The following is a 72,089-nucleotide window of genomic DNA, read 5'->3' on the forward strand; positions in this document are numbered from 1 at the left end:
ATTACCTTACTAACCAGTGGTCTTGTATCTTGTTTTTGAATCCAGCAGAACGACTAGAGTCACATTAACTGGTTACTTGTGATTGGACTTTACTTGACCATAAATGTGACTTCGGACTTGCAGGTTTTATGACCTTTACAGTATATTTTGGAATGATCAATGATTTGTCACAACCGATTAAGATTTAAGATTGACTTAAGTGACTTGACACCAGTGAACACTAACATACTCTCACTAAGTAAGAAGAGTGCATATATAAATAAAGCTATAGTACTTCACCTGCAGCTGACCATGGTTCAAATACGACACAAAAAACATTCAATAATTGTTATTTTCCTATTACAGCTGCATGGTACTGCTCAGAGGCATGCACCATGGCTTCCGATGCAGATGACCATATGCTCAACTACACGAAGGCTCTTGTGTGGGAGGGGCTTTATAACATGGCAAGAAGAGATGCTGTCAGAGAGGGTGATGGAGAAGCCATGACAGACTTCTGTAAAATGGACATGGTGCTGTTCTGGGCTAGGAAACACATCAAGGATTTCGCCATCTGCCATCGAATGCTAACCGGTAGGAATTAGAAAATGTAATGTGTTACTATGGGCATTCTGTCACTGTAATACCAATGGCATGATATCAAGTCCAACTTGTTTGAATAGGGATTGAAGGATTCTACCCAGAGCGCGCAAGACAAGACCTGAAGTGGAACCGTGTGGCAAATCTTCAAGGAACGCCTGGAGGCAACATTGGCTTGGATTTAGTCAATGAATTCATGAATAATGAATTCAAAGGTCTGTCCCATGAACATTTGCTAAATGATTTAACTGTTATGTAATGTTATTGAGTGACAACTTTGACATAGTTCTCATACTCTTCATGTCCCGAAGGATATGCCTTATGACACAGACCCTTATTTACTAAAGTCATTGGGAGGCTCTCCCATCTGAGAGGATTGTTAATAACATGTAGAACAGAATTCCATAACTGTCTAGAATGAAGATGAAGAGTAAACAATGGAATATAGTGGAAAGGGGGAACATGTGGTCACAATAGTCAGTGATATGCAAGCTTTTTGCTAGTCAGTGAAATAGAATGGAGTAGAATTCATTTCACTGGGGCCTTAATGTGAACACCAGATCAAGGGCCTCTGGAGGTTCAGACTAGCCTGGTAAACCCTCCCTCCGGAAATCTCATTTCCATTTGATTTCAGGAAGGAGTCTGGTCTGAAACGCCTTTCTGCAATAATCGCTGTGGGCTGGAGTTGGGCGGGAGTAATACCGTTGACTGACAACCCCTTCAACCAATGATCGTTTTTCCCCTTCAGCCAATGAGCAGTTCATTTTGACGAGCTCCAGACTATGTGACGCAACGGGACTTTTGGGACGGCCATGCCGAAAATAGGTTGCCTTATTGGGATACATGCGTGTCACTCCCCGCCCCTGCCGGTTCTCTAAATTTATATTTTTAAATAGGCTCTGTCATGATTAATTGACCACATATATGAAGTTAAACAACTAAATTCTATCCAAACGATATGTTAATAGTAAATTCCGTGCCTCAAAAAAGAAGTTTGAGACCGTTTTAAGAACGAAACTAAGAAGTGACGGCACTCGGACAACAACAATGGCTGCCGTTCGTCTTTTGTCGGCGGCTCTCAGGCTGCACTCGGGTTCATTCGGGCTCACTCGAACTCGCCACGTGATTGGCCAACTGTCGCTGTCAATCACAGAACAATGAGCGACGACGCTGATAGGCTCGGCGGCTCGGCGAGCAGAGCGATTATTGGAGAAAGGCGTTTCAGACCAGACTCCTTCCTGAAATCAAATGGAAATGAGATTTCCGGAGGGAGGGTTTACCAGGCTAGGTTCAGACACTTCCTTGACAACCTCTTTTATACGCTGTTCTGTTATTTGTAGACTCCTTGCCGAGAGGCAACTATACCAGTGAAGATGTGGAGTGCTGTTCTAAGATGGCAGGAGCACGTGGAAATGATGTGGATCGGCTTCTCACAAGCCCAGGAACTGGCCGAACCCTCACAACGTCTCTGTCATCATCCTCCTCCTTCAAGAGAGCAATAAGAGCTGACATTGCTGAGTTTGTAGTCCATTTTAAGGAGCACCATCTCTTCAGGTACATTCCTGGGAGAGCACACCAGGAATTTGAGAAGTTTACTTACCAGCAGAAAATTCAAGCCCCCAAGAAGATGGGGAAGATGATGAGGGATCTGGCAAAGGGCATGGACTTCTATGAACATATCAGAGATAGATAAGATAAGATAGTGAGTACCACTATTTACATACATTACATTTATGGCTGGGGGAATGTATTAATACTTAAAACGTGACTGATGTGAAGTCAAGTCAATTGTATAAGTATACTGTAGCCCATACAGTATAACCTAAACTGAATGTGTTTGAGCTGTTGAGTTTTTGGCTCATACAGCTTTTTAGCCCCGCTAGCAGCTCTAAGGATGGCCATGTCCATACCTCTGTAACCGGTTTGGTCCATTCAACTTTGAAACTTGTGGCTGGATTGCCATCAAATTGTTGTGTGTTTCTACATACAGTAGTGTAGTGTTTCTATATACAGTACTGTATATTGGCTATAAAGTGGGTCACTCTGATCCTAATACCCAATCTCAGTCCTGTCTTTGTCCGGTGAGGGATGTCCTGCTTGCCATTTTGTATTCTTTATTTTTGTAGGGCTAAAAGGCCTCTTTTGTACCCTTTATGTTTGACCCAGGACCACCATGCATCAATGAAGAGACCAAGGTAGAAAGACAAGTGTGACCTCTCCTGATGGAGAGGATGGATGGAGGATGGAAGGATGCCAGACAATATTTACACTATCGACAATTTTCTTATGGCAATTTGTTTGTTAGCCTATGTTATATTTGGGATTTAAGTTTTATACCTTTTTTTTCATAAAGAATAAGTGAGTGAATATTTTTCAGAAGGAAGTTAAGAAAAAAAACAGTCATTCAGCTTGCATTCTGATTGCATAACAAATAAAAAGTAATTAAAACATAATTGTACAAGGCTATATTATCTATAGTACAAAAAAATATCATGCACATACAGCATGGAATATTTTGTCTTTTACAGTCTTTTACAGAAATAATTGTAAAATATCTCCTAAAGGAGATGTGAAGGTAAATACCCACTATTCTTTTGGCTGGTCAGTGGGTCACACTCCATGTCCAAATGAGATTCCCAAGATTACGGTATATATACAGGCATGTGTGTATGTGGCCCAATTTCCTTTCCTTTATTGGACGGGCTTTTAACCTTTATTTTCAATAGGATAGTGGGGAGAGACAGGAAACAGAGAGTCGGGGAGTGACATTGGTTCAGAAATCGAACCAATGTTGTGCGTGTCCGTCTATCTGCCCATCCCTCCACAGATAATCTCAGAAGCCACTTGTGGGGCAAGGAAGTACATCCCTGAATATTTGTGTGAAGTATTATTAGTATTTTGTGTCAGCAGTTTTATTGTTATGGAAAAAAGGAAAGCGACATATATACTATATTGACAGTGGAAAATTCAAGTTTTAATTTAAATTGATACATTTTATTCATGTCGCTGCCTTGAGGCTTTGTGCAACTTTGTCGATGAGTTTGTGGATCTCTCTGTGGCGCTTCATGGCGTGGTTGATGCATTCCTCCAGCTTCTCTGTTGACAGCGATTTCCCACCTGGTTTGTGGACGGAGCAAAGACGATCGTCCTCGTCCATCACCACGGTGAGCTGAGCCGTTGACAACATCTCATCTACTGTGGGGTCCACAAACAGAATGGAGTCATCAAACATGCAGAAGGAGGTGCCGACAGGATGTCTGTGAATTCGCAGGGCGCTTCTTTTCTCAAAATCCACAGTAGGTGCACACGTCTCTGCGTTAATGGTGACCTCTGGCAGCTGTGTGTTCTTCAGGGCAGCCAGCAGGGAAATGACACAAGCATCCAGCAAGTTGCCGTCATAATCGAGGCACATGATGTCACAGTATACAACCCAGCAGAGCTTTCCTTTCTCAATGCACAGGTCCTCAGTCTGTATCACCTCAGAGTTTTCAATGACATCAGCCACGAACTGGCTGGCGGCCTGCGCCTGTTCTCCCGGCGGGCCTAGACGAAACCGAGAGGAACACAGTGGTGGCAGGTCCACATTGGGCACAATGTAACCTTTATGAGGTGCCTCCACAGTCGGGTTTGCCAGCTCCACTTTGATCCCACAGATCACTGTGGTGTTTCCAATCTTCACCAGCGCAGAGCCATCTGCTGTGGAGATGGAACCTATATTCAGTGTTGTCGTTCTAAATTCTACCAGTTCCCTTCCATCCGGCCGACAGTTTTCTTTAAGAAAACTTCTGTGGTATTCCATTGGCTCAGCGGTTTTGTAGCCAGCCGCCATGATGTTTTGATTAGCCATGTGGGTTTGGATGACCTTGTGCCTGAATTATCGTTCATATATATTGTGAATCTTTTATCTCAGATCCACCGTCCCACCTTCCCTCCATATTTAGGGAAGACGTGATGTCATCAATATGATGTCAAGGTGACATCAAAGGTCCACAGGGAAGTCACAATCCTTTCATGAAGGCTTTCAGTCGGGTAGGATCCCAGGCAGGCAGCATATTTTTTCTGTTTTACGAGAAGGTAATATTCTACTTGACTTAATCCCTAATACCGCTAATTCTCAGATCACCATTCAATCAAGGATATAGTACATTTTATGATTTATTTTGTTGCTGTGTTACGTTAAGGGTGCTACACAGCTATTTAAGGTCATTACACCTATTACTGTACATGCAGCTATCAACCAATCAAGGTTGTTTAAGAGATTAGTAACACTATGACATATATTTGGCCCCTTGTATGGCTGAACACTCAACGATTTTGGGTTTAGCCATATAACATTCAGATATTATATAAATGTATGTGACCTAGATTCAAAAGTAAATGAGAACCACAGAGAACTGTGGAATTTCAGACAACAGACCTTCAAACCTAATATCCCCTAATTTGTCTTCTTTTTGACCTCCAATAACCTAATAATAAACTAGAAAATGTGCTCCTCGGAGCACAAGTCTCCGCCAGCAGACCCACATTGGTGAGGATTTTTGGTAAGGAATTTATTCCAAGATTGGAACTTTTTCTGCTAATATCTCCTGACTAAATGTTAGCTTGGCTGATGGCACTGATGTCACTAGCCAATCAAAGCACACCCTTTCAACATATTGTCACGTGTCACGTGAAGCTTGACCAATGTTAGCTTGGTGGAACCAAAGGAAATCAAACGAAAACATACTCTCCACCATGCCTTCGGCCTGGCAGAGACAATTACAGTTGCTGTGATGAGTTTCCTGTGTGTATTATACACCCACACACACGGCAAAATCCTGAGTGTTAATTTAAGAGATCATACAGACCCGTAATGGTTTGTTTTTTCTCTACTTCTTAACCACACAAATTGTATACATTATTTTGAAAATATTTTAAGAATGTTAAGGAGACATTAAGGAAATATTTTATTATATTTCAGTTTTTACCTCAAATGCAAATTCAATTATTCTAAACCATTCTTTCCTGGGTTTTTTTGTTTTGTTTTTAATTCTATCAATGTGGATTGCATAAAATATTCAAGGAACTCTGAAGCTTTATAACCTTTGTGTACCTTGTAGTATAAACTCTCTGCAGTGCATCCCTGGTGAACATTGCCCATGTTGGAGGGTGGGAAGCCCTGCTGAGAGGTCGGCCTCTGTCACTAATAGCGACTCCTACAAGTTGTTTAGCAGGGAGAAGAACTAATGTTGGTCATATAGCGTATTCTGCATGTGTTATGCCCACACTGTGAATCTCACTGTCAGGAGAAAAGAAGCAGCTGGCGACTTCACGTGTATCAGAGTGGAAGGCAGTGACAGGGATTGCTTGCACGTGTGGAGAAAGTTGGGAATTGGTATCCGTCTTGTATGTAACGATATTTTGGCTCAGGGGTAGAGTGGCTGGGTATAGTGAACTGGAAACCGCAAGGTTCCCAGTTCGATCCTGGGCTGGGGGACTCCCCCAGAGTTAGTGTCGAAGTGTCCTTGAGCAAGACGCTGAACCCCTAATTGCTCCCGATGAGCAGGTTGGTGCCTTGCATGGTTTCCTCCGCCATCGGTGTATGAATGTGTGTGTGAATGGGTGAATGTAATGCACAATCTATGTAAAGCGCTTTGGATAAAAAGCGCTATATGAAATTCTGTGTGTGTTGTCTGTGTTCCTCTAAGCCCTATAGTGCTAATGGCATAATAGTACTATCATCATAGACTGGCATTCAAGTACTCTTGATAACACAGACTACACTTAAGTACTCTAAATTCCAGGTATATCTATATGTGTGTCTGTATTGCATGTCTGTCTTCACTTTCTGGGGGCAAAAGAGGCTTCTCCCCTTCGTACAGTACTTATTTTCCTTTTACCACATTTCCAGACTATTGGATAGGTATGTCATCATCAGACACTTATAGTACACTTGACATTCCGCTACACCGCGTGAATTGACAGAGGTAATATACTATGAGACTGGAATTCTAACATCAGTCTCCGATCCTCAACGTAAAATTCTGATCTACAAGATCTCAAGAAAAATAAACTATTGGAGGAATATTGTGTTATTTGATAGATCGGGTCCCAACTTTATATTGCATGCAAACTTCGGGTTCTGCTCAGCTGTGATTGCTGTTGTTCAAAAGAGGTTGGAGTAGAATCTCAGACCCTCAACTGAATCATCTCTACAGAGATGCCCCATCTTCTCAGCCAGCAACAACCGCTCTTTAGAAAGAAGAACGGAGAGGCCCAGAAGCTTTGCAAACTCCTCAGCCGTCAGTGAACCTTTTTCTGACACCTTGTCCCGTGCCGAGGCTATCATTTCCTCTTCGCTGTGAGATTGCAGCTGGACCACCATCACACCACTGTCAAACACGTGCAACCTCAGTGGGAGCTTCACTGACTCGAACATCCTGCACGCGTTCACCAAATCCTCTGGAGACAAGAGTTGCATTCCTCTGGCCCGGTTGACAAGACAGTACACCTCAGTCAGAGTCATCATCCCACCACACTCCTCCAGAGGGGCCTGTAGCACATCTCCCAGTTGTTTGGCCAGCTGCGTATGGTACTGTGTTCCAGATCCATGCGTTTCTCTGGTCACGGGGTCTGTAATGCCCATGCTCAGCAGGTAGGACTTAAACCGGATTGTCTCATCCTCAGTGATGTCGCCCTGCTTGTTCTTAATCTTATTGGCTATGGACCTGGACAGCTCCACCATCTCTTTGGCCTTCACCATTAGCTTACTGAGGTCCTGGAAGGCCTCCGAGATGTTTTTGTCAGTTTCCTTCCTCTTCTCCTCTAGCTTCCTCTCAATGCCGACAATCCCCACGGCACGTGTCCTCCCTGCCTGGGATGCGGTTGCCGTGGGGATCGGCTGTGTCGCTGCTGTACTCTCCCATCTCTTCTGAGTCATCTCCTCGGTCAGCCTCCTGTAGAACTCAATGTGCCCATGTTCTTTGAAGGACAGCTTGATGTATGAGAACTTGCTGTGTTGGTAAGGCCCTGGCTCCTTGTTTGCAGGTGCTGAATGGAGGTGGATGACTATTTTCGCACTCTTTCCTATTCTTGCTGCTTGCTCCTCAAAGGACTGGATTTGTGACAGTGGTATCTCTATGCAGCATTCGTGGTTCTTAATGTCCCTCCATATCAATCGGTGCGTGCTCATCAGAGCTACTCCGACATCCAGCTTGGCCTTATCATCCCCGTCATATAGTTTGACACCACGTTGCTGGATAACTAATGTTTCATTCATTTCAAGGAGACCATTCGTCCATGTAAACCTGTCCATTATAACTATTTCAGGAATATGTTTATCCCCTACAACACTTACTCCATTCTCTTCATACCGCTATGTTTTGCCCTTGGGGACAGGGAATCCCCAATCTGATAATTTCCCAAAGTTTAACTGGCAAAACCTACAGTGGAGTGACATCATGATTATTTGGAATGACATCATACTTATTCCCCTGCAATACACTGTATCGTAAATATAAGTTGAACCAAATATGGTCATTATCTCCGGCAGGCCGAGGGAAGAGGGTGATTATGTTTTCACCCTTTATTGTGTGGCTGTGTCCACGGCGAATCTCAACCACCGCATATCTTTCACTTTTTATGAATGTTTTTTTGTGGGGAAATTTTGTGAATTCATAATCTCAGATCTACTGAACCACTGATCAGTCTTGCCCAAATATGGAACTGTGTGGAACTGAGCGGCATATTTGGAGATCAATATGATGTCTTATTGTTTATATTACATCACTGTCGGGCAGAAACCTTGTATCTTCATATTTCAACTTTTTATGTCATTCCATAAATCAATGCCCTCATCATACAAGAGATCGCTCAAAAGTAAACGGTATTGGACATACAAGGTTTCTACCTGAAAGCAACGATGAGAGATTCTCTGGTGGAGATGTTTACTCCACTAAGTGCTGTAGAATAAAGGAGTATATAGCCGCACACTCGTAGCTGCCGATCAGTGGTGTAAAGTAACTAAGTACCTTTACTCAAGTACTGTACTTAAGTACAATTTTGAGGTATTTTTTACTTTACTGGAGTTTTTCCAGTGTTCAGTGCTTTTACTTCTACTCCACTACATCTCAGAGGCAAATATTGTGCTTTTACAAGCTCACAATGCATCGCATCACTTGTAGATCTGCTATTTTCAAAAGAACTTTATACAATTTATACATTTGAAAAGGGACATTCTGCATAATTAGTACTTTTACTTTTGATACTTTTAAATACATTTTGATGCCAATACTTTTACTGAAGTACATTTTGAATTCTGGACTTCAGTATTGATTCCTTTACTTAAGTAAAGAATGTGAATACTTTTTCCACCACTGCTGTCGATGCCAATATTTCATTCTGGACACACGAACGTTTCGGACAGACTAGTTAGGCTGCCTTCTTCAGAGATTTGGTGTGAGTGACATTAAATGTGTGTGGACCTTTCTAGTCCTCTGTACTGATAGCAATTATTTTGTCAATTAAGGGGAGACTAGCAATCTTTGACTATGAATGGCAGATTTCTCAAAATGAGTTTTTTCTAATACTCTGAAAAGTTTATTGTGGAGAGATATCTTCTTTCAATAATAATTGCCTGATTTATCATAAGTACACTTTGTAATGCAATTTCATATTATCTGGTTTGATAAAAACGAATGTAAACCGTTGTCTAATGGGTTATCAAAATATAATGATAATATAATAATTCTAATAATAACATTATGGCTTCATCCATATTATTTAATGAGATATGACACATTTTCTACACAGAGATGTTGTGTCCACTGACAACCAACTAACCAATCATAGCACTGTCCTTCAGGGCTATGGATTGAAACATAACCATGTGTTACCATGTATGTCTGCTTATAATAAGTTACTTTGGGCTTCTTAAGTAATAATAATAATACGTTTTATTTGTAACGCACTTTATATTTAAACCAAATCTCAAGGTGCTATTAAAACAAAAACATAATACATATAAAACATAATAATAATAATAATAGAACAGTGAAATGAATAAAATTCAGATCAAAGGTCAGCTATTATTCACAGTTAAGAAAAACACACACATGACATCACTGAGTCCATCTAGGGCTGGCAAATGCCTTGTTGGAAAAGAAAGGTTTTTAGTCCCCTTTTAAAGGCGTCAACGGAATGTGGACGGTCAGTGTGGTGCTCTCAGATGGTCAGGGAGGGCATTCCACAGAAGATGAGCAGCTGAGCAGAAGGCCTGCCTGCCTGGTCCCCCATGGTGAAGAGCTTTGTCTTGTGGGGTTTGAGTGTGTTTGAATTTGCAGAGCGGAGGGAGCGGGTGGGTGGAGGTTGGGGGTTCGAGGAGTTCCTTTAGTTTAGATAGGTGCGGGGCGGGCATGCTGTGGATGTACTGATACTGATAGGTAAGGAGGGAGACCTTGTATTAAGTTGAGCACTCACCGATGAAGTGTAGGCTGGTTGTTGTTTATTTTGGCTTGCTTACTGTTGCTTACTGTTTTATAAACCAGTGGTTCCCACATGTATTCATGTCAAGGACCCCCAGATTTAATGTGTGTTTGTCCGCGGATCCACATCTGAAAAATGTTTGTGCCCGGGCAGGGATCCCCATACAAGATTTGTGTTGTTAAAATGTTTCAGAAATATTCAAAATGTTTTACTTTTTTCCCCCAATTTGTTTTTGAAAATAGCAGATCCACAAGCTCACAACGCATCACAAAACAAACTTGTAGATGATCTGCTATGTTCAAATAGCCGATGTAAAAGTGGTAAAAAACGTGTTTGTTTCTCTTGCAAAATCTGGCAACACTGCAACGGTACTATGGTACCCATACATTATGGAAAGCCAAAAGGGTCATATACTTCTCCACGTGTACTTCGGTGTTGTGGTGGCTGTATGCATAGACTGTATGGATACCTTTTGGCAAAAAGAACAGATCTACAAGCCAACAAGGCTTACGATACGATTCGTGCGATAGCTTGTAGATCTGTTTTTTCCCCCCACGAGAGAGACACCGTGTCCGTGGTACTGTTGCTGCAAGCTCTCCAGAGCGTTTCGTCATCAGCGATTCAGCGCAGTGTTGCCATATTTTGTGAGAGAAATAAGCAACCAGGTCTAGGAAAACAAGCCCAAAAGAAGCGACACATGAGCAAAGCAAAGTTTGTTGTTTACCCAGGGTGTCGGACTAAGCACGAAGCTTGTTTCCAGCCGGACCCTGCATGGAAGCCTTGCTCAAGGGCTATTCAGCGGTGATTCATGATTGATGTGATGAATTGGGGAATCGAACTAGGGACCTTCCGGTATCAAGGCCGCCCCTCTAACAACTAGGCCACCGCTGCCACTTTAAACCTATTTGCATCGACTATTTGAGAAAAGCAAACCTGCAAGCTTACAACACGTCGTGAGCTTGTAGATTTGCTATTTTCAAAAACATCTAGGAAAAAATGTGAAACATGTTTTTAAAACATTCGAACAACACAAATCTTGTACGGGGGTCCCTATAAAATGTTCTGCCAGCTGGCACAAAATATTTTCAGATAGGGGGTCCGTGGATAAATACTAGCTCTGGCTCTGGTCTGGTCCATAGCGTTAGAAGGAGTTGGACCAGAGCTAGACAATTACATATTATTAATCTGGGGGTCCTTGACATGAAAATGTTTTAGAGCCACTGGTTTAAACAACATTAGGAAACAAGCAACTGCACTTTAGAATCAAGACAAAAAAAACGCAACCCTTAGTGGGACTACCAATACTTACAAGCAACTTTACAGAAAAAGAAGCCCAACGTCGCTTATAATAAGCGGACATGGCAACACTGGTTTCATCATCAGCGGCTTAGAGGGGAAGGAGGGGCTTACAGGGGAGGGAGGGGTTTGCAAAGCCTGTCAAAGATGATGATGGACCTCATGGACATGAAGGACTGATCTATTGAAGACATTACACAAACAAAGCACACAGACAGACTACAATCCCCAGGACAATCAGTACAGTAGGAATATATTTCATTGTTCTCAAATTGTTTCACCCTTGGAAAGAGCCGGGCTTGCTTTGAAAACAAGAAAAACTACTTTTCTTTTTGTTGATAAAGACATTGTTAGATATGACCAGAACACTGTTGATGTTGCATTGTATCCACAGTGTGTCTGTGTTTGTACAGCATGAAGACTTAAGTACATGTATTGAAGTACTGTACTCAAGTACACATTTGAGGATTTTTTACTTTACAGGATTATTTTACATTTTAATCTCAGAGGCAAATATTGTACTTTTTACTCCACTACAATTATTTGAAAACTTTAGTGACTAGTTACTTTGTAGATCTGTTTTATTATTACAAAACATGCATTAACCACTCTTGTCTCTTAAACCACTTCGGCTATTTGAAAATAGCAGATCTACAAGCTCACAACGTGACGCGTTGTGAGCTTGCAGATCTGCTATTTTCAAAAGATCTGTATACATTTTGAACACTTGTGAAATAGGACATTCTGCATAATGAGTACTTTTACTTTTGGTACTTTAAGTACATTTTGATGCCAATACTTTTGTACTTTTTTTTTTACTCAAGCACATTCTGAATACCAGACCTGTACTTGTAACTTGTAAGTATTTCTGCATTGCAGCGCATTGATACTTTTACTTAAAGTAAAACATGGGAATACTTCTTCCACCACTGTGCTAATCCAACCATCTCTCTCATATAGTTTGTAGAGTGTGGGACTAGATGACCATGCTGTTGCGCCGGCTGTCCCTGTGCTCTCAGTCTCATCACCCCCTGCTGCAGAACCAAGGACGCTACCAGTCTATCAAACCACTGAAACAAGGCAAGTGCTTAGCTTTGCTGCCTGTGTGCATGCATTGAGCTTTGGCAGTGGTGTAAAGTAACTAAGTAGAAGTTTGAGGTACTTTTACTTTACTGGAGTATTTCCAATTGTCTATACTTTTACTTCTATTCCACTACATCTCAGTCTACATCTACTTTTCAGATATAAATTATTACATTATAAAACATACAGAGTACTTCTACATTGCAGTATTGATACTTTTACTTTAGTAAAACATTCGAGCACTTTTCCCACCACTCTGCATAGACTAGTTGTTGACATATGGAGGTAGCATCCACTGTATGAAGTTTACACTGTACAATACATTAAAGGTAGGGTAATCGTGATATGTATTTGTTAGAATTAAGTGTTAAATATGGCTCTATATTCTGATACTCATTGATAGAGGGTTTGTTCAGCAACAGGAGACTCTTGTCTCTCCAACTCTTTAGTAAATGGAAAATGCATTTTCAGGACTCACAATGCCACTTTATTATAATCAGGAGAGAGATAAACAAGTGAAATTGGAAGTGATGACACAAAGAAATTGGAACTGGAACACTATAAAACTTTTTAAGCTGACAAATGGGTTAGACTAGATAGATATTATCTGGGTATTTTGGGTCTCGTAATATCGTGATATGGCATAAATGTTGTCTTTTCCTGGTATTAAAGACTGCATTATACAGTAAAGTATTCTATTATTTGCCGTTACCCTTTAAGTTATAGTCATTACTGATGATTATTATCAATATTGTAATTGTGTAAATGTTTTATGAAAGCCCCAATAGCTATACCTTTAACAGCCAGCCATCTACTGCAGAACAGTAAAAGCGCTATCATTGTTACTCAACCAAAGTGTTGTGACAGACACAGTGCACAGACAACAATGGATTCTGTCTGATGGTCAAAGCTAAATCATTTAGGCCACAGGGTCAAACAAGTTGAGAAGCACTGCGTATTGTCTCCTCTAAAAGAATACAAGTTGACACTTTTGTCTTGTACATAGCTCTGGTGTATTTCTGTGACTTGGGTCTAGCATTGAGTGAGTTAATTACTTTAACTTTGTATTTATTATTATATTTTACCTTATCGCGTCAATATTGTCTGGAGATGCTGGAACGATCCATTCCAGACCGATCCATTTCAGGCCGACAGCCCGATAACCAGCCCTTGTAATCAGACAACGCTAGCATTGACTGAGTCCTTTTAACCACATGAAGCCTAGCGTCCCTATTCTGAGCATGTCACAACAGGTGAACAATGACATTCTGCTGATCTACAAGCTCAAAATGGGTCACGTTGTTACGTCTTGTGAGCTTGTAGAATGGCAAAGAGATTTGACGTAGAGGGGAAAAAATTTGAGGACCAAGTATAGACCGCCGGGGGATCCCAGTCAATTAAGTATACTGTGGGTCGGGTGTAGTTAAGGGGTTCTCCAGTTGTGAGTCTGTATGCTATCGGTGCTAACTGCTAAAGCAAGATGAAACCACAGTTACCATACTCTCTTTCTCTGTCTCTGCCTCACATGCGCTTCGGTGCTCCATAGAGATGTGTGTTGTCAGCAGTGGCTATTTGCCGCTGGCTGTGCTGATGTGGCAGTTTACACCCAGTGATTTTCTGTTTCCCCGGTTACGCAGGGGCTTCTGGAGAGGAGAGCAGCTGTACTGATTGTACCAATCATGTAATCAATGAATCAGAAAGCCCGAAAAACATGCATGTTTTGTTTGCACAAGCTGGTTGAGATGTCCTGTGTGTGCATACATTGTTTGCTGAAGTTCCGCTGCAGAGAGAATGCAGTGCATGTATTTGTGGGGCATAACCTTTTCAAGTAAAGTAAAAAAAACAACTACGTAACTCAACAATGTTCAAGCAAAGTACAGCAACACCTCCCCACACACACATATACATAAAATACACAACATTTATAAACCTCCTCATCCATCAATATTCACAAGATACAACATTTTTACCCCTTCAGGGAAAATAGGAAAGGTCTTAAAATCTGTTTAAAATCTGTCTTAAAATCTGGATCAGTGCAAACTTTTGCAGATACTGTTTTGGAGCTTCGGTCATTCAGGCAGGCAGATTTGACTCTACTTCCACCTGTATTTCTCACAGAAGCCCACATTACCACACTTCTGAGCAGTTCCCACGTCTTTGCACCAGTAGCTGGTTCCCAACTCCCAAGTTACAAACGTTCTTCTTACCCCAAGGCCTCCATTCTTTCACAGTACCTTTAAAGTCAGAATCTGAGTATAGTGAAATATAGTGTCACTTACAAATTGTATATTGAGTCATTGTGTGGTAGCAGTGTAGTAGCAGTTTACACAAGTCCTTCCGTCAAAATCCATTGTTTATGTGATGCTGTCACTGTTTAACCCCAAATAAATTCATGCTTTCAGATAGAACTGCATTGTTTGAATGAATCATAATTTTTCCACCACACAAGAATCTACTACCCTTAGTTTGTTTTTCCATTATTGGTGGATAGTGTAGGAAAGCTTAGAGAGTAACTCAAAGTACTGGGAAGAATTATGTGGAAGCTTCTGGAAGATTGTGTCATAACTTCATAGCAATACCCGATGGATGACCTGATTCATTCAAACCTTCTATCACGCATATCCCCTTGACCTCATGAGCAGCTGGTATCATCCGACCACTGTATACTATTGAAGGGCACTGTTGGCATGGGTCACTAGTCATTTAAATGCTTTAGAAATACCATATAGTTCTTAAACAAAGCGTAACTTTTATATCTCCTCCCTTGGTACAGTGGCACTGGGCCGGGCTCACAGCAGCTCTTTTGCCCACCGTGGTGCGCTCCGCCAAGCCAAGAGGATTGTGGTGAAGCTGGGCAGTGCTGTGGTCACCCGAGGCGATGAGTGTGGCTTGGCACTGGGCAGGCTGGCCTCTATTGTGGAGCAGGTGAGGAGGAAAACGCCACACTCTGGCCTTAGAGGAATAGTTCACCCAAAAAATGACTTATTTTCTATCAATTATACACCCCACGAAGCCTTGAATTTTATGGAGCTTTCTTCGTTTTTGATGCATTCCTGAGCCAATAATTTGATCATACAAAAACATCTCCATGAATTCAATGCTTCATGGGGTGTGTAATTGATAGAAAGTTTTTGGGTGAACTATTCCTTTAACACTGACATTAACGTCAGTAAACTACGATACACACAATAACTGGAGGGGACGCTCACATTTCACATCAGTAGAGAAAGGGTCCCAAAGAAATTGTGTCACCTCTGTGAGACATTGAAGTGATCAAATCAAGTTTGCTTTTCATTTATCTAAAAAAATAAGTTATGTCACAGATAGGAGTGATCTGTGCAGATTATATTTGCGCAGTTCTGTGGAATGGAGAATTTAGTTTGGACTCAAATCTGCTGTGAAGATAAACTATTTATTTTGAGAAGAAGACAGTGTTTCTGTCATGTCAATAACTAAGCCTGTAGTCCCAAATTAAACCCGTGGAAGTGCATGAGGATGGCTCTCATACTGGCCGGTCAAATAACATACCTCTGCTAAATCAGGGAAGACGCTTAACCCTTAATTGCTCCCCAAGCGCCACACAATGGCTGCTCAGTGCTCAGTGCTCCTATAGTAATTATAGGATGGGTAAATGCAGAGGACAAATTTCACGTATGTGCAACTATACAGTGTAAAAAAAGACACCAACCAAAACCTTGATTTCCTTAAATATGTATTTCTCCTTCCTCTCCGTTTTCAGCATGCACTTCTCTTTTTTTTCATAGTTGACAATGACATTTAGCCAAATGTTAACCAACTAAGCCTTGCATAAGAACTGGTTTACGTATGTGTACAAATTTTGTTAATGTGAAAATCTCAATTTAGTGAAAGCTTTCGTCATAACTAGGATTAGTTTGAACTTGTAAACAGCTGGTGCGACCATAGCCAGATGTTACGCTGTTCTTGTTGTTCCAGGTGGCCATGCTGCAGAACCAGGGCAGGGAGATGATGATTGTCACCAGTGGAGCGGTTGCCTTCGGCAAGCAGAGACTGAGACACGAGATCCTGCTCTCCCAGAGTGTCCGACAGGCCCTGCACTCAGGACAAAACCAACTCAAAGATATGGTGCGTGATTGTTTTTTCTTCGTCGTTTATGTCAGATGAGTTGTCGGTTCTTCATCGTTCCATCGTATGTACTGTTTTGTTTTATATATCTCCAGCCTGCTCAAATAGTTCATATATATTATGTATTTCATGCTTATGCTGAAGATACACAGCTGTGTTTACTTTAACACCCCAGTGTCACAAGTAGGCTTGATTGTCTCGCAAACATCAAGGATTACTTTAGGCAGAAGTTTGTTAAACGTGACAAAATCAAACCCCATTTTAGCATAAAACCACATAGCTGGCACCCTATCCTTGTGTTTAATGGTTGGTGTGTGTGTTTACTGTGTGTTGTAGTCCGTGCCAGTCCTGGAGGCCCGGGCGTGTGCTGCGGCTGGACAGAGTGGACTGATGGCCTTGTATGAAGCCATGTTCACGCAGTATAGCACCTGTACTGCACAGGTATGGACATAACGCACGCACGCACGCACACACATATACACACAAAATGTCTCTGATTGTTGTAGTTCTTCCTCATCTTTTATTGACGCACGCACGCACGCACACACATATACACACAAAATGTCTCTGATTGTTGTAGTTCTTCCTCATCTTCTATTGGCTTTCACCATATCCTATTTGGGCTGCATCTAATTATTATTTTCATAATAGATTAATCTATTGATTAGTTGATTAAGCTGCGTGATTCATTTACACCGTAACATGACAGTAAAATAAGATAATAAAGTACAAAATAGTGGTAAAGGGTCATCGTGAGTTATCTGAACCCAAACAGACAATAAACTGTTATATGTAGAAAAAAGACAAGTTTTCACATTTTGCTGTGAGTTGTAAATGGCACATGCTAAAATTTAATAAAATGAATCCTCTGATAATAGCCACTCTTCATACGCTCTGACCACGCTTCTTACACAAATTTAAATGTTTTAATAGAATAATCGTTAAGGAACCCTAGTTGGAACGTCTCAATGTTTGTATATGAATAATCTCTGTTCCTCCTCGTATTCAGATCCTGGTGACCAACCTGGATTTCCATGACGACCAGAAGAGGCAGAACCTCAACAGCACGCTGCAGGAGCTGATGCGCATGAACATCGTTCCCATCATCAACACCAACGACGCCGTGGTGCCCCCGCCCGAGCCCAACAACGACCTAATGGGGGTAAATGTGGGTACAGGCAGCATGGGGTGGCGTGGTGCTGTTGGCGGCAGAGCTGACAGTGGTGGTGGTGGAGGATGACGGTCATGAAAACTGACATGTGGCTCAGTACAGTCACATAACAATTTACAATTTAGGCATTTAGCAGACGCTCTTAATCCAGAGCGATTTGCAGCAAGCAAAGTAAGCAAAGTGGAGTCTGAAGAGGTGAGTCTTCAGATTACGGCGGAAGATTGGGAGTGAGTCTGCAGTTCTAACTGCAATGGGGAGTTCATTCCACAGTTTGGGAGTCAGAAGGGAGAAGAGTCTGGGACGTGTGGAGCGTTGTCCCGGATGTTCACTGTTCATAATGATTACATTGTGATAAGTGAGTAATTTAATCTAAGACCTTCTAATGAGGCAGACAATGAACATGAAAAATACACATTTCGTTTTTTTGTGAGTGAGGTAGACTAGAGTACCGTATATTTGGGGGTTGTAGGGATAATATTACTGTAGCTAGCTGTTAGCAGCTGTCCTTGCACAGACACTCACACTGTCACTCCATGCTACTCAATCATATTGAGGGGGCCATGCAGATTAAATCAAATCAAGGGCCATACATCTATTATACAAATACATACAGTATGTCCAGGTGTGTTCTTATTTTCTATGCTCCATGTAACATTTTATCGGTAAATGCTGCACATAGTATACTATAGTATATTGTGCATGTCGAGCGATAAGCCCCACTGCCTATTGTGCAAATACATACAAAACAAGTGCAAATCATTTCTGGGATTCAAAGTTAGCAAATCCTGGATTGTGCATGGTGGTGATTGTACTTCTGCTGACTGACTGGCAAAGTGATGTGATCTGACTCTCCACCGTTCAGCGTGGAAACCATACGCACCGGGTGCGCCATCAAAACTATTTCTCGGCGTGAGCATCAATCCACTCATCCGTCATCAAGGCAGTGCATCAAAACAAACAGCTGTCAAAACAACAGAAGTGTATTCTCTCATAGGCCTGTCACAATTATTACATACACTAATCGTCTATCACAATCATTTGATTCACTCTGAAGCAATGATTACTATAAGAATATAGAGCTTTTAACACTTATTCTAACAGAAAAATATCACTTAACTCTCTTTAACTCTTTGTGATCAGCTTCTTTCGGACCTTAAGTTGTAGATTCAAGGCATCGAGTTGCTCTGTTATGTCACACATGTTTTCACACCAGTTTTCAGAAAGAGAAGCAGTTGCCGCTGACCGTGTAAAAATGGTTAGGTTGTCAGCCTCCCCTAAGGCATGTGCATTCAGGAATACGGGGGTACAGTAGTTGTGCATGCTGGGGCACTAACAAACAAAAACCTGGTCCTTACTTGTTTGCACACAATAACAGTAATGCTTCTCATCTGTATCAAACCTCCTGCCACTCACCCACTGTTCATCGCTAGATTGTTTTTGTAACCCGGGGCATGCATCTATAGTGTGAGCATTATTTAAGCAACAGCTCCTATTTAAAACTTTTGACATATTTGTCCAAGTCATTCTCACTTTTATTGCTGGCAGCATCCTCCTGGCCAATCTGAAGTTAAGACTAAACAAGACCAGAGGGGATGTGGGCTTCCAAGCCCCTAGATGGTACAGTGACGCTGCCATTCTCACAAGTAACCGACCTCACTCAGCAGCATCAGACCGTGCCCCCATGAGGGGCTTAGAATCCAAACCTCGGCAATAAAAGTGACATGGAATTAAGTGCACAGGAGTTTATTTTATTGTATGAATTCTCCTCAGTTTATTCAAGCTTTAGCTGGGTGGTTGTGTTTTGTGTCTGAAACTTCTGCCGCTGTAGGTGATAAGCATCAAGGACAACGACAGCCTGGCAGCACGGCTGGCCGTGGAGATGAAGGCTGACCTGCTCATCGCCCTGTCTGATGTGGAAGGTACATGGCCTATATGGTGTCATATACTGTAAGAAACAGACAGAGACCTGCTGTCATTTTGACTGGGCTTGATACAGATGTGGTTGACAGGAGAGGTGTGTGTGTGGGAGTATGTGCATTTGTCCATCTACTCAAGAGTTTGTTGAATTCAGAAAATGTACAGGACTTTTGGCACCAGAATGACCTGTATTTGAACATGCTTTATCGTTACATTCAAATAGACTTCTACGTATATAGTGTAGCATTACTATTCATACTTTCTATTGCCGTGGCAACACAGTTGATAGGAATTTGCCTTAGTGGCAAAACAGACAGACAGAAAAACACAAATCTGATCATCAAAAAAAATATGTTTATAATTCAAACATACAAAACATGATCAAATTCAAAAGTGCTTTGTGCTGCTACATTGGTCTTGAAATGTCTCTTGCTTTGTGCTGCTACCTACTTTTTAAAGTGCTTGTTGGCTAATGCTTGCTGTACTGCTAAAAGTTCTTGCACGTCAGTGTTGATGTATGGAACAGCCTCAGGATATGTGCTGTTCCTGAGGCGAGGTGTCCTACACCTCAAACTATGGGATCTCTTTCCGGAGGGGAGGGATTTTGAAGAGGGAGCCAGGGTGAGGACACCTACCTCTCCATACATAGTTGCTCTGTAGAAGTGCAGCACCGCCTCCCCAGTCACACCAAATGTTTTAACCCATTAAGCTGGAGCAGCGCAATTTGCAAATGAACAGTTACTCTATTTCATAATGATTTGTCTGTGACTTGTAGGATTGTACAACCGGCCTCCAGGGACGGATGACGCTAAGCTTATCGATATCTTCTACCCGGGAGACCAGCAGTCCATTACGTACGGGACAAAGTCCAGGGTCGGGATCGGAGGCATGGAGGCCAAGGTACAGCCGTGGTCCAATTCACAAAAGTAATACAGCCAGTGGAATGCTGTCGTCTAACTAGTGGCCTCCTTTATCCAGCTGTGTATGACCCTGAAGTCAATTCAATCATTGCCAGTTATTTGTCTGGGCGTTTGAAGGAAGAACTCGGCATATGAGACAGGCCATCGAGGGTTTTGCATGGATGGGGGCAGTTTACATTGGGAAATACACTAAGAATCCCCATTCCAGAATGATACCACAGTACCAGCCCTATTACCTGATATTCTGAACTTGGTGTATAACCTCCAGTTACTTGATGTAACTGGAAGCTATATTGCTTTATAAACCTTCTATTTGTCTACCAATGTGATGGTTTTATTCAAAGTATACGTTTTATTTAGCTGTAGTTAAAACAAATCTCTCCTCTTATACTGATGTGTGGATAGTAACGCCAGCCTCCCTGATCTCTTTAGCCCTCATGGTAAACATTATGCTCTGTGTGTGTGTGTGTGTGTGTGTGTGTGTGTGTGTGTGTGTGTGTGTGTGTGTGTGTGTGTGTGTGTGCGTGTGCGTGTGTGCGTGCGTCTGCATGTGTGTGTGCAGGTAAAGTCTGCCCTCTGGGCGTTGCAGGGCGGTACGTCGGTGGTCATTGCCAACGGCACCAACCCCAAGGTGACAGGACACGTCATCACAGACATCGTGGAGGGCAAGAAGGTGGGAACCTTCTTCTCTGAGGTCAAACCCGCTGGTGAGCTCATTGATTGATTGATTGAATACTTTATTAGACAGAAATGTAAACAGCACGAGGTACAGCCAGACATTAAGGCTAAAAGGATAACACAAAAAAAGTCCTGGGGACTTTCCTTTTCCTATATCGCGGTTATGCACGCACGCACACACATTTTGGGATGCAGATTTTATTCAGGTCATTTTTTACAATTGTAGATCTGCTATTTTCAATGCACGGCAATGACGCACAACTAAGTATAGATCAGGCATAACTCCAAACCCTAAACCCTAAACCTAACATCTAAATGTCTAATAGGCCTGTCTATATAGCCTATAACCCCAACCTGAATGTAATTATTATTAATTTCTCTTGCAAGTACCAGGAAAATTGTCCTCACATTGTCAATTTCATAAATTCTACTATACATTTGGCTCTCACAGTAATACAAGCACGCACGCACGCACACACACTTTTAGCTCTTTTGTGCACTGGAAACTACATATACAATATATAAAGTGCATAAATATCGTACAACATTCAGTTGTTGTGTATCCTCTCAGTCTGACCCCCACTCCTCCTCAACCCCCCATAGGCCCCACTGTAGAGCAGCAGGCAGACATGGCCCGGCACTCCGGCAGAACCCTGGCATCCCTGCAGCCCGAACAGGTAGGTAAACTCATTTGGAGTTTCTGTAACATACAACATACAATTAGATCCCTACTTCATCATACAAGAGTATTTCCACCCAACAGCGATGAAACAAGACACACATGCTTGGACACATACTGTAACTGTGAGTGTGTGTTGTGATCTCTCTCTCTCTCCATCTCTCTCTCTCTCTCTCTTGCTCTCTCACAAACAAAAGCACTGGATGCTATACTAGTGCTACTAGCCAAGTCAATGCCACATCTAAGTTTGATTTCTGTGGAAACGGTGACGCCTGGTGGTTGAACTGTGTAACTACCAGGCCGGCTGTAACTAGTATTACTGCGTGTGTGTGTTTGTTCGTGCGTTTGTGTTTGTGTGTGTTGTTGCCAGAGGAGTGAGATCATCTGTCAACTAGCAGAGCTGCTGATTGAGAAGAAGGAGGAGATTCTTGCCGCCAACAAGCTGGACATGGACCTGGCCGTCAGCACAGGTAACGTGTGTGTGTGTGTGTGTGTGCACACCACCAACTGGTGCTTCTGATAGGACGGCAAGACACCAGGTGGATAACACTTTATTTGGGAATATAGAGCTATTTAATACTTATTTAAAAGAAGAAACAGCCACAATTGCCTTTGCTTTATTACTTGCTAGGTGATGGAAGGATGCTGCCCCGCCCACGCTGGTGGCTTTGTGACATAATGTCCTGTCTTAAGCTAGAGATGTTGCGGTTTTCAATTATTGTTTTCAATCTTTAAGACTTGATCTTGATATCATAGTTTTTTTTTTTTTGCTCCAGACAACCTGGGGGATTGAGGGCGGGGGATCACATTTTTCTCTTTAATTTGTATTTCGATTATGTCTCTGACAGCCTTATTTCCTCTCCTTTTTTAACCCATTAAGACCTGAGGCGATTCTTAAAAATGTTTTCTGAATCCTAACAGTTTTTTGAAAAAATTTGAAACATTTTTTCCCCCAATATTAAAAAAAAAAAGCAGATCTACAAGCTCATAGCGCGGCACTTGGTGCCGCGCTATGAGCTTGTATATCTGCTATTTTTGAATAGCCAAAGAAATCTAAAGTGACACAGATGCGTTCCCCCCCTGCGTTCCCCTCTCCCTTAGGCCAGATGTCGTCAGCCATGATGAAGCGTTTGAGCCTGACAGTGGCCAAACTCAACAGCCTGTCCATCGGCCTGCGTCAGATAGCTGTGGCAGCCCAGGACAGCGTGGGCAGGGTGCTGCGCAGAACCAAGGTGGCCCACAACCTGGAGCTGGAGCAGATCACCGTGCCGATCGGCGTTCTGCTGGTCATCTTCGAGGCCAGGCCAGACTGCCTGCCACAGGTACAGTACCAGCAGACGGCTGGAATAAAGGTGTACGAAGGATAGGACAAGTGACATTAACAGTTGAAAATGTGTCATTGTTGTTGAGCTAAAGGGCTGCAAAACGTAGAATGAGAATTAACGTGACAACGATGTGGTTTTGCAGTTCAAAGCCCCTCTAGGCGAAAGGCTCAGTGACACCCTAATTAAAATGAAAACATTGGAATTTCAGTCTGTAACAAAGTGCAGAAGACTGTAAACTAGACTACATGTATTTAAGATTTTTTTTTAATTAACGTGAATGAGGTGTTAGACTGTTAGTACGTTAGGTGTAAATTTTTTCATGAAGCGTGTCAGGGAACCAAAACTCTGGCATTTCTGTGACTGTTATGCTAATTTGTACCATTTGCTCTTGGTGCATTATCTGCCACCACTATCAAGCACCGAATCCGTTTGCTTTAAAATTGGCACCAGATTGTGCAGCTGTATAGAAGCTAAGCCTAAAGGCTGTATTTGTTTCTATATTGTGCATCAGTGAGCATATTCCTTTATCCCTGATGGCCTGGACTTCTAAAGGTTGCAGATTTTGAAACGTTCATTATGAGAGAGAGTTTGTGGTAGAGTTTGTTTCGATCATTAATGCCTGAATGATTACATGGATAGCTGGAAGGCTGTTAGGCGACAGGGTATCAAGCTCTGTGGTGCGTGTGTATGTGTGTGTGCGTGCATGTGCTTGTGTATATGTGTGTGTGTGTGCTCGCCATAAAGCAATGTTTGTATACATGTACTAAACAAAACATGTTTTCTTTCATCAAAGTCTCACTCCAAGTACAAGCTATACAACCTGGTCTCAAGCAAATAGAAAACCATGTTCATCAGTATGGCAATATTTGATATAACATTTACCCTCACCCAAAATATTACCACAAAACAATGCTTAGCCTTAACTTTAATATCGACAGTGTTATTACATTTTTACTTCATATATTGACATTATTGTCTCAATGTGACGGTTTTGACGTAACATCATGTTGTGCTCTCCCTTTATGGTTGTCCAGGTGTCAGCGTTGGCCATAGCCAGCGGTAACGCTCTGCTGCTGAAGGGAGGCAAGGAGGCTGCAAACACCAACCGTGTCCTCCACCAGCTCACCCAGGAGGCGCTCTCCATGCATGGGGTCAAGGAGGCCATACAGCTGGTAAGACCACCATCCTAGGCATCTCTGGAGACATGGAACCAGGCTGGACCGTCATTCTGACTAATTCCATCAAAAGATAATAAATAATTTAGTTTAACCCGTCGTCCCTATTTTTGGCCTGTCATTATAGGCAAAAATACAAATAAAATGTCCAACAAACGCAGATCTACAAGCTCACAACGTGTCGGCTATTTGGCTATACCACTTAAGTAGTACCGGTAATTATTAAGAAGTAACTTAATAATGACTTACTTGAATTAATACTTATCCGTCAGATCAAATTGAGTTGTTAAAGTAGCAGCTGCTGAGTGGTACAAAGATTGGATGAAGAGAAGGCTGCCTTAGAAGGAAGTGAAACAGGCAAAATCGTTTGCACACAATCTAGTCTGTTACTAGTATCTACAGTAGTCTTATTCTTATTCTTCAGGTGTGTCAAGTACTGCTTCAGTTCAGCACATTTGAACCAACAACTAAAGTACCAACAAAAGTGTTGAAACGTCACTTAGACCTGATTATAAGTATATTTTTAATAAATATACTTTATTTAGCAATTTTGACTTTATTTAGCACTTTGTTTAGAAATGTTCTAAATAAACTTTATTTAGCAATTTTCTTATTATAAACATGTACATAGAAATAGATACACATCACGTCACATTGCTGTCAGGCAGAAACATTATTTGTCCAAAAACGTTACTTTTAAGGAAATTGAAAAAATAACCACATTGGATTCCAATGGCCAATGGCCTAAAACGGCCAGTCCGGTGCGTCGCAGGGACAACCGATGCAGAAGAGAGAAACGCTGGAGCAGCACGGACAGCATTTTATTATTTAGGTGCAAGTACAAAAAGTGACTGACGTTTTGGTCTTTCCACCTTTCTCAGATTCATCAAGTAGTTACTGTTTAGTCACAAGCTCTTGTCAACAATATATATATATATATATATATATATATATATATATATATATATATATATATATATATATATATATATATATATATATATATATATATACACTTTGTTGTATGACAAATAGTGAAATTAATTTAGCATGACACTTATACAATGAAGTATAAAATAGGCCCTATTTAATAGGGCATTCATTCGTATAAAAACTTGTAATATGGAAACGCAAGGTTCCTGCCCAACAGCGACAATATACCAAAAAAAAGTAAAAAAAATAGTAAACCACAAGAAATTCCCTTTTGCTGCCGTGCAATTTCCTCATCTTTGTCTTTTCTGTGCTGCGTGTGTTTTGGTGCGTGGGTAGGTGAGCACTCGGGAGGAGGTGGAGGACCTGTGTCGTCTTGACAAGATGATCGACCTGATCATCCCACGCGGCTCGTCCCAGCTGGTGAGGGACATCCAGCGGGCAGCCAAGGGCGTGCCGGTCCTCGGCCACAGCGAGGGGATCTGCCACGTCTACATCAACAGCGACGCCAGCGTGGACAAAGTCATCAAGATTGGTCAGTAATAGTATGTTGTGTAGCGTGGCGTGAGTTTGAATCCGACTTCCGTCATGTCTCGCTTTTGTCCCTCGGTTTCCTGTCTCTCTACAATCAATCTCTACAATTTTATCTATATAAAGTCAGTGAGATCAGCTGTTGTCCAGAACTATCTATTAATCCACAAATCTCTTCATCCGTCTGTGTGTTTGTCTTACTTCTTTGCCCATACAAGGAGATCATCTGCATTCTTCCGCCCTAGAATGTAAAATAAACATAGAAAAAATGAATTGCATCGTCCTTAATGCGATCCACATTTATACGTTTATTTGCTACATTCCTTGAATTCTGAACCAGTTAGCTACAGAAGCAAGTGTACACATTGTCTACTAAGCTATTTCTGTTCCTTTTTTACCAGCAGTTGAAGTTGGTTACCTTCCCAGATACCCACAGTTACTTGTTTTAGAGTGAAATGCATTTCATTGCAGTTGTTTCCAAATTGCAGGGACTTGCAATCAGTACAGAAAGCTTGCGTTAGGATTGGTGGTAATACACAGTTACCACCAATGGTGAATGACACAGTGATTGACTGACATGTTCTGCCTTCAGTCAGAGACTCCAAGTGTGACTACCCAGCTGCCTGTAATGCCATGGAAACCCTGCTGATTCACAGAGACATCCTCAGGACCCCTCTGTTTGACCAAATCATTGACATGCTGCGAACTGAAAGGGTAATACACACGCATGTGCATTCATACATTTAAACATACTTAAACAAATGTACTGAACAAATCAGTGAATCAGTGCTGTGCCTTATTAACCCCCAGGGCTTTATATTAGGTTATCTGGTATTTACCTCTTTTACCAAACCTCTTTGCTGCAGAATAGGGCCGCTAGGGTTCAAGTGGTTACATTGTTTATACAGTAAATGTGTGCCCAGAGACCGTCTAGTGATGATCAGGGTGCCAGGACTGCCCAATGGAAATGGGCTATCCTTTTGAAAATATGTAACGTTGCATCTACTTACTAGATGCAACAACTCAAATTCCAGGGAAATATTGTATATAATAGATCTTTCGAAAACATTGTAATACTCTGACTGAGGTGGAAAAAAATGACATGCAAGGTTAGTTCATGATCAAGAACTGAAGTGCCTGAACACTGGTTATACTTAATAATTATTTTTGCACAGATAGTAATCATATTTCCACACTCTGTGTTTCGGTGTGACTAGGTGAAGATCCACGCCGGGCCGCGGTTTGCCTCCTACCTGACGTTCAGCCCGTCGGAAGCCAAGTCCCTGCGGACGGAGTACGGAGACCTGGAGTGTTGCATGGAGGTGGTGGACAGCATGCAGGAGGCCATCGACCATATCCACAAGTACGGCAGCTCCCACACCGATGTCATCGTCACGGAAGATGGTAAGATCGGGTGGCTTGTGCGCTGCTAGTGCTGTGTGGTGTAGTGTTTCTTTTGACATTGCAATAATATGTCGATGGGGCAGTAAGACCATGATTACGCCTCATGCTAACCACTCTCTGTATATAGACATAGAATATCGTGCAGCTCTAGTTGTGATTTTCTGGCTCATTGTCAGTTGGCAGCAAAAAACATTAAATTGGGACCCCCGAGACTATGAGATTCTCACCCACCATTGCCTGACTTGAATATCCACACATACTGTACAGTATGCGCTCCATCACTGCACAGTACAAGGGAAGGTCACATAAAGTAAAATAGGGCTCGTAGTTAAATATTGCACCAATATTTAATTACAGTGAATTAAAAAAAATATGTTAAAAAAATGACCATGACACAAAACTGCATTTAAATAAAATATTTTTCAGGCATTTAAAAAATATTTTAATTGCATTAAATTATTAAAGTGCATGGAGTTCCCAGCAGCAACTGGACTAGAGGCGCGAAGGATGAATCTAAAAAAAAGGTGTGAAGTTTGTTAAGGTAGGGTAAGTGATTTTCTTTGGTTAAAATAAGTGTTAATATTCTGATAGTACTCATTGCTATAGTGTGTTTGTTCAGTACAAGGAGTCTCCTTGTCTCTCCAGCTTTTTATAAAACAGAAAATGCATTTTCGTTTGTTTCATTTCCAATTTTATCCAATTAGGATAGAGAACTCAATCAGGATATAGATTAAACAAGTGAAATTGGAAGTGATGACACTAAGAAATGAGCAGACAAAATTGGAACTGGAACACTATACAAATGAAGCTTCAAAATTGGTACTTTCTGCTGATTGGCTGATATTTTGACACCTACCGGAAAATGTATTTTCTGTTTATTAAAGAGCTGGAGAGACGGGGAGACTCCTGTTACTGAACAAACACTCTATAGCAATGATTACTATCATAATATAGTGCTTTAACCTTTTAACAAAATACTTTTTGTTTTAACCAAAAAATATCACTTACCCTACCTTTTTAAGTTTTGCCTAAAATTGGCACACCAGGTTGAAAGTGATTAACCTCTGTGTCTCTGATATTTCTCACCGTCACCTTCCACTTCCATTTCAAACTCTCTCTCTCTCTCGCTCCGTCATACATTCTGTCACAGTCTGTGTGTGTCTATTAGTGACAGAGCATCGTCAGGATAAGTGCACTGGCTCCCAGTGTGACTCCATCGGCGGGGACAGGGCTCGTTTAAAATGGAGAGCAGACATACTGTACTGAAGCCCAGTCGCCGTCACCGCTCAGGGTCAAAAGCGTATCTAATTTTCTAGTGTCCCCGGCGATCCGCGACTCGTTAACAGACAGAAATGATTTTGGACAGCGTCCAGGGTATTCCCCGGCACGTAGAGAGGCGTAGGAGATAACCGATACTCGTTGTGGGGTTTGCTGCAGAAACGTTCTGGACCTGGGAACAGAAGACTCTGCATGCATACTTGAAGAGTAAATGATGAAGCACTGTGAAAGCCATATACTGTAGACTGTGCCTCTGAACCTTCTTACCCCTACCTAGAGCATAAGCATTAGGTCACAGATCTCCAGAGTGTACAAATTAAACCAAATGGATCCGTAAGGGTCTATTTTATGCTATTATATACTTAATTATACTGCTATTCCAAAATAGTAGGTCTACAAGCTCACAACGCACTGGCAATGCGACACGTTGTGAGCTTGTAAATCCGCTATTTACGACACCAGAGCTAATGCGTTTAAAGATTCTCTGGGCACAAAAAAATAGCCCAAACATGTCAGAATGCACTGTTATGTTCTCTGGCAGAAATGCACTGGTGAGAGGATATGAGTTTTTACACCAAACCCAGGGTGGGGGTGGGCACTCTGTTGGGAGGGGGGCTGTAAAGAAACACTGATCTAAGAAAAGAATAAAGGTGTCTCTGCAGCTCACTCAGATACTTAATGCAAGCATCTGAGATGCAACAAAACCCTCATGGGATGGGAAAAGAACACTCATTTGAGCGAACAAAGTGTGAAATTGGCCGGGGAAAAAATAACTAGCTCTGCTCCATTGGCAGAGACTAGCAGTTGTTTTACTGCCATCTAGTGACCACAGAATGTAGTGTGTGTTTTTTGTATCCTTTATCCTGTATTTAACAAGAGAAATCAAAAAAGAGATTTACACTACATCATTATTAATTTTAAGTGAGCCCTGGCCAAGAAGTTCACTAAATACAACAACATAAAACGCAAATCAACATAAAACACACATCAATGGATTAAACAGTGCAGAAATAATTCCATAAAAGAACTTTAAAGAACAGACATCTTAGTTGTTAATAAAGGTGTTCTTATAAAAGACCATCCTGATACAGGGACCTCTGAGCAAAGTGCAACCTAAAAACAAGTGCGTTCTGAGGTCAATCTAGGTTTTAACCCATTAAGACCTGGAACGCATCTGTGTCACTTTAGAAAATCGTGAAAATTAAATGTTTATATTTTTTTCCGAAAAACTGTTAGGATTTCGATTTTTTTTAGAAGCGGCCTCAGGTCTTAATCATCAACTGATATAAAATGTTCAGGTTTTGACCAAATACACGTAACTGCTCTTCCATGCTGGTAACATGTTAACATCCTTGTAGATCTGAATGGTTAGGGCATTGCCTTCTTGTAGAGAAGAAAACTGATTTCTTGTGAGCATCTATTTTGTGAAGATGAAGGACTCCCTCTGAGTTAGAATACCTATAATCAGACAAATCACTAGCTTGGTGTTGTAAAACTTTAAATAGAATGTCTGCTGTGTGTGATGTTGATTTCTTATCCTCTGAGGATAGCCTACACTACAGCGTGTTGCCTGAAAAACAGTCAACCCGCATTTCATGTCAGACAAAGAAAGAAAGTGTTTGTTTGTGTTGCTACAGTACAGCAGGGGTCTTCAACAGGGGGGGGGTCCGGGACCCCTAGGGGTCACTTGAGCCGTCGCATCCACATTAGCCGAAAATAGCAGATCTACAAGCTCACAACAAGTTGTGAGCTTGTAGATCGGCTATTTTCGGCAAAGAGGTTTGGTTTGAAAAAAGAGCAGACCAAGTACAGAGCCTAAGGTCAAGTTCACAAAGCATTGAGGGTTTAAGTCCTTAAATGTCAGTAAACACACATTTAACATGAATCCAATATGTAGTGGGGGTCCCTGCTTCATCTCTCTCTCTCAGCTAAGGGGTCCTTGGCCGGAAGAAAACGTTGAAGACCCCTGCAGTACAGGTTGGGGAGATGTGAAGATTGCTGTAGGTTTATTTGCTGAGGTTGTGTCTGTCTCTCAGAGGACACAGCGGAGCAGTTCCTCCAGCAGTTGGACAGTGCCTGTGTCTTCTGGAACGCCAGTTCCCGCTTTGCAGACGGCTACCGCTTTGGACTGGGTACGTAATGTATGCAACGTGTTGTTGTGAGCTTGTAGATCGGCTATTTTCGGTTTCAAATGGTTAGCTCGTATACTGTTCTGGAGAACTTTCAATGAAATCCCTCATAAAGCTTTTTTATTTGAACTAAGATGGGAAACATGTTGAATTTAGTGATCAATTAGTGTGTAGGGTCTAAACAAGAAAAATTGAGTGAGTTTGTACAGTAAATGCCAACTTTGTGCCCCTCTCCTGTGTCTCTGTCGACCTACCCTCTCCCGGCTTACTCATCTGAAACCACATGAATGCACTCAGTACAGTGCAGACCACCGGCAAGGCGTAGATATCTCCCCAGTTTGCTCAATTGAAACTTTGGCCTGACGGTTCTTCCTCTCGGGAGCGTGAATGTGCACAGCAAATGTTATGGCAATCCGGCCATTACTTTTGAATACATGTTGCTCACAGACAGACTTTGGAGGTAATAGGAATGCATGATATTTTATTCCTTTCTTACCCTGAGCAGGCACACTGTAGCACACCACTTACAGTATACATTGTCCCATGACTGTCCCATTTATTACATAACCATCTGCTTACCTCCTAAAACCTCATGTTTGATTTTCTGTCCCTAAACCTCCTACTTCTCCTCCCCAGTCTCAAAATAATCACCTCCATTCCACTCATAACCCATTCAATCCAGGAACGTATCTGTGCAATTTTAGATGTCTTTGGCTATTCAAAAATATCAGATATACAAGCTCATATCGCAGCACCGAGTGCTGCACTATGAGCTTGTAGATCTCTTATTTTTGAAAAATCTTGAAAATGTGTGCAAATCTTTGAATATATATTTTTTAAAGCAAACATTTGTAAACAAATTTGTTCCAGGGACCTCCAGAAGCTAAGATTTTAGTTAAAAATGTTGTCTCCATTTTTCAAAAATAGCAGCTCTACATGAGCTTGTAGAGCTTGGGGTATTTCAGCTCAACCTCAGTCCACAACTGGAGGTTAACTCGACCTCACCATGGAGGAATCCCAAAGAGCCCACTCTTTGTCTGTGGTCTCACTGTCAGCCACTTCCAGTTTTGTGCTTTCATGTGACTGTCCACCGTGATTGAATGTGGCCCAAAGCGAGGTGGATGATTCACCCCTTCACTCCCACCTTTCAGCATGTCTGCATTGATTCCACTTATAGTGCCAATTTAGTAGCCAATTATTTTTACCCCTTTTTTTTCTGCCAATTTAGTCATTATACCAATTAATCCTCCACAGACATTTCTGTGAGGAGTCCCCCTGGGAGCAAGTAGCACCTCTGTCATTGATGCCACTGATACCACTTAAGAGCAAGGGATTGAGAAATGCGTTCAGATGGATAAGTCTTGCTATATTTAATGGTGGGGTAGGTTGTACCGGAGATTCATTCATTTCCTACTTCTTAGATGAACTCAAGGGAGACTCGTCGTGACTGAGAGACACTATTCATCAGGGACCAGGGGTTGATGTGTGTAAACAAGTCTGCACAATCACCCATACATGTCCTTGTCCTAGTTTCATGAAGAATAAATATGAAGAATCTCAAACAAAAAGACTTTGTAATCATGTACGTCTCTGTTTCGCTCTTTCTCTTCAGGAGCGGAGGTAGGCATCAGTACGGCTCGTATCCACGCCCGGGGTCCCGTGGGCCTGGAGGGCCTGCTGACCACCAAGTGGGTGCTGAGAGGGGACGGCCACACGGCGGCCGACTTCTCAGAACACGGCACCATGAAATACCTGCACGAGGACCTGCCAGTCACCCCTGGCCGGGCAAAGGGACAGCAACGAGACCAGCAGTGATTCTCAACCGTGTTCATTTCAAGGACCCCTGGTTTTATATGTATTACTGTAGGCCCCCATTTGACACGATTTGTATCTCTGGGACCCGAATCTACAGTGTAAAATCCTCAGTGTTAATTCAACTCTTGAGAGTGTACAATTGGAACCAAATGGACCGCTTTGGTTCCATTTGTACATTCTTGGAATGGTCTGTACATTCTTACAGACCTGTAAAAGTTAAGTTGGTTCCTAACTATCTATCATTCAGCTGGGGACCCCCTGGAACCCCCTCAAGGACCCGTGGTGGTCCCCGTACCCCAGTGAGCTAGACCATGGCATGAAGACAGAAACAGACAGAAAGACACAGCTACATCCCACACAAGACCTACTGCACAGACACATAAGACCTGCTGTACAGATACACAAGATGACATGCCCCTAAACAATATATTATCAATATATTATCAATATAGTTTTTGTGAATTCCTGAAAAGGGCTGATGATGAAACTATTCACTGTTGTTGTGCAAAGTGTGAATAGAGATGCTCAGCACACTCCTGTTTCTACCTTAGAAATGCAACCAAAGACGGACCCGGCCGGTCACCCCTTTGAAACTCCTCAGGACCTAAGAGAGTTTACCTTTTACTGAAATTCTACCTCAGCTTATGGTACTTGAAAAGATGAATGAAACACTAAATCATGTTTTCTTTTTGCTGTAAACATACAGTATTGTGCCTTTATGGTAAAACATGTCATTCCTAATCATGACGTCAACATTTCCAACAAGATATAAAACCACAAATACAGGCTTAAAGGGTAAATGCTGCTATCTACAGGTTGCGCCCCCTTGGCAGACCATTGAGCTCCCTTGAGCCTACCTATCACAGAGTCACAACAACTGATGCCACCCCACTCCTCATTTGATTTTGAGATGTGTGTAATAGGCAGGGACAGGCTGAAATTGCAGAGAAGACGACACTTGAGCAGCTCAGATATTTAAGTTATCTTTTATTAATGAAGGTGCTAGGACAGAAGTGACTGACATTTAAACTACATCTCGCTCAGACTCATCAGTCCTGAAATTGTGTTTAATTTTTCTTTAAAGTTGCAGCCTGTACTGTATGTTTTATATCCTCTCCCAGTGGAGAGGTAACTGCAACTCCTATGCGGGAACCCAAACGTCTACTACTACTCAGCCAAGAGGGAATCCCGCTTGGCCAGGGGAGACATTGGACTCATGATCTTCAGGCAGCGCTACTTGCCAATCAGTAGGTGTCACGTAGGACACCTACTCTGCTCTTAGACCCTGCTCAGGGTCTAAGAGCAGGGGAGACCACCTCATACTACTGCAGATGTGCTAGTTATGTTGTATTAGCACACTCTACCATACAGATTGGTTAAAATAACATTTTATTTATTATAATAAGTTGATTGCAGCTTTAAGTGAGTTACCGATCCATATGATCCATTATTTGGTGATCTGAACACTGAATTGATAGCATTCCCACTGAGGCCAGTCACACTGAGTGTGTTTACGTGCATGCCAATTCTACGATCTTAATTGTAAGGCAGTAGTCTGATTTATTTTTAATGTAATGCAAAAACTGGTTATGGCTTTAATCGGAGTAAGAACACCCAATAAGTCAGCTGGAGTTTTGCCCAATCTTGCAATTGATTTGAACTTGAAAGTGTTTCGAATTTTAAAGAACATAAGAATAAAATGTTCTCCCTTCCAACCATTATATTTAAATTCCATTAAGACCACCCTCTCCCACCAGTACTTACTTGGCACGTGCATCCAACATTCAACGTGCACTGGTGGTGGTGCAAGCTTTTCTGTGTTGCAATTGCAAAGTTGTGCATCAAAGCAAGGATGGCAAAGAGGGCTCTGACTAATTGACACACTCTGTCCTGAACAGAGAAAGCCCATGCAGAAGTTTAGACTTTGACGTCGGTTATAGAGAAACCAGACTTCTGGGTAAAACCTGCAAATGTAATTTAATTGTCTGATCATTCCCAGTAATCAGAGAATTAGACTGTCAGGATCTGAAAGAAAGGCAGTAATTGATTGTTGGTTATTTTCAAGGGCTGTGAAAACTGGTTAACGTTGTACAGGTTTTGTTTTTGTTTGACGTTTGTTATCCAAATGGAATAATGTGGATATTTAACAAAGTGATCTCAGTTTTCAGCAAAAACCAAACAATAATTTATGTTGTAATGAAATTACAAGATAGATACATAAATAAATACATCTCTAACAACACTTGTCCTACTTAAAGGGTGTCTTTAAAGGGTGCAGATTTCTAACCTGAATCCTATCCTAATCCATCCTATTTCCATTGCGAGGATGTTGTGTGAACATCTGACATAAAACTTGTGTTCTGCGTCTCGAGAGCTCACCCTCTTTTAAAAGCTTACATTTCCACTGAAAGCCTTATTGTATGAGAAATTAACTGCAGTGTTAACTGTGGCACATATCAGACATAATGATATGATAATACGTGTGTGTGTGTGTGTGTGTGTGTGTGTGTGTGTGTGTGTGTGTGTGTGTGTGTGTGTGTGTGTGTGTGTGTGTGTGTGTGTGTGTGTGTGTGTGTGTGTGTGTGTGTGTGTGTGTGTGTGTGTGTGTGTGTGTGTGTGTGTGTGTGTGTGTGTGTGTGTGTGTGGAAGCTTAGGCATCTGTATATTTAATTGTTACATAGTTACAGGCACATGTATATGCTATATAGCTATAATGCGTCGCGATGTGACATGTGAGCTTGTAGATTGGCTATTTTTGCTATTCATCATACAATGAAGGATATAGGGCTGAGATGCTTAAGATACAGTGCACGCCAGTTTGACACTGATTTACTATTTTCTTTATAAGTCATGTTCTGTAATTGCATTTTTCATGGTTTTGCTTTTGATTTGTTCCATGGCATTTGGAGTGCCCAAAGCTTCTGTCAGAGAAGGAAGGATAGCTGACAAGCTGCCTCCTTTAGCCCAGAGGGGAGAAGGGGCTGCCTGTCTTTAGATTGACTGTTCTATCTGATGTCTTGCAATGCACACTCAATGATTGGTCCGGGTAATTTAACAACTGCATTGTAGGATAAAAAGTTGTTGTTTTTAGCTGAAGACATTTTTATTTTATTCTTTTCTTGCCACTTGATAGTTTGGGGAGAGAATGAAAATCTTTTTACACGTATGTTTCTGTCTTTCCTGGCACTATAGTCTTTTCTATTTCTACAAAGAACACAAATTAATGGGAAAAGAACTCGCACTGATCTGAAAAAATACAGATGTCTAAAAAAAGGCCTTTTTTCAAACTTGCCCATAGGGGAATTTGCATTGCTGGAAGTGGGGCAAAGAAGATGGAAGACAATACTATAGAGGTTTAATTATCCAGCCATCACAATATGAAAAGGGGGAGACATAGAACTGAGACTAATAATGGAATCACAGGCCTATGTTCTGTGTTTCTCTCTCTCGCTCTCTTTTCTTTTTCTCTTCTCTACCATCTAAAGAATTCATTCTCCAAAACGCACTACTTACCCTTCAATCAGCCTCCCATCACCAAGTCCAAAGGGTTTGCAGATGAAGCGGGAGACAAAACTCGGATCTCTCGCTTGTGTCCTTTTTATGTGTGAAGCGATTGAAAGTATCATCTGAGCGTCTTAAGGTGGATAAGGAGCGAACCAGGGACGTTTACCGTTTGCCTGTTTGATGCTCGCTGTGCTTACAAACCGTCCTAAGGAAAGGGCCTTCTGATGAGATATGATATCCCATTGTCTTAGATATGGTGTGCCACTATTATGTTTGTTATGCACATATAAATATACATCTGTGAAAGATATTTTAAAACCTATTAGAAATATTCTACATATTCTAAATGTTGTACTTTGTTTTTACACCTCTTTTGAATCAGAGCCCAAATTACAATGTCAAAATAATGGATCTCAAATGCCATGACCATACATTGTGGCAGACGGTTAACTTACATTTTCCCACCTAAGTTGGCTACTAGGTGTAGTACCTGGCCTGGTGGCTTTGTCTCTGGACAAGTTAATATTGTCTTTGAATACCCCTATTCTCTCCCAATTCCATACCCACTAAATGAAAGTGGGTATGGAAATGGCATGGCTTCGCTGTGGATCACAGACTTCATGTGACCACGTCTATGATGTCAGTCACCTATGACGTCATTACGATGACGTCAGTCATCTCCATATTTGGAAAATGTTTGAGGTCATTCCGACCCCCTTTGAATTCCAGTATAAAAATGCAAGTCCTATAAATGCAGGAATATTCTCAGTGTGTGAAAAATATTCCATAACTTCCTTGACCTTATTGGCAGCATGTACAAGAAACTCTTACAAGACTGGCCCCTGATTCTCTGTCATAGCACACACAGGTACGCACGCGCACGCACGCACGCGCACACACACACACACACACTTCTATACAGCTCACCCCATAGGAGTCATGTCGTTTGATTAATAGAATAGACACAGAGATATATATATCCTATATTCTTAGGACATAAGCACATAAACCATAGCCATGAACATCCTCCCGTGTGTACCTTTCAAAAGTATAGTCGCTGTTTTTGACCGCTATTTGATTGAAATCACTGCCCCCTCCGACCCTATTAACCTTTACTTATGACAGAGGCCACGGCAGCCCGTGAATTCCCTCTCATGTCTTATCTGCCATTGCCCCCAGTAGATCAGATCCCATGCCCATGATGCACCCTGTTGCTGCTTGCCGTCTGCTGGGTATTGTTGTCCATAGATATCAGAGGACTGAGGGCACATCACTGGACTTCCACAGCAAAGCCGACAGTCCTTTAATTGGACATTACTCAAGGCCAAAACTCATATTTCTTGTTGTGCTTGATCTTAAGAGACTCTCAAACGTACTCCCCACTGGGCTTCACATTTTTTTGAATCAATAATTTATGGTCAGTGTTATTTATTCATGGATATCTTCGCCAATTACGCACCGTCTAATTAACAATTTCAATAATTGATATTTGTTTCTGAAAGAGCTAAGTATCCTGGGCTGATGAAATATGCATGAGCAGGGATGAGGACTGGGTTTTGTTTTTTGTTCTGAGAGAGCTTGATGCTCCGGGCTAGTACCAGGCCACTTTGACTTCAACTCTTTGAGTCAGCTTTCGCCCTGTGATGTGGGTCTAATATAGGCTTCTTTCATAGACCCAAAGCGCCTGCTTGCTACCATGTGATCTCATAAAGACTCCTACATGCCCATCCTCAGATAGCCTTCTATTTTTTTGTTCTTTAATATCTAGCTTCAAAGAACAAGCTTCTGTTTCCTTGATAATTTTGCTTTGTGGATGGGGGGATGACCATGTCATGGCAGACTGCAGCAACTATTGGTCTTGTTAGGGCCCTGGTGGTTCTGAATACGCTTCTGAGTCTGACTCAGTGTCCAGATGGAACAGATCCAACGCCCCGTCACCACACCAAAGTGAGCAAGGCCTTCACATTTGACAACTTCAGTGGAGAAAAAAAACGACAAAGGCCCTTTTTATAGTTCACTTTCATCAAGTTTTAATTTATTGGAATTCCAATAGGACATGAGGTTGGGGATTGTACACCGTTCTGCTCTGGGACAACCAAAGCAAGAGTTATCATCACTGTATCACTATCAGTATTTTGCTCAAGCACTGAGGGGGTGTCAACTTCACCCAGCAATGCAAAGCCACCCAAAAACCCCAACAGACATACATGCCAAATCCCCAGTCATTAGCCTACAGTAAAACATTTTTTTTTTACTGTGGTCTGAAATCAACACATTTAATGAGTTGGTTTCAGGTTTGGACACCACAGTATCATGACCACAATGAGACAACACCGGCATTAGAGGGGAACGGGACTGGGGGGGGAGGAGGGGATTAACAGTAGGGGTGTTATGAGGGTAAAGGTTAATACTTCGTTGCACGGGCCGCGACAAAGATGACAGTCGGACCTACGGCGAAGTATATAACTGAGCGATGTAAAGGACAGGGTCATCAGTTTTGCTCGGTGACGCGTCTCAGGGAGCCGAAGGTGGGGCTGGTGCTTCCCCACTCGCTGTATCTCCTGTACTCGCCCGGGCGCAGGAAGTACTGACGGCCCCGGTAGTTGGGGTGCTCGTGGAGGATCCAGTAGCCCTCCATGACGTTGACGGAGGAGATGTCGCGGGTGTGGAACATCTCATGCAGATCTGGACAGTCCTCGTTGACCTCCATGTTCTGGCCTCTGAACTCGGAGCGCTCAAAGATCTTCATCCTGTAGTTCCCATGGTACTGTGGGAATGAACATCGAGGATGTGAGATTAAATGTTAAAAGATTTAACATTTATTTGTGGCTCTACAAAGAAACACGTATGGGATTGTATTCTTTCTCTGTGTTTTGTGATTTATTATATTGTGTTGTTTTTATCAGTTTTTATCAGCTTTTTGCCAGGCCATGATTTTACTGTAAATACTGGTTAAATAAAGATTTAATTATAGTAATAAAAAAAAAGATAATCAACTGAAGAGAATAATAACAATTGGACAGTAGCATAATAGGCGGTGTAATACAGTTCTACAGTCGCCTAGTTTAAATACATCAAGCTGAAGCTTGTGTCTGAATGTATCAGAGGTCAAATACTCCCTATCATGGCATGAGCCACTGGACAAGAAACTGGCAACCAAAATCCTCAACGAGCCAATCACACACCAAACTGGCAACCTAGATCCTTAACAAGCGGATCTACTACACACCAAACTGGCAACCTATACAGTAGGTCCTTCTCAACAAGCGGAACAACACCAAACTGGCAACCCTCAGGTTAACGAGCTGGAGCTGTCAGCTGTCAATATACGAGTTGAGTTTTGTTGTTTGGCTGCCGTTCACAAGATGTTTGCTAATTAAATGTCGAAGAATAAAGCTGGTGCATAAAAAATTAAGGTAAAGGGACGAGGTCAAACTTAAAACAAGTCGAGGTTCGCTTATTTTGTGTAACTAAAACATATCCCACAGTGAGCCATGGATCACATTCACAAGACGGGACCGTCATGGATGAACTTCAACCTGGTGTTTGCACTTTCTCCCTTTTTGGTCCGTACATCTACATAAGCGTTCAGATTTCAAATATAAAGTGCTTGCCCCATGGCCACGGATGTTACAATTATGTACGGGCCCTCAGAAGTACCCGTATCTTCCGTATTGTTCAATAAAAAGGACTTTAATCCGATCGGTTGCCATTTTATCTGTATTTTCTCCACGCTTAAACGACATGACTCTATTGGTTGGGAGGTGTATTGCACTCTGATACGTTATAACTCTGTGAGAAAATGCCCACGATCGGATTAAAATGCTTTTCATTGAACAATACGGAGCATACAGGTACTTCTGAGGGAACGTACATAATTGTAACATCCGAGGTGAAGAGGTAAGCACTTTATATTTGACATCTGAGCGTTTATGTAGATGTACGGGCCAAAAAGGGAGAAAAAGAAAACACTATCCATCCATCCATCCATGTCTGTCATATAATGACAGTCATGTATCAGGACTAGTGTCAACTAAGTGCAAGGTGAAAGTCTCGAGTGTTATGACATTGCATTGGCTTTGGTAATTAATGACGTGTCGGTCAGTGAGTCTGTCCTTAATGACTCACTGTAAAACATTGTTTTTAAATAAATCTTTTGAAAATAGCAGATCTGCAAGCTCACATGAATGCATCGCATCTCGACACATTCCAAATCTACAAAGTAACTAGTAACTAAAGTTTTCAAATAATAATTGTAGTGGAAGTAAAATTACTGAAAATTGGAAATACTCCAGTAAAGTAAAAATACCTCAAGATTTTACTTAGGTACAGTACTTGAGTAAATGTACTTAGTTACTTTACACCACTGGAAAATAGACAACATGTGTTGTCTAATGTTTATGACTTTTCTTTCCATCGTCTCATAGTCCCTGCTGAAACCTTTGTGATGGACCACAGCCACAGCCCTATATCAATCAACACAACAACATAATGATGCTGGGGATGAACCTATTGTTGTTGGTAGGTAATGTATTATCAAATTTAACAGGCTACTGAATAACATAAAGCACTGTCCTACATACGTTGCTGTTGTTTCTTCAGACATGCAGTAGTTGCTATTTAATAGACTGTAAACAACATTACAGTCTGAAATTGACTTTACTATTTTCCATGCTCTGTTTCCATAGACACTGGAGCAGCTGAAGGTGAGGACACATTGATGAAAGAAGCTGATGCTGTGGTATGGTAGGTGTTTCATATAATATTACATCTGTTTTTTTGTTTACACTGCAGGCCCCCCTCAGTGCTTTTGGCTCCTACAAGCCTCGGCACGTCCCTGAGTTGAGACACAGCTCAAATAATACCCAGTTGACATGAAACCGGAAGTTGTTGTTGACATAGTGTAGGGTCCAAGAGCATCTCCGGCTATCCCCAGTATCCCCTGCTATCCCCGGTCCCCAATGCAATAGACAGCGATTATGGCATAGCCTACAGCTATTATGGTGGAGAGGAAGCACTCTGATTTCTTGCGTAAGTAAAAGTACAGCAGCAATACCACCACAATGTGGAAATACTTTTACTTGAGTAAAAGTACAAAAGTATTGTCATCAAAATATACGTAAAGTACTGATTGTGCAGAATGTCCCAGTTCACAAGTTTTTTCAAAAGTTTACAAAATGTGTCCATTTTGTAAAACTAAATAAATGAATAACTGATCTACAGGCTCATAACTAGTCGCATTGCAACACGTTGTGAGCTTGCAGATCGGCTGTTTTCGAATAGACAAAGTATAAAATAAGACTTGATTGGTTAATATGGGCTTTCTAATAATCTAAATCTTCTAGTAATTAAAGTTTTCAAATAATTGTAGTGGAGTGCAATGTACATTATTTGCCTCTGAGATGTTGTAGAGAATTGGAAATGGAAATACAGTAATACTCAAGTAAAATGTTCTTAGTTACTGAACTTTCCACCCCAGTCTATTACAGCCATTAGGCCATCAATTAATACTTACAGGGGGCACCATGCGGCAGGAGCGGATACAGTCGTTGAAGCCGGCCCAGCGCTGGAAGTCGGGGTACTCTCCCTTGTACAGCATGTACTGGTAGCCGTTATAATTGGCTTTCTCATAGGCCACCCAACTGCCACTGTCCACCTTGATGGAGTTACAGCGACTGAAGTGGCTGTGCAGCTCAGCACAGTCACTGCTGCACTCGTAGTGACGGCCCTGGAAGTTGCGGTCTTCGTAGAAGATAATCTACGCGTTTAGGAGAGATGGATGGCCAGACATCATTATGAGCACAGTTCAAGGGGGAAAAAAGACCTCACACTTTACCTAGGAGTAATTGTTCCCAGGGGAGCTCAACTTCAAACTTGTCTAAGCACAGTTGGTTGATAAAGGACAATGAATTCAGCAGTAATAATGTGCAGCAGTCTGGTTTAATGAACTTTGCCTCTGAGTGCCAATCATTAAGACATTCACAATGCTGCAAGAGCTAGTCTTGTGTAGAGCAATTTGTAATGGAACAGTTTTGTGGCAATTATTGGGTGTGACATTTTGTCTTACGGTGCACACTTCTATTACCATGAACCATAATGCTCGAAAAGTCACTGAAATACAATACACTTAAATTAAGAGGAAGAAAATGAAGGGATTTTTTTTTTTGAATGAATCTATGCTGGCCCAAGGCATATAGTCTTGTTTTTGTGTCTAGTAGGAAGTTCGGAACACACATTTCATTGCATCACACACCATGTGGATGTACTATCCACAGTACGTAAACAAGAGAAAACAAATGATTAAATGACTCCATACAAAGAAAGAATCTTGTAATATTATTGCTCAGTGCTTACACAATGGCAACGAATCATTTCTGAATTAAATTGATATCTAGAGTATTTAGAAATAATTTCCCTCTTTAACTATTTCATACGGCAGCTATTCAAAAATAGCTGATCTAAAAGTTTATAATACGTCAAGATGCAACTTGTAGATCCGCTATTTTTGAAAATGCTTCAAAAATGGGGACACCAGGGTTAATGTGGTTAAATTACTTACTACCTCAACTCTTTTGCAGAGGAAAGATTCTAAACGAATGTAATGATTACATTCCAGTTAGGTCTGTAAAATGTAATCTTAAAATAATAAATAATTTAAGGCCAACAACTAAATAAATGCCCTCGTTTACAACCAAAACATTTGTGCAAATAAATTTGCCGGTGTCGCTACTGCCACCCACTATTAATGTGCTTATAGATTTTAAATTGCATGCTTACCTTGCCCATTGTAACTGTTCAAGTTCAGAACACAGCAGGCGATGAGCAGTACCAGGCCTTTATAGACCTGCTACGGATCAGGGCTTTGTAAACCCGGCACAAAGCTTTGTCGCGTCAGCACAATACGCTCTATACTCTGCATAACACTATAGGACTGGTGCACGGCAGCAGCCCCTTTGTCTCTGTCAAAGCTCTGTCTGTCTATGGAAAATACTCTACAACTGCACTTTTCCCAAAGAGGCTACAATAAGAGTTGCAACCTCTGCCTTTATTGGCACGAGTGCCAGAAACGTATAGGCAGAGAGGCCCTGTGTGGACAGGTAGAACAGGGGGTCCCAAACTCTTTCAGTCTAAGGACCCCCAAATAGCCATGGCCTCCGGCTGTGGACCCCCTATCGCAAAATGGCTTTTAATAAAACAAAATAGTTTGCTCAGGGTGGGACATTGTTGTGTCTCTGCTCTATATGTAAAGTGTGATTTGGCACTATAATAACATTGAATTGAATGAGAATAGCAAAAATAGCCGATCTACAAGCATGCGACGTGTTGTGAGCTTGTAGCTTGGCTATTTTAGCTATAAAAGAATATAATAATAAATGTTTTATTTAATCGTTATGATAATCGTTTTCCGTTTCCTTTCCACTTGGCACCCTGTGGCGGCCCCCCACTTTTAAAACCACTGTGGTACTAGTAGAGGAAATAGAATAGCTGTCTTTTTGTGGTACAGTACATAAATGAGTGTTTTTCCCTGGACAGATTAACTGCCAGTGGGGTTTTATGAGTTGGTAAAACATATAACAGTGCGTCATATAACATTATATTATCAACTTCAAGTACTTCTCGCTTCTTACTTCTCGCTCTTGAACTTGAGGAAACCAGAGCTTGAACAGAATCGCCAAGGACACAGATCGTTTGTAAAAAGCAAAGCGTTTAATAGTCATCGTGAGCAGGTAGAGAAGACATGAGGTGCTGGGTGGCGGGGAGCGTGAGGGGGCTTCACAGACCCATCCTCATCCTCCTGAAGGAGCCCACCATGGGGTTGTGGCAGCCCCAGTCGCCGCAGGCCCTGTACTCGCCGGGCCTCAGGAAGTACTGGCGACCCCTGTAGTTGGGGTGCTCGTAGAAGATCCAGTAGCCCTCCATGATGTTGCAGGAGAAGATGTCGCGGTAGCGGAAGCGGTCGTACACGTTGGGGCAGTCCTCCCCGAACTCCATCATGTGTCCCATCATCTCGGGCCTGTTGAAGATCCTCATCTTGTAGCCTCCTCTATACTGTTGGGTAGGAAGAGAGAGAGAGAGATGAAGTGTTTGCCGAGACTTTCACTTCATTTACGTAGTATTGTACTGTAGGTACAGACAGAAAAGTGAGCGTACGCTGTAAAATTGTGAGTGTAATTTTAACTCTGTGTTCTTCAGCATAGAGGGGTAGGGGGGGCATACAACACAGGTGTGTCCAACCGGAATAGAACCAGGGATTTTGCGTTTATATGGTCAACACACCCTCTGTCAGCTACCCTGTGGACTTCATCCACAGAACGTGCTAAATAGTAAGTCGTTTGGTTTCTTTTCTTTTTCTGTGGGGACTTTTCTGAGCCTTTATTGGATAATACAGTGGAGTGAGAGAGACAGGAATCACGGAATAAGAGTAGGGGAGTGACATGCATGAAATGGACCAGCCGGACGGAAATCGAATGAGGGACTCACTGTCAGAGCCCATGTGGTACGCACCATTTCAGTTTGGTTTAGTTTAAACCGTAGCATTTTGGATCGTGACATAATGTGACCCCCCTTTCCCCCCTAAACTGTCGGGAATGCTCAACGTGTCTTACGGAACTAGAATGAAGACGGAACGTCTTTTGGGGTCGTATCGTATTCCTTTTAAAGAATGACTGGCTCTCCTTGTGGACTTTGCAACAGAGACTTTTACGCTTTGACCCACCATGGTATCTATAAATGACATCAAAAGGCCCCTGACTGACATAGATTTCTATGGCAGTGTTTGATGTGCAAGATGGGGGGGAGGGGAGGGGAGGGTGTCGTGGTGTGGTGGGTTACCAGTCCCATCCGTCAGTGGGATTGACTTACAGGGGGGAACATCTGGCAGGAACGGATGCAGTTGTTGTAGCCCATCCAGCTGTGGTAGTCGGGGTACTCGCCGGGGCCCATGACGTACTGGTAGCCCATGTAGTGAGGCTTCTCATAGCCCACCCAGTGACCGCCGGACACGCGGATGGAGTTGCAGCAGTTGAAGTGCCTGTAGGTATCCATGCAGTCACTGCTGCACTCCCAGTGACGGCCCTGGAAGTTGCGGCCCTCGTAAAAGATGATCTGGGTTGGGAGGAGAAGAGAGGAGGACATGGCAGTCGTGAGTCTAAAAGGCTGAATGTAGTCGCCTGGCTGCTGTGCTTATGAACGGGCTGTAGGGGACACTGCTCTCCCTTGAACAAGCATGAGATGCTATTGCATCAACCCTAGGTTTTCTATGCTGGTCTGCTCAGCACCTGTATATGGTTTTCATTCCATGCTTGATGAGAAATAAGGCAATTCAATGTACCTTTTTTCACTTTCTTTGTTTTTTGTTTGTTTTGCAAAACACATTTTAAGCGTGACCAGTTTAGATACTATTTTAGTGGATTTTCATCCGATACATCAGACTGAATTTGTTTCTGCTGGCAGGATGTCAACCTCTGAGATGAAAAGAGACAGATAGCTGCTGTTGAACACAGAAACAGTCAATTTGAAATTTGAAACATCTCAATTGATTACCGTGCTATTGGCAAATCCCAGAGACGGGTTAGCCCAACGGTGCAACATGCCTAAAAAATACTTTTCCCAATGGATAACAAGGCAATTGAAATGCAGGGAATTAACCACTTAACTATGTTGTGTGATTTTACATCTACAATGGAATCTGTTTTCCTCCTTTTCCTTTTTCTCTGTGTACACAGTCAAATCCTGAAACTGTTAGATTTAGATTAACCCAGGTCTTTGCTGTGTACTTTACCTGTTGCAGTATCCCAACCATATACTACTCAAACCATAAATGTTTACCTCCTAACTCCATTGATCAAGTAGCAACAACAATTTACGTGAGCCCATACCTTTCCCATGGTTGAAGGACTGATGTTTTGCGCTCCGTAGACCTAGGTGTGTTTTGCAGGGCCTTTTATACTCTGCCACTGGCAACGAGGCCTCTCGCACGTCAGGGACGACTTCTCTTTTACCTTTTTACACGTCACACGCCTTTGTCTGGCAGTGCCACGGGACACTTTACTCCTAACTGCTAGAGTTTACCTATAGAATTCACCCCCACCCTCAACTGGCCCCCATACAAGTGACCATTCTATGTTTGACCCTTGTTCCGCCATGACCTGGTCATGCAACCCTTTGAAATATCACACAAAGGCTCTTTAGGTATGTGGCCCCCAGCAACAAAGCTTGTTTAGTTTTACAGAGGGCCATGTTGGGGAAGTTACTTCCCCAACATGGCCATAAATACATATGTTACCATAAATACATATGACTAAATAAAACATATTAAGGCACACATTTCTGTGGCCAATAATGTGTTATATTACTTTTGTCGTCCCTTTTAATACCCTCAAATGAAGTCCAAATTTAGGCATGTTATTGGTATCAAAATTATATTTTAGCAGCACTGGTCATCATTTCAGACTCATGATGAAACAGTCGAGCTACAGTGCCATCTTTATATTTTTTATAATAAAAAAGTCTAAATGGTAGACAAACTGTGCGATTTTTGGCGTTTCTGAAAGTAATGAGTTACTTGACATGCTTGTAATTTTATTATAACAGTTTTATTAACTTCTTATATTCATTTGCAACTCATGACATTCCATATTCCAGTGGGTTAGGCCATTTTGCGGACCATGATCCACACAATATGTAAATGATTCTGTTCTGTTCCAGTTTATTTCAGTTTGGACCGATGCTTTTATTTAATGTATTATTATTATTATTATTATTATTATTATATGTTTTTTTACTTTATTTAACCAGGACGTCCCTTGGGATTTAATCTATTTTTGAGAGAGACCTGGTGAAGTTGGGACCCCATTACAAATTCATTTTGGACCGATGCTTTCCCTATCTGACCCAGGTCACAATATCCCGGTTGTGTTTGGTGTTAAGTGATACTGATGGTATTGATTGAATCAAGCCTGGGTGTTGATGTAATCTACTGTGATCTGTTGTCTCTCTTTGCTTCCATAGCCTGCAGTTGTACTATGAAGTCAGACAGGACTGCTCTGTTTGTGTACAAATGCACAGACGGCTGTGCTCTCTGTGTGTGTGTTTGTTTGTGTGTGTATTTCATATGAAAGGGGCGGGGGTGGGCATATGTGCGTTTGAGTCTGTGGATGAAGTGATAGTTGTTTTGGACTCGAGTCTTTGGCTAGTATAACCATAGCCCAGAGCGTAAGGGGGAAAGGCCAGGGAGTGTTGCCCCATGCGTTCTGTTCCCAAAGCCCAGCTGATGCCAGAAAGGTCGGTCTCATCCTTTACCCTTTCATCAGAATAAAGAGACAGCGGCCTCTCTCTCCACTTTGTGTGTGCTTTTTTGCAGCTCTCGACTCTGCAAAGAGACAAAATGTTTTCAGCGAACACAATAGCCATTATGATCCCACTACCCCCATCCCTCAATCCCCCCCCCAAAAAAGAAAAAAAAAGCTGCTACTGTGGCAGTATATTTAAAATCCAAATATGACTCAGTTTCAGTGCTAAGGAACCACGTTGATAAGCTTTTGCTCCTTTGATCAGACATCGCCTTGAAACTCTCTCATAGGCTTCAATAGGTTTCATGTTTTGAAGCCGCACTCTTTTTCTATGACATAAGTAGATCATTGATATCCTTTCATCACGCTGTGCAGTGTAATTGTGGCAGATTATCAGATGGGACGCCGCCTGTATTGTTTTGTTTTGTGAATTTTTCAGGAGCAGGATCTCCAAAAGTAGCATGTTTCCGTGTTTGTTTGTTTAATTTAAAGCAGAAGAAAATGGGAATCAAATATTTATTCTTTGTTTTATACATTTCTTTTACACGTTCATGGTTCATTCCTTCATTATGACTAAAAAGTGTGATCTGTTTACCCCGTTCCTGATGTAAGAGTTGGTGGCCACCACCATCATTGTCATTGCTCTCATTTTCAGCACTGAGGAACCTTGACTCATTAGTGGAGACCTCAGCTCTCCATGTGTCTCGTGGGGGGTGGGGTGGGGGGGTTGGGGGGGATTGCTGGGCCTTGTTTCAGGGGCTCTCAAATGATCATCTTTAGCAATGCTACAAGACATCTCCTCCCCACCCTGAAGGGAAAGCAACATCACAGAGGCCCTCGTCTTGCTTTCTTGGTTCCCCCCGGAGGAGAAGAAAGGAATCCCGCTGAGGAGCATTCCACTCTTCATCTCCAGGATGATGGAAGAACGAGGAAGGAGAGAATGGAGAGACGGGGTGTGGGGGCTCTCCATTCGTGGCTCCATTGTGTCCGAAGGAGGAGCGCGATGTGCGTGTATAGCCGCATGGGAGATGGCGACACGCTTTGCCCGCAGAACGACAGTCAGTGAGGGGACCTCAGAGGCTGATGTGTACCCCACATAGGGAGGGAGGAATCTCTGACAGACAGCGCGGCCCAACACTAGTTAACTGGCAAACCCTTTTTTCATCTATGGGGGCTTTCAAAACGGAGAAGCCAGTTTGTATAGCGGACGCCAAACTAGAATGCAAATGTGCTCTTTCTTTTCCAAAGAGACACATCTTTCCAATTCCAAACGTATCAAGCAAAATGTCTTCTGCATCCCCCAAAATATGGCCTCTCCGATCAAACCATAATATATGGTGAGTTTCATCCCTAAAATATTGTAGGGAGAGATAGGGAAACATCGTCCCTGATTGCAACGCCTCCAACGTTCGGAACAATCATCCATTCCACAAAACCCACAATGGTACCGAGGTGTACAGAAGGGGTTTCTTGCGGCGAGTTCTGCTACTGTGAATGGGCTAATCTGCTGTTGAAAATGCTGTATGATCGGGACGCCACTTGCCAAAAGCTCCCCCCCCCTCCCCCCCACGCCCCACGATGGGTGTTCAACGAGAGGACCTCTCTTTTGCGGCGGAGATCATCCTCTCCATTCTTTCTGTCAGAAAATCTCCAGGCGGCCTGCCTCTCTCTTTCGGCTGCCAGCGTTTCGGCGCTCTATCGGGACCGCCAGACGCCGGAGCCACTGTGAGCCGTTGCCAGGGCCAGGATTTACCGCGATGCGTCTGGTGTGCTCCATCTTTTTTTTTGCTGTGGGATAATTAAAAGAGGAAATGGTGCTGGAAGAACAGAATGAATGGAGGGAGGGAGGGGGGGGGGGGGGGGGGGTGATGTTTGGGGCCGAGCAAATGGATGCAGCTGTCAGTTATGTGGAGGTGTTGATATGCCATTTGTTTCCCCCCTTTCTCTGTGACTTTGCGTCGAACTATTCTCCAACAGAGTTTAGTTTTAAAAGTTGTGTGTACAACGACTGTTTTTAATTACCCAAAATGTAATTAAAAACTTTTTAGAAGTACTTTTGTTCATGACCATTATACAGTATGGCATAAACGTTTATGCCATGAACATCCACTCTTTCCAGTCTTTTAGGCTTAATGCTGGTCAGCTACAGATGGCCATCAAGGCCAATGGTGGAATTAATGCATGTTCCTCCAGAACTCCCCACTTCTGTACCAGGAAATATGGCCCATATCACTGGATATCAACCTGGGTACTGCCACAAACGTGGTCTCGTCGTCTATCGTCGCTGGGGCATCACCGAAGTCCGTCGCTTATTCATATAGTGTAGACTTAAAATATGGTTCTCTGTCTACACTAAGTAACGTAATGTGAAAAAATCCTGAAAACTGTCAGTCTGTCATCACAGGTAGTTTGAGGTATTTTCCAGGTGATGAGGCATTTACAAATCATGTTCTGACTTTACTTTCTACTTCACTGAATGATATTTAGATGCATCACCATGTGCCGTGGTCTAAACTCCATGAAAAGCAAGCCATCTCCTTCCTCTCTTCTAGACATACCTATGGGAGTAATGGTTTCTTTCTTTCTTTCTCTCTTTCTGTCTCTCTCTCTCTCTCTCTCTCGTTCTCTGTCTCTCGCTCTCTGTCTTTCTCTCTGTCTCTCTTTCTATATCTCAGTCTCCTCATCTCCACACTGTTTTGACGTGGCGTGTCTCCCATGCCCCAAAGCTTTCAAGGTTTAAAGAGCAACTTTTCACCCTGTGATCCAGGCACCTTTCAAACAAGTCACGTTGTTTACAGACACATGACAGAGCCTCCAGAGCCTCTGAACAAACGCAACCTCAGCGTGAAGGCCCCCCCTCCCTTGCCTTTCACCGCACGCTAAATTTGTAATCAGATGTGATGCCATTATTCACTTCCTCAAAATTGTCATCAAAGCAAATGTGTTCTGACAACACTTAGTGACAAGTGCACCAGAGGAGAGGCGGCAAATCAGCTTTTTCGCACCGTGTATCAATTATTGATTCCACCCCCCCCCATGTCCCAGCCAGCCACATAGGCACCTTGTGATAATGAAATACACCAATTTAAAAAATAAATAATAAACGGAGGTTCGGCTCAATTGTTGTGAAGGCTTATGCGCTTGATTGACTGACGGCACATTTTCCTCGCTGGCAGTCAAGCAGATCAAAGGAGGTTCTCGTCTTATCGCCCAAGGGCACTTGCAATTTATTTAGAGGGGCTGTGCGGCTGTCCCAGCAGGTAATGATATTGGGCAGAGCCACTCAGGATAATCATAGCTATGAGATGCCTCGCAAATCCCCACCTCTACTGTCTATCTCAAACTCATGCGAATGCTTGCATATGATTTACAAGAAAGCTATCCTTATTATGCTAAATTAAAAAGGGCATAAGGCTATATTTATAGCACAGTGAACAGTCGGTTGTTCAAATGCATTGGCCTTAGCTTCCATAACAATCCAAAGCTTGCTTTGTCTAAATTTTGAAGACTTATGTCCAAATATTATATCTATGCACGTGATTACTTATTCATAATTTCAGTTTGACGTGCAATAATGTTTTGTAATATAATTTGTAATATCTTAGAATAAGCTGGGCATCTTGAGATATTAAGTTAAGTGCAAATTCTGCTCTAAGCTCTCTACAGTATAAAAGCCTAAAAGTCCCTAAAATATCTCTGTCACAGGAGAAATTATTCTTAGATATAAGTAAAAAAGTTAAAAAACATTTGTCAAAAATGATTTGCAATGGATATGAGTCTACTGGATCTTTATACTGTATCTTTATACTGTGTGCACACACACACACACACACACACACACACACACACACACACACACACACACACACACACACACACACACACACACACACACACACACACACACACACACAAACATACCATACGTAACAATTATATAATACAATTTCATTGATTGCTGTAATTTGAAGGGATAAACACATGGAAGGCTGTGCAAAAATAAATTGCTGCGTTATCTCAGGGGATGAAACATTCTAAGCAAAAGCAAAGTGTTGCCTTTGTAGTGCATATAATGCTAGTTTGGAGTAAAAAAAAAAGCACATTAATAATACACGACAGAGAGCATATTAATGGCATGCTCCCTGTGTCCAGATGTGCTCAGGTGCTCATGAGCATGCACAAATTATTTAGTTTCCAAGTTTTGCAGAGAATGCAGCCAGTGTTTTTAGATTTTTTTTTGCTAACGTGTTGGCCCATTAAGTCGGTTTTCAATATAATATTGCCTGGAGCAATAGACGACATTTTGTATTATGAATCATGATACAAAGCTAATAAATGTGGAATTGGATTTGTTTTATCTATGCCCTAATTTCTGTGTGTCAAGAAAACAAAAACAAAGTAATTTTACACAAAATAGAGATATTTTAGCATGGGACCAAGAAAAATGTGAGTGTGTGTGTGCGCGCGCGTGTGCGTGTGCGTGTGCGTGTGCGTGTGTGTGTGTGTGTGTGTGTGTGTGTGTGTGTCGGGTGGGGGATAGGCTGTGAAATAAAAGCCATTTCTATGTGCTAATTGGTTTGACTGATCTTGTTATAAAGCAATTTGATGAGACTCTACAGATAAGCTAACATGCAAGTAAAACTATTTGAAATGTGCTGCTGCTGGTATAACCAGATTTGTAAGGCAGAATGGCTACTCTAAAAGAGCCTACATTACATTATATAATTGTCATAAAACAGACCAACAGAGAAACACAAAAGCAAGATTCAGACCTTGTCCATACATACAAATGATTGCTATAGCAATGGCCATGACTTCGTGAACTGTTTCATAATGCCTTGAAATGCTATTTGAATGCTATTATGTGCTTCAAATAAGAAACAAATATAGCGCAAATTATAAGTTGTAGTTCAAGTTAGGTTCTTGAAGTTTAACACACATAAAATAATATGTAATAACCGGCGAGACAACTTTTTAGTTTGAAGGTTCAAAATGCCTTGTAATCCTGTACGACAGGGAATTGAACATTCCCAGTTGCAAAGTCAAAAACCTTTATCACAACATTAAACTATATTATCCAATTGCTTGTTACAAATGTTTTTTTCCCCCAAATTAATTTAATTAGGATTTTTTGTGTCCACAGTTGGCCAGCTAGAGATTCCAATTCCAATCAGTAGAGGGCAGTAGAAGCCAAAATATTGTCTGTCCTCAGAGTGGCTGTATGAAGCTCTATATACCTCAGCTATATCTCTCAGACTGTGTGTGTGTGTGTGTGTGTGTGTGTGTGTGTGTGTGTGTGTGTGTGTGTGTGTGTGTGTGTGTGTGTGTGTGTGTGTGTGTGTGTGTGTGTGTGTGTGTGTGTGTGTGTGTGTGTGTGTGTGTGTGTGCGTGCGTGCGTGCGTGCGTGCGTGCGTGCGTGCGTGCGCGCGCGCGCCAGCATGTGTGTGTGTGCGCGCGCGCCAGCATGTGTGTGCGTGCGCACGCCTTTTTGTATGCAAGTAACTTTGGGTAGACATGTACATTTTGCTGAAGTAGACATGGGGCAGATATTTGTCTGGGTGATATGCAGGGCACGGGGTGCAATTCAATGGTGTCTAACAGCTCCTTGGCTGCTCTCTGTGCCCTAAGCCTATTAGTGCAGAGAGGAAGACTTCTTGGTTGGGGAGATGGGTGCTAAACCAACCACTTCCACACTTAGATGACCTGTCAACCTGGCTACAGTGAACACACAGCACTTCTTCCAAATATAACATGCTGCTTCTACACTCTGCATGTGCCTTGTGACTGACACATACATATGGGTACTACGGCGGAGTTCTTCAAAATGCTGAATTCAAACGAACTTAAAGGCAATATCTCTCGCGCATATATATACATACACACACACACACACACACACACACACACACACACACACACACACACACACACACACACACACACACACACACACACACACACACACACACACACACACGTGCACATATACACACACACACACACACACACACACACACACACACACACACACACACACACACACACACACAACACTATGGTCAAACAAAGTCTTTGTGAAGCTGACCATTCACTCCATTCATTAAGACACTTTCAGAGGTGGTGGAGGGTAGGGGGTTTCATGCCAATTGATTGTTTGAAAGTATGTCCTCAAGCCTCTGTGCATGTTGCACTCAATATATACCGTTTGGGTCCCCTCCAGCTAAAGGGTTTCTCTTTACGTTTTGAACAGATTTTTATCCTGCTTCTCCAGCACAGCAGAGAACGAATTGAAATTGAGTCGTCTTATTTCCCATTTTGCATCGGAAAAAGATTCCCACCTTACACTTACGAATTCAACAGCAGGGACTTATCTCGGTAACCAATGACGGTTCGCAGTTCCACCCGCCGGGAATTAATTGCGCTATAGCATGAAGTGAATGTTGGCAGGACGGAATCAAGCATGTCATTAACATTGGTGAACACTTGTTTTGTGTTGACGGATAGGGTAGTGGAATGGATAAGAGGCATGACTTGATGCATGTACGGGTGCTGGGGGGGGCGGGGGGGCGGTGTTGAGCAGGAGAGGAGTCGCTCTGGTCCCTGGAACGGCAGCGAGAACGTGGGGGCCCCTCAGCTGAGGCCCCTGGAAGACCCACACATTTCACTCGTGGGAGTTTCGACCAAATATACAAAAAGAATCAACGATACACCAAGGGAGAATCTAATGCCAATTCCCATCATCAAGACCCACATTTCTCTCTCTTTTGCTTTTAACTGTTACCCCCCCACCCCTCTCTCTCCCTCTCTCTCTCTCTCTCCATCTCTCTCTGTTACTTCTTTTCCCTCTGCACTGTTGTTTTCGAGTTTGTTTTCCGCCCGTTCTCCTCTGGCTGTCGCCTAGCACTGCAGCCACTTTCAAAGGCTCGGCTGTCACGCGCCGCCTTTGAGTCCCGTTTGAATTTTTAACGTACACGTTGTCAGGGCGCCGTCAGGAGTGATTGACAGGTCCGTCCCAGTGCAGCGCCGGGCTTGGCAGGCTGGCTGTCTTTTGTCAGAGGCAGGCAGCCGAGGAGAGGCAACAAAGGAAGGGAGCAGAGGAGGGAAAGAGAAAACATACATAAATAAAACAAAACTGTTCTTACCCATTTCTCAATAAAGACCAAATTAGATTAAACTTAAGGCGTGCGAAGGCAGTCGTGGGCTGTGGAAATAGACTTGATATATTTTCTCTCAGGGCTTTGTTCCCGGCGCTGTTGACGGCGCACGGCTAAAAGACTCCCCCCTGACGGAACACGAAAAGGGCACGGCAGGAGTTGCATTGAGTGCTGGCTGCAGATGTTTATGTTGTTCATTATCTGCCCTTTGCTTCAGCGCCGAGAAGGTTGAGGTTCATCGTTCTGCGCTCACCTTGTTTTGGAAACAGTAGTCCAAGACAAATTCCCCCACGGCGACGATGGTGTCGATAGAGTTGTGAGGGCTCTGGCCTTGACCAACCGCCTTGTTTTTCATTTTAACCACATGAACCCTAGCGTCCCTATTCGATAGGCGAACATTCTGCAAAAATATAAGACAAAAGTATGCGTACCTTCGGTGGAAATAGAAAAACATTAAGCGAAAATCGCAGATCTACAAGCTCGGCTATTTACGCTGTTTGACGTTCAAGGGAGTACATAGGATTTTAAATGGTTCAAACAAACACACAAACTTGTCCACTTTGATTCTAGTCTGTGCTGTTTCAGAAGGACACAGAAAATGGCACTATCTGAAAACGATGAATGGGTTTTGTCGTCATACAGTACTTAATCACATCTAGAGAATGGTTAAAAAATGCTCTATAGACATTGTCAGTGGAATTGTGTTGCTAGGGAACAGCTTGGGTCCAAGTTTATTTCCTTGCGGTCACTAATATTCACAAACGCTGCAACAGGAAATGAACTTGAACTCCTTTAGAATGTTGAAAGAACCACAATGGAAATAAACTCTAGAGCTCTTTTGTGTTTTATCCTTTTGACAGATATGTACAAATATATGTTACATACATGTCATCAATCGGTCAATCAATCAATCAGTTATTGTCAGGTGTGAAAAGGTCCATAGTACAGTTCACAGTGTTGGGTGAACACAGTCCTATTGTATCATATCATATATAATTTGGTTATTCAATGGCATTGTTTGAATAGTGCAAGAGTCGTGATGTAGATGCTGGGCTAGGCGTTGTAAGTAATTAAGTAATTAAGTAATTGAATATAAACAATACGTTAGACTGACTACCTTGATGTGATGGCATTTATTTAGTGACTATTAGTGCTTTCAGAAGATATTTACTCATAAGAAAATATTGAGAAGTGATCGATACTAATGTGGATATGATGACCAAAAAAGCATTCCTTGTTAATTTCACTCAAGTTCAGTAAATTGTATCTGCACTGTTCTGTAGCCTTTAACCACTTGGCATCCCTTTTGGGCATGTCATTATAGGCCAAAAATGTCAAACAATTTCAAAATGACAAAAATATGAAATCTACAAGCTTGCATGTTGACACGTTAAAGCTTGTAGACCGGCAATTTCTCTATTCGTCGTACGGCAATAATGATAACGAAAACGTCAGATGATATCTACTCTCATATCAATATCGGCCAGCCCTAGCTGTAGTCGGCTGACGATGGAGCCAATAGCTTTAATCAACTCTTGCCACACATTCGTTCGACAATGATGTCATCGTCATCCCATCTCTCTGAGATTAGTGCAAAGGGAGTTGGCTGCAGCACAAGCTGAAGGAATTGGAACATTAAATAGAACATTGTAGCCAGTGTTCAGCAAGTTGTCTCTGTCAATCTAGGCTGATGGAAACACAAAGCCTCTGTGGACCATCACATGGTATGTAAACATAATATGGGTGGGACTTTGGAATGGCAGACGAGACGTGCAACAATAAGATCTTGAGACAGTTTTAGGGCGGGGAAATGACCATGAGGCGAATGAAAGCCCCTCTTTTGTCTCTACGAGTGCCGAAGAACAGACTAAATGACACTGGTTCACAATGACTTATCTTTAAGTATGGACTTTGGCTGTTCATTATTTGTAAATGAGGGTATATCTTAGCTATTGGGTGGCCCAGTCACCAAATATTATATGGGGATGGGGTTATAGATTCAGTCATCATTTTACCGGTGAACAAGAGTCGACAAAGATTTCAATCAGAGGGGAAAGCCGTTTAAAGAGCAAGCGTTTCACTTGTGAGTACCGCACATGATGGGATGACTGACTGACTCTCACTCGCTGAAAGCTTAGGTTTCTTCTTTTTTAAGAAAACATGTCTGCTGTTTGATAACTCCTTGACATTTGACAGTCTTCAGACCAATCAGACAAGGCAGGTTTATGTTTTTTCATGTTACCCATCTTGAGGAGTTGCAACAACGGTAAAAGCATACCATCTCTTTTCCACACGCCTATCAAAGGCTGCCTCTCACCACAGCGATCAACATCTGATAACATGGTGCCATGCTCATTTCTTGTTACCCCTTTACTGTTCATTTCTGTTTATGTCTCTTTTTGGCGTCGCTCACATCTAGGCCAAACTCCAGAAGTTGATTTCAATATATAGGGGGGGACAGGTGACTTTTACCGTAGCAAACCACCCCGTGGGGTGAACTTTTCCCACATTGGACTTTGCCAGAGCTCAGGATCAACCGCCACACTCGCTTGAGTACGCCACTCTACTCTCAGAGGGACCTTGATGCCGCCGCCGCGTCTTTCTTTATAGTTTCCCAATGAGTTCTACTGTAAATGATACGCCTGGATGTTATCTTGGCGGAAAAGTGGAGTGCGGAATGGAGAAGCAACAAAGGCGGAAGTCTCTCTGGTTACATAATTCATATCAGGCATATTCAAATAAAATTTAACATATTGTCATTCATCTAAAAGCAATCCTTTGTGTGCATGTGTGCAAAAGCATGGATAACTCTGAGGCAATAAATTACTAATGGCCTACCATGGGAGCATGTGAATGAACATGTTTAGTCATTCTGTTTGACAACAAAAGGAAACGGCCTATTCCGTGGGGTGGAAATCAAATTTCCACACTTTTCCGTAGATATTGTTGCTGGGAATGTGGAGTCTTCCATGGGCAGGGAAATGGCACCGACGGTACTCTGCGCTGATGCATCGTTTGTTTGCTGATAAACCAGGAGAAAGAAATATCTCAAGGAGAGAATCAGTGTTAGCACAGTAGAGTATGTGGTTGGTGTGCCCTTGGTTTGGAAGATGGAATTGTTTGTGGAAGATAGCACTCATATATAAAACTCAAAAAGGATTTGGAAACCTTGGAGGGGAAAAAACGATAGCAGCATGAACTTGTTTATGTTGCTTTACAATTATGGTTGTATAAAAGTTTCTCCATTTCTTTGTTTTCAAGGATTTTCTGGACATTTTGCACAATAGACCTACCGTACCTGGCAGTTGTACATAACAGTGTAGTACTTCAGCTTAGTTAGGTAGGAACTCAGTATTGTTGATGCACATGCTGTAGCTAATTTAAACATTCTCTGAATAATGATCACATATTGAGCATTGATTGTGAAGAGGACATTTTCCTTTTGCAAATCTCTTTTTTTCTTCATGATTTAGATGACACACAAGATGCTTTTGTGATTGATCGGCCGAAAATCAATATGATGTTGTCATATCCCATCTACAGTTAGTCTTTGTTCTGTGTGATCCATCCGTCTATAGAAAGGCTTCTCCAAATACACAGGAATGAGAAGTGTGACTGAAGATATGATTAAAAAAGACTCCACTTATTCCACAGCTCTGAAGGCAGCCAGCCATCCAGGTGTCGAGTGTTTTTTGGAGATATCATTTGAAAAACTTGAGACAGAAGGGAGGGTGGGTGAGGATATAAAGACGGCGAGTGACTGATAGACTCTTGGAGCGATTATGAGTAAGAACAATGCACCGCAGATAAACAAACCTTCACATCTCAAAACTGCAAGTCTCAAATGTTCGACGTTTGATTTTTTTCCCCTCTTTCTTTTTCCTTTTCGTCTGATTGAACGTCTCCTGTCTCTTCATCGTCATGAAAAGCGGTTTTGCGGCATTATAGACAGCCAGGCGCCATATGTGCAGAGCAACTCCGTCCTGCCTTGCACAAGTGCAGCAAACAGTGGCCGAGCAGAGGGTCGCCTTCTTAAGGCCCTGACACACCAAGCCTATATCGGCTGAAACGCCAACCTTCAGCGTCTGTGGCAGACAATTACCCGTAGTTTTTGCAGTGTGTCTCATTCGATACTTTACACTTCTATTCTACTACAGTACATCTCAGAGGCAAAAGTTGTACTTTTTACTGTTATTTGTTACTTGTTACTATTTACTTTGCTACTGTGCTAATTAGATTATTATTACAAAACACAACAATTAACCCCTTAAACCCTATTTTCAGTGTGGATAGCCTGAGCAAATACGAGAAGAGAAATGGAAGTGAGCAGCAATCAGAATCAGAAACAACTTAATTTGTCACATCACACGATTGCATGTGTAAAAGGGTGGATGAAAATATTTTTTTGGTGCAATTTTCTTGTGTACATAATGCAGTTACAGGAAGAGTTAGAATAGGGAAAGAGAGAATAGAGAAGAAAGAAACGGAACACAGTACAAGTCAAATTACAGGAGGCACAGTTAAATCAAATATACAAAGTCTAGTGTAATTGCATGATTAAACATTTGACATTGAAAGATGGCATTGCAGAAGTGCTTCTTGAGCAGGTGGAAAACATATCCAGCATATACAAATAGCAGTATATAAAATCACAGTATCATGTGCATAATTAAAGTGGCATGGTTAAAGAAATACGCAACAATAAGCCTACAATCGATAAAATAGGGTACACAGATGCAATATTGACGTCAATGAAACACCATTGCCAGTTACAAATTTATAAGATTAATATCTATAAATCCCAAGCATCTCTGCATAATGTACTGTATTATCTTTGCTCAATATTCTGGGTTTCTTTTATACAGACTACTGCCACCTCCTGGTACGGAGAGCTTTTTCCTCTCACACGGGGCGCACAACATACAGTACGTGCAAGTCAGCCATCAGCTGACCGTCGGCTGTAGTCTTTGCGGCGTGTTACAGCGCAACTTTTACCGAAGACGCTTTTCGTGACAGACGGCAGAAGCATACCAATCAACCCCCCATCCTTTTGTTTCTGACCCCTGCCTTGCACCAGGTGTGCGATTCCCTGACCCCAACCCCCTCTCTCGTTCCTTTAACCCTCTCCTTCGTATTTCCACCCCTTGCCGCCTGCAATGAATGATTCACCCCCCCCCTCCACCAGAAAGCATTGCAACTGTGCACCGCAGCCTGGCCCTGCATCCCTCTGATCTCACTGTGTTGTGTAACGCTTGAAAAACCCTTGCGTTCTTGCGCTCGTTTCTTTTTTCTCCTCTCTCTCTCTCTCTCTCTCTCTCTCTCAGTCTCTCTCTCTTTTGCTCTTTCTCTGAGTTACATTCAGTATTGACTGTTTATGCTTTTTAATGTTGTGGAGAAGGCCCGGGGCTGGCGGATGGGGGAAAAGCGCTCTTCTTGACACACTTACGCCCCCGTAGTGAACTCTAGCTCCCAGCGCTCTCTCTCTCGCAAAAAAAAAAAAAAGAGAGAAAAAAGTACACAGGGCCCTTCTTGTTTTCCCTCTACCCTCCGTCTCTCTTCTTTCTCATTCTCTTTTTCTCCCTCGCTTTCTTTCTCCAACTGGTAGCGCCTCTGAACATCGGCGCCCCATGGTCCTCCCCTCCAAAGATCACCTTATGGAAGATTAAGATGCTCAAAATGCTCAAGCAAAAATATTTACACAATAACACCCCCCCCCACCCCCCCTCGTTCGCTTTGCATCAAAGCGCTGGCAGTGGAGTTATCCGGGAGGGGGCGTGGCGTGTTAGAGGGCGCCAAAGATTGAAACGGGTCACCCTGAACTTGCCAGGGGAACAAAAGTGATCTCTGGCATCATCAGGTCCATCATTGTGACTTCTGTCTGTCCGGCCTCCCGTTCTCCCCCCCTTTGACCGACGTTATTGTCCTTTTCACGGGCTTTCTTTGACAAATCGATACATCGGCATCTCTGGCCTGGCTCCTGGTTGGAAATGAGCACTGCAGTACCATGGATAGCTCCTTATCTAAAAGTCTGAGCCAAATGTTTAATGGCTATGTATGTATTTTTTGTTTTGTCTGTTTTTAACTGATTCATCTTCCATCAATAAGTCTTGGCATAATGTTTTCTTCGCCACAATGAGGGCAACGTTGGGTCTGTGTGGGTATTCTCAGAAGATGAGATAGAGCTGGAATGTATACGCAGCATTGAACTACTGTATGATGGAGAGTGATCGAGGGAGCCATATATTGACTGCTGTAGGCAGCACGGGTCAGACAAGTCTCTTGAATGAGTCTCTGGACTCCTGCTACTCGGCCACAAAACAAACTCGATGTTAATTTGACTCAAACCGTTAATGTGCTCCTCAGCATAATGCACTGAGACGGGTGGTAACCGCCTGCACAGCCAGAGTTTGTTCCCTTGTGTTGGCGGGCGCACACGTTTATGACCATCCATCGCAACCCGGTGCACAGACGTCAACGGCGATGTTCACGGCTGATGTTGCATCACTGGAGTTCCTCGCGTGACACAGCCGCTTTGATAATGCCGTGATTGACTCCTAACTGGTGTTTTAGAGCACAGGGGGAAAACACAGAAAAGAGAAGGCACTTTTTCCAACACTGTTCATATGCTTAAAGAGCATTTCACTGTTAAATAAAAAGAACAAGCGAAGCATCCCTCTTGTTCAAGAGGCAGCCACTAATGGAGTCGGTTTGAAGGCTGTTTGGAGTGTGTTTAATGAACACTGGTACACAGTCAGATCCATCAGCGCCGGCTCTTTGGCGCTGACAAGGAGATCCTGTAATGTCAATGTTTGGAGATTATGCTACAAATTAAACAAGCACATCTGTCCCGCGGTGTCCACGAGGGAATATAGCTGTACGTTAACAATGAAACGCAAACTCTATGCTTGACGGCGCGGCCACGCATATAGGTAGCTGTGATCGTAAGACAACAAATTCTAATGGGAAAAAAAGAGGGAAAAAAAGCCAGGGGTCGGACTATGTTCCTTAATCAGTGACGGTGGTGACAGACTAAAGGGGAATGTTTCCACTGACAAAGAGATGAGAATAGATGTATGGAGGCTGCTGGGGGAGGACGACTGACGTGACGTCCCGCCTACCTGCCCCGCCCTGTTTGTCTAAAGGAAAACAGTATGAGTAAATGCAGTGGTGGACATTAACTAAGTACAATTACTTATTATTGATTATTGTGCTTGAGTAAAGTTTTGAAGATCTGTACTTTACTTGAGTATATTTTTTAGATACTTACGACTGTCACTCCACTACATTTCAAAGACAAATACTATACTTTTCACTGCACTACATTTCTAGGAAGGGAAAAAAGTACAATTAATTAACCACTATCGACAAGCTCCAAGCTCTTCAAGATTTCTTTTTTTGAAAATGTATTTTTTTAAATATATATATATATTAATATATAAAAGAAAATACTTTGTAATTTGTACTTAAGAATACTTAAGTATTTTAAAAAGCATGTACTTAAAGCAAGTACTCCGGTACTTCAGCAACTCAAGCACATATTTGACTGAGCAACTTTCACTTGTAGTTGAGTAATATTTGACCATGAGAGCATCTGTACTTAGACTCAAGTACTCAGGTTCTCTACTTTGTCCACCACTGATTATGAGTTAATGACATCAGGTAGTTGATTCCGGCTCCACTGATGCCCCCCAAGGACTTTTTTTTACCCCACTATAACAACCCCTCCCCCTTCACATACTGCCTTGCAACGGACCACAGGCCTTCAGAAGCCTGGGCCTGCATGGCCCCCAACTCAAAGGGATGGTCGCTTGCGCGTTTATTGATTGGACACTCGATGAAAGGTCAGGGGGGCCCTCCTCTGCTGTGGGGGTCCAGTTCTGTGAGTAAGCCCCGCTCTACCTAGATTTGCTCATGAGCGTACACACACACACACACACACACACACACACACACACACACACACACACACACACACACACACACACACACACTAGGAGAAAGCACTGTCCCCTCCATCAGCCACCTGGGGGATAAGCAGAGCTTCCAGACAAGCTAATCATTATCGCTCGTACACAAATGTGCTGCACGTGTCGTGAACACACACACACACACACACACACACACACACACACACACACACACACACACACACACACACACACACACACACACACACACACACACAGCTCCTGACTGGCTGACAAATGTCAGAGTGGCTTGTATAGGATTTTTTCGCAAAATTATTTATTAATTGAACTGGTTAATTAGGTCCCTGAGGCCTGCACGCTAATTGAGAGTCACAGAGCTGGCGAGGCAAGAAAGCCCAAACAAAGGGAGATGGCTCAAACAAACAGACGCATGCACATAGACACACACACGCGCACGCGCGCACACAGCTATCCATAAATTAACACAAAAATAAACACACACAACTGTTTCTTTTTTTTCCCTCTTTTTTTTTCTGGGCTTCCCCTTTTCCGCGCATAATTTTGTGACCTGCCAAATGTTCTCCTCTGCTTGATGTTGCAGCGATGGAGAGAGACGCGCAGCCACTGAAATCTGCCACATTGCACAAAGCATCTGTCTCCGCACAGCGCCCTGCATTCATTAAGTTTGTTCCAATTAGCAGCCACAGCTTATAGCACAAACATCCGTTTGTGCCTCCTACTTTGAAAAATCTTCCTAAAGTGAGCGTGTCCCTCAATGTGCCCTTGTGTCACCCAACTTTATCTTCACAAAGTCGCTTTCTCTCGCATAATTAGAGAAGAAATCCACTCCTTCTCCCATCTTTCTCCCGAGCTCTCTGCCTTTGTCCTTTCTTTTTTTTTTCTCCTCTCCCCTCTCTCTTTTCTGTACATGGTGCTCGAGTGCACCTTGAGCGGCTGTGCTTTTGTCACGAAATCACACCAAGGTTGTCTGAAAGACTTATGCGATGGAGTCATAGGCGGAGGCTGGTTGGGGGGTACCAGAACACAGACAGAGGCACGCTGGCACTTCGACAGTTACACCTGTTTCAACAATTATCCTGCTCTCTGATAAGAGTTGAACTCCTTGGATGCGGCGCTGCTCCGAGTTAACGGGAAGTTTCCATTGGTGGCAATGTCTTCTTGCATGTTCTAAAACTTCTAAGCCGCGGCTTCGTATAGCGGTTGAAGGATGGGGTTATTGTAGGGAGAGAAAAAGGCGAGGCGTTATAATTAGATCCACAATTTTCTTTTGTACGTTTCAGCTTGTAATTTGCACTCCAGATTCTTCAGATTAGTGTCAACCATGGAATAGAGTGAGACATGACTGTCTTTCCCCCCAGAGGAGTTTGGACAAAGTGGCAAAAATGTGCAGGGTTTCATTCCTTTTCATAAAACATGGCTCTACCAGAAAGGTCAAGGTCAAAATCATTCAGATTCAAGTTTCTGCTGTCTCTGTCCCAAAATATGACACCTTGACCTTGGCAGTCTTGACCATGCAATTTATGTCAGACCTTTGTACAATAGTCATTATATATATAAATGAATCTGCTGATGGTTTGGTTGACCAAAATGGTACTAGACAAGTAAATCACTTTATGAGGTTGGTAGTGTTATTCATTACAAATGTTCATGTTACAGTAATGCTGTGTACTGTATTTTTGTAAATTATACGGTGTGCACAAAGTTTAGTCGTTGTATTTTTAATGTCTTGTTCATCTGCAAGTATGGAGCAAAAGGGCAGATACGTTGGGACCAATCGGATCCCTGTGTGGAACTTGGCACAGATAAATATGATATCATTAGAATTCTAATCTTAATAATGTGATCCTAGCTTGCTACAAGGTCAGTTATTTGATATGTGGGGTAATTTTAGGGCCCTTTTCAACAGTCCCACTTAACATTCATAACAATGCATGACCTCAGCGACTACTACACTATCATATTTGTGATTGCACTGTTAACACCGCATTGACACATTTGCCCCTATCCCCTCCCTAGGCGTATCCTCACTTGCCCTTACTCTCGTAAACTCGGCGCTTCTTTGGTTAGGTGCTAGTGAAGTGGATGAATAAATACATTCATTAATGAACAATAAACTGGTTGGAGGAAAAAAACGGTGAGCGAGCTTAACCATTTAAAAAAAAATACCCATTTTCAAAAATAGCTAAAACAGCCGATCTACGAGCTCTCACAGCGAAGATTGACTATTTTTGTAGATTGGTTATTTTTTAATTTCTATTTTTTTGTTGTCGAATGACATTTCAATGTTTGAATGTTTTTGATTTGTTTAAATGTATGTTACAGTATGCCCCAAATAAGGAGCCATGTAAAAGTGTTTAAATCTGATGGTGTTAGGAAAACAATCTCACACAAAAAAAGTGGAAGATAATAGGGTTCCCAAAAAGGCAAGAGACAAAAATATAAAAACTGAAGAGAGAACCCACCGTATAATGCAAAATAAAATGATTTAATGACTTCAAATACACACCCTTTACAGTGTTTTATAGGCTTTCAAACACACACACACACACACACACACACACACACACACACACACACACACACACACACACACACACACACACACACACACACACACACACACACACACACACACAGGGTTGACATACATGCAGGCCACTTTGCAACGCGTTTCGAGTATCAAACTCTTCCTCAGGCAGCAAAGGGAAAAATCTCAAACGTTTTCTGAAATTGTGCTCTTGGCTTGGATGTTAACTGGTTTCGCCAAGAAGCAGTGTAGTTGAAGAATTTAGAGCTTTGATAAGGCCTGGAGATCAAAAAAACGGGCATAACGGGAACCAAAACAGGTCCACTCCAGTCCCTGCTTAAACAAACACACATTTTGGCAGTGCTGTACGAAACACGGACCCAGTTAAAAGATCAATAATAGGTTGTTATGTTGTTGATAAAACATGTAAAAGAAGGACAAGGCTCGCATCTTTAAAATTATGGAGAAACCACTGACCAGGATCATCAATTATTTTGCTTAGCACGTCCTCAACATTCTATCACTGTCATCACTTCTCTGTGTTTATACTGCCTGCGGTTAAATGCAGAGCATTTGCATGTGCTGAAAACAGTAATATACTGTAAAGAATGTCTTTTTCTCCCAAATGAAATCTGAGCACCCTCCGTGGCCTTCAGAGTATCGACTGTATCGCTTTGTTGATTTACTAAAGAGAAATATTAGGTAGGACACTTTAATCAGTACGATTTTTATTTTCACATGTTGGGTGTTAAGATTTCAGGGCGAGCAAGTAGTTGAATAGAACACTTTCCTGCTATAGCTTTTGGGGGATTTGTCCACCAAGTCGTTTTTTTTTTCCTGAGCCCAGCGTATGTTTTGAATTGTTTTCAATGACAGCGCTGCGATTTACACTATGCTAGAAACACCAGCGGTGTGACGAGGCGCTAAGCGTCTATTCTACGCTGAGCTATGCACATTTGTCATTTTTATCCGGTCGCAGAGAGTTCAAAAATGTTCAACTTTGGGTAGAAAGCTGCGCTTCCCTCTGTCATCATTAGAAGAATTGCTACACCCTCAAGGGCTCCCAGATGAGTGTTTCAGAAACGCATCTTGGCATTTTCAGCAGGGAAAAAATGGCAGTGGGAGAAGAGAGCAAATACAAGGCCAAGAAGAAGACGATAACTACTGTATAGTTCAAGGCAGGGGTGGTCAACCTTTTCGGCCGTATGATCAGGCACGTGATCACCCTGTGCAAGACAGCGAAAACTACCATTGCTTTTGTGTGTTATTGTAAGCTGTTAATTAGAATGATGCAAGCACAGAAGAAGTCAATATCTGATGAAACCTTTTATATTAAGGTAAGATAAATAATAATAAATAGTAAGGTTCTGACTGGCCCGGACGGCTGGCATAGTGGTCCGCGCACCTAGGCTGCAGCCTGACAGCGTGTCGTGGGTTTGAATCCCGATCCCGACGACCTTTGCTCTGTGTCACTCCCCGTCTCTCTCTCTCCCCATTTCCTGTCAGTCTATTGTATACTTTCAATAAAGGCATAAAAAGCCAAAAACATATCTTAAAAAAAAAAAAGATAGATTCTGACTAACTGGGGAGAAGTTGTATGCACATCAAACAATAATATTTAATAATGGTTGTTTTTGATCAACACAATTGATCACCTCAATAGCCTGATCTAGTCACCTGGTAGATCAAGAAGAGGTGGTTGTCCACGCCTGGTTTAAGTAGTGAGCAAAAATCTGATATCGTATCATGGTGACATGGTAGTCTGTGTGTGATAGACATAGTTTATTTGCAGGAAGATCTCAGTAAAGGCTTAGTAGATCTGAAATAATTGTGATCAGATATACAGTACCTTTATCAAAGCAGTGCTGTTTTAGCACTGCAGTTTAAACCCCAAATTTACATCAACAACACAGTTGGTAATTCACAAGTCAATTAACAAGAGAGCTTTTCATTCACATCAACCTGTAACCACTCAAACCCTGGCATCCCTATTTTGGGCATTTCATTACATGCAAAAAAAGTTCAAACATTTTCTCAAACACCCTTCAAGTTTTCAATAAAAACAAAAATGTAAAAATAGCAAAAATAGCTGATCTAAAAGCTCACAACAACATGTCGCAATGCAACACGCAATTAACTATAGCTAATTAGATTTAGTCATTCTGCCTTTGTAGAGAGTGAGCTAGCCATGTTTGGATGCATTCAGGGTCAGGACCCTAATGTTACATACTGTATATGTTACTCCCTACAGTATATCCTACGTGTTTATATCTTATAGTTACGTTTCCGGGACTTTTTAATGCTTTTTGTTCCAATGATGCCCGTATAGAGCTTCAAAAATGGTCTTCATGTATTCTTCACTATGTGCTGCTGCCTGTCTTGGCCAGGTCTCCTTTGAAAGAGATTCTTATTCTCAAAGTGCTTTTTTTCCCCTGGTTAAATGAAGGCTAAAAAATAAAATAAAATAAAAATAGCTGTGGATGCAGTGCAGTCACAACACTATGATCAGTGGCAAGAGCAAGAAAAAACAGTCACCGCCATGGGAGTCTCAGTATTGATAAACAGCAATGTGATCTCGTAAAATGTGATCTTTATCATCAGATCTCAAAAATAGCATTGTATGGGTCACCATATTAAACACAGTGTGTCCTGCCGAAACACGGCTGTGGAGTTTTAAATGTGTTTAAATTGTGTTTCTCTGTGCTTGTATGGACAGGGCTGTGCCTTGTTAATGATGAGATGAAGTGTGGCTTAGGTCTTCATTCAATGAAAATCCCCCTGCACACACAAGTAAGGACCCTGCTGTCCCAGTCCCCCGCCCCCCCCTTCCCCCATCAGAACGACACAGATCGATTGGCGGCTGTTATTGACATGACACCTGCCGAGCGTGGGCTTTAAGCTATCGAAAACCAATGCGGCAGATCAAAAATAGGACTCTGGCTTTCATGTTTGTAAACAGTATCGATTTGCATAATAACCTCAAAAATTAGTTCCCCGGATTAGGCAAGGACAAACCTGGTTCAGCGTTTGTTATGATGCTCGCGGTGTACGCCTAATTAGAGTGGGGGAAAAAAAGAGGCAGGGGCTGTGATCGGTTTGAAGAGCAGGCTGTGATCGGTTTGACAAGCCGGAGCATCGCTGTCGACACCTTTTGGGTTGCCACTGTTAATGAAAGTCATGAAAAAAAAGGAAAAATTAATAATGAAATAAAAACACACCTCGGCAGACAAAAGTGCTGATGCGTCACATTTACACAAATGCAAATTATTGCTGCATGTCACAATCATTTATTCATGAGGGAGGGTGGCTTCTGTCTCTCGGCGGGTGTGTACCTGTGTCACCGAGGTGCTCTGCCTTCCATGGCGCTGAGAAAGATGTCAGCCTCCAGGAGTGACGGGGAGACAGACATAACTAAAGAAACAATAGGAATGCCACTCCCTTCGCCAGACGGGGCCAGTTCATTGCCACCCAGTGATGCATCCTGGGGCCCGGCGTCATTGCAGAGCGTCTTGTCATCGTTGAATATCTCCATTTCATATTTCAGACAAACCCTTGACCTCGTTGAGCTCCTGTTGTGGCGAAGCATTCTTCAGTAAGTTAGACTGTATGTCTGGAAATGCTCCTCATTGTCAACCGATATTAGCGTACGTTTCTCACAATCATCAGTTGGATGCTTGAGCTGAAAGAGACTATTCCTTCAGTTACCTGCAATTAAAGCTGCGATACTATTTAATTCCCAGCGTATTATTATAATGTTTTGGACTGCAGCGCGGCAACACACAGGCATCACAATAAAAAAAGATGCCGCGAGGCGAAGATGAAGGCGCGTTCCTCTGCAAGTCCCAGTTGTGGACACTTTTCGTATAATCCATCGCAACACCATAGCAGCACCAAGCATTCCCCAGTGAAAGATGCAAAAGATTAAAAAGAAACAGGGGTTTATGGGAAAAAAATAAAGGACCAGTGGTGTCTGACAGGCTTTTAAATCTAGGACAGCCATCCCAAGGAGGGATGCACAGACTCATGGCACCAACATAAAAGCACAGTTTTTCAGCGTGTTAACAGGGAGATGGCCATACCAGGCCATTAGTTGGATACTGTTCTCATGGCCTGTGAAGACATCTTGCAGCACCCCATATTCTTACAAAACGCAGTGGGGTTTTATACACTAATAGTCCTCTTATTGTGCACCAAAGATATTTACTCTGGTAGGCAATTTTTCGGGGTGTCAGAAAAGGGAAAGGCTTGTTGGGGTGGGATGAGAACTTTCTCGTAAATTCATGCGCTGGTTGCATTCTTTCATATTCTGTCCATCCGGTATTGGCTCAGAGTGTGTGTTGCTACAGTTTTTAACTGTTCATTTTAAATCAGAAGTGAACATCTGTTCAAGCCTTAGCTAAAACAAAAAAAAATAAAGCATGGAGAATAAGAAATAGAATGAAATTGGGGGGGTCGGCCGGAGAGAGCTTGACAAGTGAAGGGGTTGGGACAGAGGATTTGGAGCCGAGATTGAGTCAGAGATTGAGCGGAGTGAGCCGGGCCAAAGTGTGGTGGTGTCATTCAAAGGGCCTCCTGTGTGGATACGGCAGATAACCGCAGCCGGAATGGCTCTCCCAGACCCACCTTGAGAAAACAATACCATATGCGCCGGCTTATTTACGAAGTGCTGACACCGGGGGCCTGAAAGAATTAGTATTCTGTTAGGTAAATGTTTTCCTCTGGGCTCCCCTCTCTGCAACAGCTTACAGATGTTTCAGCCATGCACGGAGCGGCGGGCGTCTCCCCACCGTACCATGAATGGAAAAGCATGTGGAAGCCCCCCCCCCCAAACCCCAGCCAAACTGACAACTAGTGATCTACGACTTTTTAGCCGGTGCACTTTGCCGAGTACACTGTACTACCCCCAGCATCAGCCAAGGTTTTTTTCCTTGACAGAGACACTATTTAGTTGCTGCCTCAACTCCATCGACTCCGGGCGCATATCGCTCGCCACATATTCGTCAGGCGGGCTGCGCGCCAGCGGCAGATGTGCTGGCGGAGGTGCAGTAAATACAGAGAGGTAACTCGCTCTGCCTGTGATAGAATACTGTTAAACGCAAGGCGATGGCAGGGTTTGTCCTACGCAGATTTTTATACATTAGCTGTGCCATGGCTGTTCACCCACATATGCATATTGTATTCTCTTAATTTTATTTGACCCTAAGTGAGTGATCAGTAGTCTGTCAATAATGTTGTGCTTTGTATTGTAATGTCCTCTTGTCTGTCTTTTTTGTCTGTCTCTTGGCCAGTCTATTCTTGTAAAAGAGACCTATGTCTCAATGTTTTTTACTGGTTAGATAAATGTTATAATAGTAATAATAGCACATGTCAATAACTCACTGTCGTGATGGGAGCACAGCAACTTGTATTGGTTGTTCAGAGAAGAACTCTTAAAGACCTTGTAAAGGAATTCATTTGTTTCTAAACAACACATTATTTGTGTTAAAAAGTAATAGCTGAAATCATGTTTAAAAAGAAAAAAGAAATAAACACTGAACTATGTAGAAAGGAATTGTTTTTCACAATTTTTCAGTTTATGTTTTTTGGGTAAATCATGGCTCAATGTTGATGACACTCTGGAGCCATTTTCCAGTGAGTCATCAGTCAGTTTCACTGGGTGGGAGAGAGGCACGCCAGCATGTTCTCTCTGTTCTCCCATCAATGACCGTGGTTTCAGTGCCTTCAGCGGACACACCCCCAAGGGTTCAGAGCAGAGTGAGTAGGGGAAATACTGCTAGTTTTTTCATGATTTTTAAACAAAATGTGATGTACTTCTAACCAATTTTGGTTGGGTGATTTATAACACATTATTCTGTGGCGTGACAAACTGAGAATACATATTACTGCTCTACAGGGTCTTTAGGAACGACTCGGCTGGATTTCTTCGATGTAACTGCTTTTTCATATGTCTACCCTTTTCCCCTGATTATTCTCACATATTCTCTTCTGTACGTGTGCAACGCGTACACACACACACACACACACACACACACACACACACACACACACACACACACACACACACACACACACACACGTACACACACGTACACACACACACACACACACACACACACACACACACACACACACACACACACACACACACACACACACACACACACACACCGGTGTGCTGTAGGTGTCGGTGACTGATGCTGTGTCCTGCTCATCTCCCGGCCTTGACTCCCATTTATTAGTGTAGAAACGGTCAGGGAAGGAGAAGGGAGACGGGGAGGAAAACATGGTTATCAGCAGGCCAAGATAACCCCCCCACCCACGTACCCCTGACCCCTCCAGAGGTATAGCAACGATAGAGAGGCGACGCAGCCGGTGGACAAATAGAAAGATGCTATCAGATCCTCGTGCTGAGCCCGGCCAATCAGCCCCGGCGCGAGCACCCAGGCTTACTGGGACATGGGAGATGTGTGGAGAGAGAGAGAGACAGACAGAGAGAGAGAGAGAGAGAGAGAGAGGGGCCAGACCATCTCCAGTCAGCTCCAGCTCCTCCTTTGAAGAGCTTCATCCCAGAGGGAGTAGGGTTCTTGATTGCCTTGTAGAGCAGGAGGGTGCCAGGTGTTGATGGCTGGGATGGGTAGGGGTGGGGGGTGGCGAGGTTGGGCGTTAGGTCAGACGGTGGACGGTTCCTCTTGACAGAGGGTTGGACCCGGCTGTATTTTGAGGATGTGTTGACAAACTGCCACGGGAGAGATAGCTGTGGTTCCCAAACTTGTCCATGCCTAGGCCCCCACAATACAAAGGCTATATGTAGCCATGTAGCCTTTGGCTGCAGCCCCCCTATTGCGAAATGGCTTAAAAAAAAACTCACCATTACATAGATAGCCACTGATCTGGTCAGTTTTTAAAGTTTCAATATGGCTCCACTTTGAATGTGACATTGTGGCTTATCACTCTAACTCATGCTTTGGTTTTTGGTGCTTTATTCCTAATCCCTGTGCGTCTGTCTGTCTGTCTGTCTGTCTGTCTGTCTGTCTGTCTGTCTTTCTGTCTACCAAACAACTACCTAACCTCAGTTCTAAACATTGCACGCATGTATTTATTTAGCATCACTTAATTGTTATTTATCTTTTCTGAATAGTGGGAGGCCGCCACTGTGGTTTAATAATGGCCATGAATTGTCAGGGTCAT

At 42.5% G+C, this 72,089-nt stretch overlaps 5 protein-coding genes across 5 annotated transcripts; 1 reads left to right on the plus strand and 4 right to left on the minus strand.

Annotated features, from left to right (window-relative positions):
• Positions 1-3,577: 3,577 nt before the first annotated feature.
• LOC311060067 (exosome complex component RRP43-like) lies at positions 3,578-4,408 on the minus strand (the record flags this gene model as incomplete). Its single annotated transcript, XM_084078193.1, has 1 exon — positions 3,578-4,408. One exon carries the CDS (start codon positions 4,406-4,408, stop codon positions 3,578-3,580), a length of 831 nt encoding a protein of 276 aa, XP_083934319.1.
• Positions 4,409-6,724: 2,316 nt separating this feature from the next.
• LOC311060414 (vacuolar protein-sorting-associated protein 36-like) lies at positions 6,725-7,873 on the minus strand (the record flags this gene model as incomplete). The annotated part of the gene is made up of 1 exon (XM_084078592.1): positions 6,725-7,873. The coding sequence occupies one exon, from the start codon at positions 7,871-7,873 to the stop codon at positions 6,725-6,727; it is 1,149 nt and encodes a 382-aa protein (XP_083934718.1).
• A 7,322-nt stretch (positions 7,874-15,195) lies between these two features.
• On the plus strand, positions 15,196-33,104 carry LOC311060068 (delta-1-pyrroline-5-carboxylate synthase-like; the record flags this gene model as incomplete). The annotated part of the gene is given in 18 exon segments (XM_084078194.1): positions 15,196-15,345; positions 16,375-16,524; positions 16,861-16,965; positions 17,534-17,692; positions 19,524-19,614; positions 20,388-20,512; positions 21,095-21,239; positions 21,814-21,887; positions 22,260-22,364; positions 22,996-23,211; positions 24,249-24,386; positions 25,659-25,854; positions 26,443-26,564; positions 27,068-27,254; positions 30,569-30,664; positions 32,274-32,439; positions 32,441-32,472; positions 33,028-33,104. Coding segments are annotated over 17 exon segments (2,178 nt in total). The 5' UTR covers positions 15,196-15,345; positions 16,375-16,380.
• A 5,367-nt stretch (positions 33,105-38,471) lies between these two features.
• LOC311060376 (gamma-crystallin M2-like) lies at positions 38,472-42,766 on the minus strand (the record flags this gene model as incomplete). Its single annotated transcript, XM_084078544.1, has 3 exons — positions 38,472-38,747; positions 41,496-41,738; positions 42,758-42,766. The coding sequence occupies 3 exons, from the start codon at positions 42,764-42,766 to the stop codon at positions 38,472-38,474; spliced, it is 528 nt and encodes a 175-aa protein (XP_083934670.1).
• A 987-nt stretch (positions 42,767-43,753) lies between these two features.
• On the minus strand, positions 43,754-48,253 carry LOC311060069 (gamma-crystallin M2-like; the record flags this gene model as incomplete). The annotated part of the gene is made up of 3 exons (XM_084078195.1): positions 43,754-44,029; positions 44,843-45,085; positions 47,867-48,253. 3 exons carry the CDS (start codon positions 48,251-48,253, stop codon positions 43,754-43,756), a joined length of 906 nt encoding a protein of 301 aa, XP_083934321.1.
• Between the last annotated feature and the right edge of the window lie 23,836 nt (positions 48,254-72,089).

This window comes from Gymnoscopelus microlampas (genome assembly GCF_963454915.1).
Source record: "Gymnoscopelus microlampas genome assembly, chromosome: 14".
NCBI classification, from domain to species: Eukaryota; Metazoa; Chordata; class Actinopteri; order Myctophiformes; family Myctophidae; genus Gymnoscopelus; species Gymnoscopelus microlampas.